General features: G+C 43.2%; 5 protein-coding genes across 10 annotated transcripts; all 5 read right to left on the reverse strand.

The window, feature by feature from the left end:
* Positions 1–2,919: 2,919 nt before the first annotated feature.
* LOC117844754 (glutamine-dependent NAD(+) synthetase) lies at positions 2,920–13,973 on the reverse strand. Its single transcript, XM_034725536.2, has 14 exons — positions 13,568–13,973; positions 12,605–12,910; positions 12,045–12,268; positions 11,246–11,349; positions 10,416–10,550; positions 9,570–9,738; positions 8,042–8,177; positions 7,148–7,286; positions 6,321–6,497; positions 5,996–6,163; positions 4,814–4,909; positions 3,687–3,815; positions 3,360–3,616; positions 2,920–3,243 (listed from the first exon to the last, which is right to left on the reverse strand). The coding sequence occupies exons 1-13, from the start codon at positions 13,759–13,761 to the stop codon at positions 3,398–3,400; spliced, it is 2,196 nt and encodes a 731-aa protein (XP_034581427.1). The 5' UTR covers positions 13,762–13,973; the 3' UTR covers positions 2,920–3,243; positions 3,360–3,397.
* Positions 13,974–35,754: 21,781 nt separating this feature from the next.
* LOC117842791 (CASP-like protein 1D1) lies at positions 35,755–37,281 on the reverse strand. The gene is made up of 3 exons (XM_034723305.2): positions 36,874–37,281; positions 36,635–36,761; positions 35,755–36,254 (listed from the first exon to the last, which is right to left on the reverse strand). Exons 1-3 carry the CDS (start codon positions 37,113–37,115, stop codon positions 36,033–36,035), a joined length of 591 nt encoding a protein of 196 aa, XP_034579196.1. The 5' UTR covers positions 37,116–37,281; the 3' UTR covers positions 35,755–36,032.
* Positions 37,282–40,639: 3,358 nt separating this feature from the next.
* On the reverse strand, positions 40,640–44,704 carry LOC117846462 (uncharacterized). Of its 6 annotated transcripts, XR_011897581.1 has the most exons (5): positions 43,052–44,704; positions 42,351–42,409; positions 42,228–42,272; positions 41,389–41,493; positions 40,754–40,989 (listed from the first exon to the last, which is right to left on the reverse strand). XR_011897581.1 is itself a non-coding variant. In XM_072292103.1 (4 exons), the coding sequence occupies exons 1-3, from the start codon at positions 43,373–43,375 to the stop codon at positions 42,233–42,235; spliced, it is 423 nt and encodes a 140-aa protein (XP_072148204.1). In that variant the 5' UTR covers positions 43,376–44,704; the 3' UTR covers positions 40,754–40,989; positions 42,228–42,232. The 6 variants fall into 6 exon arrangements, 4 of the variants coding, with proteins under 4 accessions (XP_034583520.1, XP_034583522.1, XP_072148204.1 ...); XR_004638317.2 differs by having other exon boundaries at positions 42,228–42,409; XM_072292103.1 differs by lacking the exon at positions 41,389–41,493.
* A 150-nt stretch (positions 44,705–44,854) lies between these two features.
* On the reverse strand, positions 44,855–47,088 carry LOC117845390 (uncharacterized). Its single transcript, XM_034726418.2, has 2 exons — positions 46,274–47,088; positions 44,855–46,010 (listed from the first exon to the last, which is right to left on the reverse strand). The coding sequence occupies exons 1-2, from the start codon at positions 46,595–46,597 to the stop codon at positions 45,834–45,836; spliced, it is 501 nt and encodes a 166-aa protein (XP_034582309.1). The 5' UTR covers positions 46,598–47,088; the 3' UTR covers positions 44,855–45,833.
* Positions 47,089–47,178: 90 nt separating this feature from the next.
* Positions 47,179–54,202, reverse strand: LOC117845389 (uncharacterized). Its single transcript, XM_034726417.2, has 4 exons — positions 54,021–54,202; positions 52,979–53,055; positions 47,617–51,144; positions 47,179–47,503 (listed from the first exon to the last, which is right to left on the reverse strand). Exon 3 carries the CDS (start codon positions 51,064–51,066, stop codon positions 47,698–47,700), a length of 3,369 nt encoding a protein of 1,122 aa, XP_034582308.1. The 5' UTR covers positions 51,067–51,144; positions 52,979–53,055; positions 54,021–54,202; the 3' UTR covers positions 47,179–47,503; positions 47,617–47,697.
* Positions 54,203–60,948: the final 6,746 nt, after the last annotated feature.

The following is a 60,948-nucleotide window of genomic DNA, read 5'->3' on the forward strand; positions in this document are numbered from 1 at the left end:
GCCAGTTTTTCAGCTTTTTTACGTGCATAATCTTGCCTCCACTTTGCATTCATCTCAGCTCTCACCTCAGATGGCAAGTTTGCATAGCTCTCACGTCATTTTTGCCGTTTAAGTTTCGCCTCAGATATAGCATCACAGCCTGCATCTTAAACGAAACAAACAAGATCTTAAAGAAAACAAACAAGCTCAACCACAGAAACATAAAGAGAAACGTAAAACAAGCTTCATCTTAATACCATTATTGTTGGAATCGTCAAATCGCCTCTTACTACTACGAGGTGCACGACGAGATGTGGTGTTCGTAACGTCATGGAACGAAATTCGTTCGCTCATTGCAACAAATCTGCGATGACGACGCGGGTTAGAGAAACCATGTGAAGCATGCGCGGATTAGACACATCATGTTTCATATACTCATCTGCGTCTCACGGCTTGGTAATGTAGACCTAACGACCTGGTGTGCCGCCAAGAAGCCATGGAGCCAAGACAATATGCTGATTGTGGCTTCTTGGACGCGCGGCTATATCAGTATAGATCTATATAGCTACAACGATGATAAAAAAAGGAAATGCGCGTTGATCGGGGGAAATTGAAAACTGCGCGATTGATGAGGGGAAACAATTAATTGAAAAACCACGCGATTGCTGGCGGGTAATTATTAGTTTCCATACAACACCACCACGCGGTTGCTGGTGGGTAGAAAAACAAAAAAAAGGGCGCGGTGTCAAAAAAATGGGCACGGGCGGGATTCAGAATGGTGGGATTACGACGAAATGAATCCCCCACCCCTCTCTCTTAATCTTTTGTAGGGGAACACCTAAACAGTGGGCCCTTCGTGAGGAGTACGTGGGTATAACTCTGGGTGGGAATTGACATCAATTCTCTCACTCTTTATAGTATAGAAAAGCAATGATGATTGATGAACGGCGATTTCATTCTTTTTCCAGGCAAAACTTGATTTTTTGTTGGATCGAAAATTTTTCATTCAGTTTCATTTTTTTATCTGTTTTGCTCTATTTTTGGGTACTCAGATAGAATTTTTTAGTACTTCGCTGGAAGTTTCTCAAATAAACATTTCTAGCGTCAGCTTGTTTGATTTGAGAAAATACAACTCTACAATGTATTAGACCTCCTTATTAAACAAGCCATGAGGTTATTCCTTCTATCAAGCAGTACCATATAAAAAAAAACCATATACTACGGTTCTGATCTAAAATGCTAATGATAAAAAGGCGCATTTGGTTGGCTGCCTTGGCTCGTCACGCCTAGAATTTGGCACCGCCACGAAAGGGAGACTGCTACTTAGTTGATTAACAGGGTGTGGCTACAACAGCTTTTTGATACAAAACAGTTCATTTTTTCACCAAACTCGTGGTGCCGAATTTTACCGCCGCACCTTCGGTGGCACCATAGATGCGGTGTGGTAATTTATGGCTGCAAACCAAGCATGCCCAAGTAGTTTATTTGCAGTTGTAAGCCAATTTATATTAACCATCACGATCGAGTATTACTGTATAAATACACGTGCAAAAAATATAGTATGTCCATGTGTTGGCAATCTAGCGTGTTGCCAGCACCAAGTACTGTGCTTTCAATTGAGTGTGCTTTTGTGATGCAATTGCAATTTGCAACAAAGGGCGCAGTAGCGAAGTGTATTAGGACTTGAGGGGTTTTCTGCAAAATGTATAAAGGTGGAAGGGCCCATGCGGAATTTTTTTATATATTTTTTATTTTAGTATTTTGCAAAAATATATGATCAAATAAAATAATTGCAAATATATACCTATACCGCCGTTTGAAACGGCGGAAGGTGTATATCGCTAGTTAAACCGGTGGTAAGTTCCCTCTAGGCAATACACTTTCAAAAAATTATAACTAATTCATATGAATTTGAATGGAGAAAATTTAATGAAAATTGTAGATCTTGATGAGATCTACAACTTTGTAGTTCAACCTTTGTCCATTTGGTCATCTTGGTGCTTAAATAATCGACACAAGTTTCAGATCTGAAACTTGTATCGATTATTTGAGCACAAAGATGGTACCAATTGAAAACCTTTTAAACTACAAAATTGTAAATCTCATCGCAAGCTATAATTTTTATATAAAACTTATCTCTATCCAAGTTCATATGAATTAGTTATGATTTTTTGAAGGTGTGCTGCCCAGTTTTAAATCTAAATTTTGAATTTTAGATCTGAAAGTTGTGTTGATTATTTGAGCATCAATATCACATCAAATGAAAAAGGTTTGAACTACAAGTTGAAGATCTCATCGAGATCTACAATTTTCATATAAAGTTTATCTCTATCCAAGTTCATACAAATTAGTTATAATGTTTTGAAAATGTACTGCCCAGAGGAGGGAAGTTACCGCGGTTTGACTGGCGGTAGCTTGCTTCCGCCATTTCAAATGGCAGTACAAGGTATAAATTTGCAATTTTTTTTATTAGACCATATATTTTTGTAAAATACTAAAATAAAAAAATTTGCCACATGCAAGCTATACGTAAGCATTTTTGGCCCAGCCTGACCTAAGCTCGCTAGGATTTGGTCCGCGCACAATGACTGAGACTGGAGCGTGGTTAGCGAAAACCAAACTCGACTGGCCCGAGCCCGCTCAAACAATTTATTTAATTTATTTTTCAACTAAAAAAGATTGGGAAACTAAAAAATTCACCCCATGCAGCTATACGTAAGCATTTTTGTCCAGCATGGCCTAAGCTCGCTAGGATTTGGCCCGCCCACGATGACTATGAGACTAGAGCATGGTCAGCCCACGATGACTATGAGACTGGAGCATGGTCAGCAAAAACCAAATCCGACAAAAATTCGGATCGACCCGAGCCCGTCCAAACAATTTATTTAATTTATTTTTCAACTAAAAAAGAGCGGGAGCCTAGCACGAAAAAAGCCAGAGTTAACACCAAACACACTTTGCAATTAGAAAGGGCACTTACACAAAGGACGAAATGTTAGTTTAGTTTTAGCTGATCCTTACAGTCATATTCTTTTCTGTTCACTTCAGGTCGAACAATTTGATTAGTAAAAGGATTCTAATCTTATTTTCACATTTACTTTAGTTGCCACGCCGTGTTACAGAGCCTACATTTTGCATCATTGGCTCAATTTGTGCTACCAGAACAACTTCAGCTCTCTTATACTTGGCAGAGAGAATGCAATACAAGGGAAGCAAACAGACAAATTTACATCAGTAGCTCGTCTTGGGTGGAGGTGCATTATTCTGTGGAAGAAAAAACCAAATATGAAAAATCCATTAATACTTCAAAGTTAGTGCGGAAATGGTATGCTGGTAGAGCAAAATTTGCAACGAGAAGTAATGAATCGCTGAAGCTTTACCTTGAGGAGCCAACTTTCATGTGTTAGTAAGGTTCTCTTTAGAACCCAACACTGGGATTGGCGGCTCCTGCCGCCACAACTCCCATTCCACTTCCTTGCACACCCTGTTCTGTCGCCTGCCCTTCTGCACGAGTTTCCCATTTGCCATCTTTGTCCATCTCTTGCGCGAGCTCATTGATCTTCCGAAACTGGTAGGGCCACCTTGAGTTGTATAGAAATTGGCGAAGGTCAAACCTGTTATCCTCTGGTGAATAACTCTGCAAAAGTGGCACAGGGGTTAGAGCAGCACAAAACATCTTGCGCCAATAAAATGTAATAGATCAATACCTCAGCATGATAAGATGGTGTCAAAACAGTCATCTTATGCCGATTTATGGAATAGTATTTGAAGAAGTGCTTCACTTTGTCAGCCACTTCAGAGGGAGATAATCTCCCACACCAACTGTGGCACAGATTCTGCAGAAGTTTGTATAGCACCATAACTTAGGGGGCCAATGTTCAAACTTCAAACACATTTGCAAAAGCAATTATGTATTATTTGAAAGTTCAATTTAAGATGGTTGCAAAATATAGATTCATACACACAATCGATGTTTTTTTAGTTTTTGGCAAAGCAGAAGACAACAGTTAATCTAAAGCTACATGGGATAAGTTTCATATTCCCAAGGGAATAGAACTGTCTCTATTTGATTCCACAAAAGTTTATAGAAAATGTTTAGGTTCCAAATAATTAAGTCTAAGCATTAACTTAACATTGGTAGAAGCCTTATTTTTCATGCTTCAAAAGCAGTTTTCAATCATTTAGTACTCCTACATGTGACTGGAGAGGGGTAGAAATATAGGGCAAAAATTGCTGACAAAAAGGATTTTGCACAATTGGTCGTGATAAACATTAGGGTAACAGATAAAATGGATTTTGCACAACATAGAAGCCCCTACAAACAGGCAAGTCATTATACATGTATAAATTTATATCTTTGCTTAAAAAATAGCTATGAAAATGATATCCCACATAATACCTGTCAATATTCTGATAAAGCCAGCCAAACAGACAGCATATAAAAATTCGAAGTGCACAGTGTATGGCAATGATAGCATAAGTCATGTGTGTTGCGTGTAGTTGGTGGTGCATGTGCACCTTATCTATCTATGTAGTAGCTACTTATTCCTAAATTACCCCTGCTACCTACCCCTGCCTTATCTCTATATGTACCCCCTCCCCACCCCACCCCCCCCAAAAAAAAAAAAACTGCTATCTATGTGTGGTTAATGAGAAAGAGATCATTTGGGCCAACAGGCAAAATGCAACTTTGACATGATAATAAGGAATAAAATATTCAAGTCTTGTTTGAGACAAAAGGAATTTTCTCTGATTCTTGTGAAAATTAAAGTTTTCTTATGCAAAACCCTGTGTTCTGACTTCTGAACAAGACCTCAAATATTGAAATGCATACCTGAAACATTGAAACAGGACCACATCGGAAAATTTTCCTTAACCTGCCATACACTGACAACTCCTCATATGTCATTCCCATGTCCACTTCATCCAACTGGTTACATATAATTATGGTCAAATGAGAAGAGTCAAGATAGACAAAAAGGAAATTAGTCAAGTTGACACGATATACTAACTTGGTAGCTGGTTCAGACAAGTTTTTAGAACTGAGATATGAGGATGATACAAGAACTAAACTGAACTAGTCCTGCTACAGTCTACAGGTATTGAAATAAAGATGGACAAAGAAAAAGGGATAACTAGCTATTAATGAGTATTCTAACCCAATGGATTGAAAATACTATAGCTAATTAGGTATGTCACTCCTTAGCAGTTTTATCAGGAGGAGAGCACTCTATATATTTTAATGTTTAAATTCATTAGAATTGTCCACATAAACATGCATTAGCCACAAGGGCATGGGAAATATCAATGAGCACCTCAATAGTAAGATATTATAGGAACTGCATAAAGAGAATCTAGGGTACTGGAAGTTTGACAAAGGTAAGATTCTGTAGCTTTCTAGCAAAGGAACTGCATAAAGAGCACCTCAATACAAGAAGTAATATGACACTGGAAGTTTCTGTAGCTTTCTAGTTTCTAGCAAAGACACAGTCCATGTATTCGCAAAATGCCATTTCACTTAATATGGAATCAAGGTAGCTGATACGAACAAAAAAAACATGATCAAAATAACAGCTACTCCCGAACAAAGAAGATCGATTAGAACAACTAGAATTGTCGAATGCATACAACTGATCTTCAAGGTCAACATTACCATATCAAGCAAAAATGCTTTGCAAATTAAGTCAGCACATGCATCATTTTTTCAGCACTTTTTGAACACAGTCAGACTCAATTGCAAACAGTGCAATATCAATTTTAGTATCCATATTACAACAGGCCTCATTCTGTTCAACCTTAGCCCTCTCCGGTTCATCCTTGACAATAGATCAGGAGAACTTAAGTTTTTTAACATTATGCGTGAACAAGCATGCATTAGCCCTACCATGCAAGCCTTAAGTTTTTTTTTTAAAAAAAACACAATTTTGCACTACAGAACTAGCAGATATATCAAATATGGCTTCTGATGATTTCTATGTAAATGTTGGAGATCAAGTTTATATGTATTTATGTGTACCTGATTGTAGTTTGCACGTATTGGCTCAAGCTCTGCAGTAGGTGGTGCAGATTCAACCTCAGCCAATGAAGAGTACTTAAGATGGATTGCTGCCCACCGTAAAAAAGCCCTCAGGTCTTGCTTACTAACACTGCCGATGGGGTTTATATCAGCCGAGCTGCAGTCATACTTAGTAAAGGAAGAACAATCTTATTATCATTTCCACACATCAACAAATAAGACATCCCAGACATAGAATTCATAAAGAGAATGTCATATCTGTTGGCTCTCTGTGCAGCCTTACATCTAAAAGCACATCTAAGTTGCACAATGTATGCCAGCTTACCTTTGTCAAATAACCACGTAACCCTTCATCAACATTTGAGCTTCCCAGAACAAGATAGAACCCAGATTTGTTGTGGACCCATGGCATAAGAGAAGCCATCATAAAGGCTAGAACCATCCTGATTCGAGCTTGAATATTTTGCAATCCCAGATTCTCAGTATTTGATCCCCCATCAACCTGAAGCAAACAAAAATGGTTTCAGGTAGTAAAATGGACTTGCTCAAAATTGGAAGTCAAATGGACCTTTTGGTCTGATATTTTTACCATTGAACGCTAGAACGGATGCCAAACAGCTGGATACCGCCAATCTTTAGATCCATTATTATTGCTAATGAGAACTTTTGGCCACTACAATTCGCCGAAACCCCTTGTAGTGATACCATTATATGAATATTCTAAAGCATATTAGATCTAGGACTGGTAACTTATGGGGATAGATTAGATATGATTGCTATCGGATATTGTACAGTATAAAAGTGTAATGATCCTGAGATGTAGGGGGTGGCAACTAGCAACTTGTGCCTGTGACTCCTTGTGGCTTGAGGTTAGGGCTAATCATTTCCCCCCAGAGGCCCAAAATACCAGTGGAGACTAGAGAACCGAATCCATACAAGATAAAGTCAAATAAGCCACCTAAGCCTAACTAATTGTCGAAGCTTGCATGACATAGCCATTAAGGGGTACTAAACAAAATTTCAGTTCATCTTTGTTAGACATAAACTAAGATTCTATGAAAAGGTGAATAAACATCAAGCCAGATATCTATGTTCCCGAGCTGCACTGCAATTACTTAGTAAATTTTAGCCACACCCGCACTGAACAAATACCTTGTAGCGTGGTCGCTTCCCAGTCAATCTTTCAAACAAGGAAAGAAAGGCAGATACTATACTATCAATGGGTACGTCAAAGTGGAATGAACCAATCTCCTCAGCTAGCCTTTTGGCACGTGATCTGGTATCTTCAGAACTGTACAGAACACAGCAATGTGAATAAAGCAAACTAACAATTTACAACTTCAACAAACAAAGTTTCTACATTACCACGGATAAGCTAGAATATAAATTAAAGAACAATGAATAAATAGCAGATATTTGCTGTTTAATGCTGTCAATTCATCTACTTTAAAATCATCACATAATTACCGTCTAAAATAATTAGAAGTTCAGTTCTGTGAGCAATTAGAAATGAAAACACTTCCATCAGAAGTAAAAATTTACAAACTTCAACTACTGCCATGAATGTGCCGCATACAATTTTTTAATTAAAAATGTGCATGTGTGCTTAAACTAAATTAAAAAAGGAAACATATGCACAGAGTTTGAAACAGAATGAAAAGAACTATGAATATATTTGCCATAATCCAATACAAGGATGGAAGCTCTCATTTATTTTGTAACTTCAGCTTTGAAGTTTTTTTCCCATACCAAGAAACTAGGGATTTTGTGCAAATATACATTGATGTCTCTGCTGCCAATTCCCCATGCAGTTATGGAGAATATGCCTAACTTTTGAACTTTCATGTTGATTCATATACAAGGTTATAAAACGGACTCATGCCCTCAGATCCAATACCATGCTGTTCATAAAAATTATAATATTGTTTAAGAGCACATGCAGTAGAAATAAGCATTGTAACATAGCCACTTGCAAAAGAATAATTTGATGCACATCAAAAGGTTAGGGCATACATTAGAACGAGGTCAGTAGAAAACAAAAGTCACCTGTTTTCAGTTCCCATGTAAACAGTGTAAAATAGACGTTTAGCCAGTTCTCTGCTGTCTGTGGGAATCTCCCCATCTTTATACTGCCCAATCCGCAGAGCATCTGCCTTAACTTGCTCATCTCCTTTCTCTATATCTGCATTTTGTTGATATGATTATTATTTCTTAATTCTTTTTGCAAGATTTGATCATTAATGAGGAAATAGGTACCATAATGAATCCCATAAGAATACTGTTAAAGATATGAAAGTATTGACAGCCAAAGCGATCACAATGAAAATAAGGTGTATACCCAAAGTGGCACACCTGTAAGTTAGTTTTGTGTGGGTGTTTTGGGTGCATTCTCTTTTTACTTTTGTTTCTCTTCTTCTTAATGGAATGACACAGCTCTTCTGCGCATTCAAGAGAAAAAAGGGTGTATACCCAAATAAATCGAAAAAATGCCAAGGGTCTCACAAGAAAAACTGTAGATGTCATAGCATAACACAAACTGCAGGTGGAGAGAATGTATCACAATTAAAAATGTGAGTTAGGCCAACTGCATGCATCCATATACCCAAGGTTATTAACCACAGAGTAACGGTTTCATATGCTCCACAGTTTTGTCTAATGTTGTCATCAGCGGGATTTCTGTCTGATAAGGCATTAGCAGAAAGTTCACATCTCTAACGTAGTGACGGCGATTTATTAGTTGTCACCAATTAAAAAAGAACAAAAAGAACCAGGACAGGAACCCATAGGCACATTTACTTTAGCCACCATATAGTTACTAGATAATACCTTCTCAGGGTGGTAGGAGTAACCAAACTATATAATTTGAAGTCTAGTAAGTATGGATCGAGTAATCAAGAGGAATTTTCTTGAATATGCAGGAGAGTTGTCTATCATTTACTGGTTAGAGTCCAAGTCTTTAGCATGTTTTTCAGTTGGTTAGTTGCATGCCCAGTCAGCTGGCCTCTTTAGGAGCCATTAGGGCCATGATCTACAGCCCACTTCAGACATTAGTTTGTTACTAGTTTTGCTATAGATAAAGGAGAAGAAAACCGAAAAGCTGCGGCTTCATTGCAGCACAATGTTCAGCGCACTTCTAACAGAGGAACTAGCGCACAAGAAACTTAGCTCAATAACTCTAATCAACGAGATATTTGACAACTAGTCAAGTAGGAAGGGATCAAATGTGACCAATTCACAAACTCAGGTTATAGCAGCTCAAGTGCTGATGTATTGCTTCAGTATCTTTTCATTTGACCATCGTGCAGTTCCATGACATTTGAGATGTATTAATTTTGATGTCAGAAGATCTACTTCGCTTTAATTTCCTATGCCATGACACGAACCATAGTGTTACTTGAACGGCGTTGAAAAACACAAATATCTACAGATTCATGGTCAGTTGGCTTTCACATCCCTAAATGTTACACTATGCATCTAGGCACCCGTCAGCTCTCCTGCAAACTACATTTCAAAGACATCTCAAAGAATCTTCTGCTAAAACAGGGGAAAAAGGATGGCGACAAGTAGATCTGACCTTTTATGACAAGCTGGCACATGCACCCGACTATTGCTGCAACAGATGAACTATCCGCACCACCAGAAAGTGGAAGCAAAAATCCTGATGCTTGACTCCTCCTTAAATAATCCCATAACCAACAACTAGGTCCAAAAGCAATCTCCTCTTCAGGACAGTGATACATAATCTGCAAAGTCAACAATAGATGTGATAGAAAAGGTTACTCCTAAAACCCTTCAGCACAGCATTCACAATGATACACCAGTGTACTGCAAGGGGTCCAGAGTCCAGACTCCAGTGAGATACAAGGAAGAATTTAATCTATGAGCACTTAGTAAAACGAAAATGAGAAGATACTAATGATTTTATGTAATGTTTTTCTCAGCCTAAAGCAGAGATGTTCAAACAGACTGTTGACAGTAGCTACAATATTTGAAGGAAGGAACTTTAAAAAAATAAGCCCAAGATGCTCTGCAGTACGTTTTTGTTCTGCACTACACAGAAAATTTAACCAAGGATTGTGAAATTCCAAACCCAAGAATGGCTAAGCATTAGGACATCAATAAAATGGGCTCCAAGCATTGGCCCCTATCTTAGTCCAATTCAAGATTAAGTGATTAACAAGTGGGGTTCTACTGTGAAATTCTTTTAAAAATACATTAGTTGTTATATATGATGTACGGTTAGCTACACAATCAGGTGAATGGTCTATTATTGTTAAGAGTCACAATACTAAACACTCTAACAGTGGACTAAAAGAATGCCCGAGTCCCTTTCAGATTTGGTAAAAAAAAACAATCACCAAATAATATTCCATATCGAAGTATCATAGGAAAAATCTCAGATATTGGAATGACAACTAACCTGAACTGGACTTGTTGGAACCATTCCATTCCGAAATGATTGGCAAAGCTTATATGGTACCTTCACATAAGGTACATTTGTTCTGTGGCTTGCTTGCTCCCTGAAACTAGAAACAGATGCTCGATAACTCGATACCTGGTTGCACAAAAGAACGATTAGCTGTGCCCTAATACAACTCATATTTGCATTAAAGCTGCAGCAAGGTAACTAGAAATTTACAGCTCCAAGCGTAAAGCTTCAGAGATGTAGTAAAGTGGAATCAAAATGGACAATGGAGAACTGTAAATAGGCAAACACTCAATAAGAAGTTTCTGAATAGATGTGAAGAATAAGTAAAATCAGGGAATGGATATACCAGGTTGGCAAGATAACAACTGAACTCAATATGCGCCCATAATAATGCGATAAATTTTAACAAATATTCTTTCTATGCAGACAGGACAAAAGAAAGGAAAGGTGTTTCAGAATTCAGATGTGGATATAGAAAAATTGGGTTGACTTCTAGCTGAATGCGTCGTTTTCGCCTCAACCCACCTTACCAATTTTTGGTAGGGTCCAAAGAATTTGGCACTTACTTGGATTGTTGGGAAAAAAAATTTAACGCCCTGGCCCTATGTCACACTAAAAATTATTTGTCCATCCTGGGCTCCTGGCAACCTCATGAGCAATATGGACAACATTTTTTGAATGGCCAACAATTTTCATCAAGTGTGGTGGGGCAAAAACCAAAGAATGATTTTTTGTACAACTAAAGGTAGAGAAAGAAAGGAACAGGAAGCACTCACAGGATTATGCTAACACAAAAATCACCTAAAGGATTTAGAACTTACAGCATCAAGATCCACCAGGGCATCCATCACTTCAACATCCTTTAATGAGAATTGAGATCCCTGGGCTACCAAATCACCATTTACCGCAATGCAGCAGCAACCATCTAGTGGGGGACATTTAGAACAAACTGTCAATTTCCCTGAATGAATATGATCAACATAACATACTATTGCAGAATTAAGGAAGAAAGGGCCAAATCAGGAATGTCATTCAGAAGCCATAAAATGGATACGCATAATTAGTGAATCTTCTGTAAACAGCTCTATAAGAAGCCACTTCAGTTCCAAAAAAAAAAAGAACAATTAAATTTCAGTGCACAGTAATACATGATCAAGGATAACCATCTGTTAACCCAGCAACCAGCATCTATGAGGTACAGAAAAGCACATGAGTTATTTCTAGAAAGAATACTTTCAAAAATTCTATTCAGATTATAACAGCCCTCTGACGGTCTACCCAAAACCACCAGGTCCAAACTGCCATGTTATGTATCCTCCATATAAGTTGCTGTACTACAACCTCCAACAAATTAAAGGGAGTGAAAGGCATTCCGCTTCTCATTTTTGGGTGCGCAATGGATAATATCATGTGAATGTAGTAAGCAGCCATTTTTGTCAAGTAAAAGAATAAAAAAAGACATGAATGTTGCATGGGAAATAATAACAAATTGGTTGACACGTTTTAACACTTAAGATGAGAAAAGAGAATCGTATCATAAATCAGGTAATAAAAAACACATTTGCAAGAATCCAAACAAGAGCCTTTTTTTTAACAAAGCAAGAGCCATTTTTGAGATACCATAATAAAGGCGGCCACCATCACATCCCTGCTGATTAGCATACATGTAAACACCACCACATGTTTGGGTTGCATTCCTTATGGAATCAATCCGAAGATTGAGCTTCCTCAGCTGATGGTGGCTTCCACTTGCATTCATGAAAACCTCAACACCATTCAATGCTAAGTCAATCCGAGGAGCATTTGCTGTAAAGAGCTCTTCGCAGGTTTCAGCAGCCAAAGATCTGGATGTAACAATTAAGAAAAACGTGAAATAGATCAAATAGTAACTGATACTTAAGCAATGCTTTATCATCATTTAACATACAAATTATCACAGAGAATATGTACATTCACTAGTTTATGAAGCACATAGAAAGTGAGAATTTCCAATTTCATTCCAATATACAAATCAATTTGAAAAAAAAATGTTTCAATGAATATCTTTGACACCATGTACAGGACAAAATTGACTTTTAAATCAGTGGAAACAAACGAATGGTCTTCTCTACATGTTCACTAGAAAAGTAGTAAGTTGAAATTACATCCAAAAGGTAGAAACCAAGCAGCATTGTACTTACACATCTAAAAACTGCATGTAACCATAACCAAAAGGTACAGTATCCTGGGATATAGCCTCTGAGACTTCAATTGGGAGTTGAAACTCAACAATCTCATCTTTAAATGTCCAAGCAGAAAACCACCGAAATTCCCTATAATTTCCATCATTTGCAAGGGACATCTTTGGTCGAATCATGATTATCTTGCGATTTAGGCAGAAGACCTGGCAATTATACCGTACACTATTGAAAATAACTGGCATTCCTATGCTGCATAAGATGTTGTCTGTATAGTCCCCAGTTAAAATGTCCTTTAAGCACTCCCATCTGCAGATTGATACACGGTAGTTAAGAGGAAAAAACTGCATATCATTTCAAATGGTGCATAAATATACGGACATTAAAACTCAAAACAGGAGTAATATAGTGTCTTAAAAAATAAGCACTACATATTCATCACTTCTATCAAGCTAAAAGGAATGGTTTAATGTCTTTGAATTCAGAAAAATACACCTTAAATAGCATGGGCCATTTGGTTGCTCTGCCATACATTCAGTTTCTGAGATATCAATTTAAGTTTTCTTTGCATGTTCTTTGCTAGCGCGTAGAAACAATTTTTCCTAGACAAGACTGATCTTAAACAAATTAATGTTTCCTGAAACTTTCTGACAGCAAAGCTGATTCTATTCTACCAAAATGAAGTGGAAGTAACTGAATCGACCTAAGTGAAGTAGAAGTGATTCTACCAGAGTGCAGTAGAAGTAGCTGATCCTACCAAAGTGTAACTAGTAGATTCCCCAAATCACGGAAAGATTAAGGTTCCAGCACATGAATTGCTATTGTGGGTCCAAATGAAAATAGTAGTGCTGACTATTTCCCTCCAGCAAGCCGGTAATCAGGAGGAGCTCGGTAGCATCCATATGACCCATGGGGTCGAGCCGAGACAAGACGAGAGGAGAGGGGAGGCAGGAGCTGACGGCGTACGCGTGCGCGGTGGTGTCCTGCTCGAGGAAGTGGTCCTCGCAGCCGTAGCCGGTGAGCTCGAGCTCGGGGCCGACGCGGACGGCGGCGCCGGCGGCCTTGGCGCGGGCGATGGACTCCTTGACGTTGCGGAGGTTGGTGTCGAAGTCCATCGCCCACTGGTTGAGGTTGCACGTGGCGACACGCAGCAGCCTCATCTTGCCCGCCGCCCCGCTTCTCCTTCCTCCTCCCAAATCGAGACCGCCGGCCCGCGCCGGGAGGAGGCGAATCTCCCTCGGCGGCGGCGAGGTACGCCGGTTCGGAGCGCGCGGGAAGAGGACGCAAAGCGACGGCGGCGGCGACGGCGAAGGGCGAAGAATGTTTTGGCTTTTTGTGGCTGTGGTGGGGCCCGGTGAGACGAGCAAAGCGAAGGCACGGGAGGCGTGGGCGGCTCCGAATCAGAACCTTACGCTGCATGTTGGTTGTTTTAACTATGTTATTTCTTGATCTCAAGAATTCAATCGCAAAGAAATTGGCTCCGGCCGTCAATTAGGATTTAGGACATCGCTCAAAGAAGTGAAGAACTGCATGGGCGGTTCCCTGTTGATCTTCAGAGTTGTACACATTTCTTTTGGATTTTCGCATCGAAATGCGAACACACCGTCCTCACAAAACTCGCAATCAAATGGATGCCTACGGTAAAAGAATTCAAATTCGAATTGAAAAGCTGAATGCATCCGGAAGCAAAAATACTTGCTACATCTAGATAGATTTTTTTACTTTAAAAAAATAGAAAATATGTAGGTATGTTGCTACGAGCTAAAACTATCTCGGTCAATCGTATAACTTCGTTCATTTTTATATTCTTAATATCCATCTTTCAAATCATCGATCTTTAATCTAATCTTTAATTATTTCCGTTCAAACCCAAATATGAAGACCCTTTACGTATTCAATTCTCTTTCTATGTTCCCCAAGACTATTTTCGAATTCACAAATCGTTTAATGATCAAATCTTGTCCTCCTCTTACTTGCACCGCATCACCCCATCACGGAAGCCAGCAAGCCCAGCCCGTTATTTCTGTCAAAATCGGCCTAATCCATCTCTCTCGCTCCATTTTCCTTAGATTTTAATTTTTTTTCCTTAATACAATTGCGGTTTTGCTCTTTATTTTTTAAACTTTGTAATTTCATCCTTTACTTTACACCAAGATACGTTTGGTTCCGACCACAGGACAGGACGACCGCATTTTTTTTGAGGGTGTTCAGTTGGGGGACATCTGATACGGGATTATTCCTCAGGTTACGCGGGATGACCCCATCCCACTTCGTCCCGTCGCAACCCGTTTCGTTCCATCCCCACGCGCAGTGCGAGGCGATTCGAGGTGCGACGCAGGATGAGGCAAGGCCGAGCGGGGAGAAGCTCCAACGGCGGTGGACCTTCGCGGGCGGTGCGGCGGGGCCTGAGGACGGGACGATGCCAGCGCCTGGAACGTCAGCACGATGCCCGTCGGCAGGAGGTCCGATGCGCTCGACAGGGCTGGCCGCATCGACGCATTTGGCGCAGCTGCCTCGGGCGGCGGTGGCTTCGCCGGAGCATCCTGAATAGAAGAGGATGTTTGTTGGCTTGACGTAGCGTTGTCCATGGCACCCACGCGGGCGGCGTGGCGTGGATCGAGGGCGGCGGGGTGGAGCACCGCGGGCACCATATCCAGCGCGTCTGGTGCCCGAGCTTGGTGGGGGCGAGCTCCCCGGGCATCACGGCCAGGGCCCAAGGCCGCGAGGTGGAAAACCGCGAGCGACGGGGCGAGACCCGAGGCCGGTGGGTTGAGCTCCCCGAGCGGCGAGGCTGGAGGTCCCCGAGCTGGGTAGCTACGCCACCGGACCGAGGAAGAAGAGAAGTTTTTTTATTTTTAACCCTTTTTTATTTATTTTTAAAAATAACCTCACCGGACTTTAATTTGCGCGGCGTAACCCTTTTGGCCGCGCCAAACCGCCTGACGCGGCAGGAACACGCTACCGCGCTGCATGCACTGACGCGGCGGCCCCTGCCACGCTGGCGCGGCGAGTCGCGGCTCCAGGTGGGCGCTGACGTGGGCGGGCGTTCGCCGCGCCAGCCCGCCTGGCGCGGCAGGACCTCCACTAATTCCGCGCGCCGGCTCCCTTCCTCCTCCCTCCCTCCTTTCTTCCTCCTCCAGACACACCAGCGCCCTTAGCTTGTTGCGCCGGCCCCCACCCCCCACCCCCAAAACCACCCAAAATCCAGCGATTTGGGTGGGGACAAGTAGTGGAAATCGATCCCTGGTTCGTGTGGAAGGTATTCCCCTACTTTTTCTCGTGTTTTATCGTTGCATTTGGTAGATCAGAGGATGTTTAGGTGACTTAGGGTTAGGTTAGTGATTTGAATTTTGAATGAAATGCAATGGTATTTTGTGTTAGATGATACGTAGTTCATACGCAATTGAGTCTCTGCCCGCGATATTGACGTGTAGAACTTGTTGAATGCTTCGATTTAGGTATATATTCATCCAATTGTGTGGTTTACAGGACATGTATTTTTTTATATCTAGTCTCATATTTTTATTCCTTAATATAGTTGCTATAGTTGATATGTTTCAGTGTTTGTATTTTGTAGATCGAGTGTTTACATTTTATCAAAATGATGTATATAGCTCGTATGGATTACGTGTGTAAAGTTTATTTGTGTATTAAATTTGTTGCACTTGATGTCCAGGTGAGATGACATCGTTTGGTTGTGAATACAAGCGGCGTAGGTGGTATGTGCGTTATGTGGGCGAGTCCAATGGTGCTAGTCCCGTACCTCCTACCCTTCCGGTACCTCTTTGTAGATGTGGCGCGCAAGCAGAGGTGAAACAATCAAGGCATCCAAAAACAGCCGGAAGAGCCTTCTATGTATGCAAGTGGACTTTTGATCCAATGCCTGCCGCACCTTGTGATTTCTTTCAGTGGATCGATGGACCTGACAAATATGATCCTAGGATCCGCCTATTCCCATATCATAGCACAGAGCTTAAACCATACCATCAGTTTAGGCGTTGGGTTCCTCCTCCACCAAACCCACCTAGGATGACCGAAGAGGAGAAGCAGGAGGCTGCTTGTAGGCGTGTGAGGGATCCTCCCATGTGCAAGTGTGGTGTTCCTGCTAAGCTTATGCGTCCTAACTTAGGGGATCCACCTAAGTTTACTCCATTCTTTCGATGCTCCCTAAAGACTAATATAAGTATATTACGAGAATATTAGTATGTCGTTTAGCTAGCAGTTATAATTTTGCAGTATATTGTTCATACTTTTACTTGATGTTATTGCTTGGAAGTTGGAGCAGCGTTTTGTAGATACTTTACGTATGAGTAGTTCACGTCACGGTTTTTTTGCAGGATGGGTGGCCGTTGTGTGATTTCAATGAGTACATATACGGCCCAATGGCAATGTGGCCAACGGAGGAGCAAGTGCAGGAGTTCGAAAGTGGAAAGGCACCGTGGCCATGTGTGTCCTCTCCTAGTGATAGATGCAAGTGTGGTATATTGGCAACAGAAGGTGTGGTGCCTTCTGAACTTGGATATGGTTCGTTCTGTGGAAATGCACATGGCGATTACTGGGTTAGTAACTACTCGTCTCTTATGTGTTATGAAGGTTGGAACTTGTTTCAAATTTGTAAGAATATTGAATTGTTGTTGCAGGAGGGAAGGACATGTGATTGGGAAGATTTTTGTGGTCGATATGATTTGTTATTAAAGTTGGGAAATACATCGGAACCATGGAAGTCAAGGAAACAACAAGAAATTAAAGAAAAGATTAGGAAGGAGTATGATGTGCCTAATCCTGACGACGACTTGCTTTGGGGGAAAATATATCAAGATATGGTGCATGAGACTGGAGTGGAACCTGAAGGACTTTATGCAAGGGAAAATATTATTAAGTATTGGAGGTAAAATAGATCCAAGTATCCACGACCTCTAACTGAAAATGAGAAGAGAGAAAATAGGAGAAAGTTGCAGGAGGAGAGGGAGTTGGAGAAACAAAGGTTGAGGGAGGAAAGAGATCGCTTAGATTATGTGGTTGATCCGAATGTGAAATACCCTGAGGGTTCATGGGAACAATATTTGCAGCAAGTTAGGGCAAGAAAGAGAAGGATTGAAATGGAAGAGTTACAACAAAAAGCGGAAGAGGCACAGATGGAGACGATGAAGGCTCTTGTTGCCGATTTACCTGTTGGTAAGGTTAATGTCGATAAGAAAGGCAAGGGAGTTGTTGTTGCCGGAGATGATGATGATGATGATGATGATGATGACGACGAGTTACTATATGAAGGTGACTCGGACTAGATGAACGTGTTGATGTAGCTGGATCATGTTTCTCTGTAGCTGTGAAAACTATGTTCTTTTATGAGAAAATTATGTTTATGTTTATTTTGGGAACTACAACTAGTTGTCAAAAACTATTTTCATTTCCGAGAGAACTATGTTCAAACGCATCAAAGTTTGCTCTCCGAGCTAGTAGTCAGCGCTAGAGTGTGAAAAAAATAGTAGTAGCTTCGATGAGATCGATGATTTGGATGGAGGACGAGGAGGAGTGGGCGGTGGAAGAGGAGGAAGGCATAGCGCTGGTAGAGCGGGTGTACTTGAAGGTATTTGTGATGCAATAATAGTAGAAGACGAAGTTCGAATGGGGAAATACGTACCCCTAACATGTAATGCACGTGTGTGTTATTCTTATCCATGATTGCGCACCGGTCTGATCTAATCCTATTGCAGAACACTTTGTGGGCGTCTTGTCAGTACCATGTGCCTTGTGTTAAATGTAGCCAGAATTACCGGGCCTACTAATACATATTATTCTCTATCCTAACCACGGGCTTGCTGCGCCTCTCCGCCTGGCGAAGCAGAAATGCGCTGGTGGCAGGGGAGGGGGCTTGCCGCTGAAAGTTCGGTTGGTGGGGGCCGTCCCGCGGCAAACGAAACGAACCGCCACAAGGGATGGTGTGGGGCCTTGCCGCGCCAGGCGGCCTAGCGCATCAGGACTGAGGTGCCGCGCCACCTGCACCAAACTTTCAGTAGGTTTCGGGCGGGGGGGGGTCTTGCCGCGCCAGGCGGCCTGGCGCGTCAGGATTGAGGTGCCGCGCCACCTGCACCAAACTTTCAGTAGGTTTCAGTCGGGGGGGGGGGGGGGGTTTGCCGCGCCAGGCGGCCTGGCGCGGCAGGAGTAAGGTGCCGCGCCAGCCGGCCTGGCGTGGAAGGAGGCAGTTGCCGCGCCAACTGCACCAAACTTTCAGTAGGTTTCGGTCGGGGGGGCTCGTGCCGTGCCAGGCCGCCTGGCGCGGCAGGAGTCGGGTGCCGCGCCAAACGCAACGACCTTTCAGTAGGTTTCGGGCGGGAGGTCAGTAGGTTTTCGGGGGGGATGGGGCGTCAATTTTAGTAACCTTTCCATAGGTTTCGGCCTAGGAGGGTGGGGCGGGGCATCAGGACCGCGCTGCACAATCTGAAATGTATTTTTGTTCTAAACGTTTACGAAAAAATACACGAACTACAAGTACATCATGGAGCAAACATATAACATTGTACGGACATAAAAAAACGTAACAACCAACTTAGTCTTTTACAAACGTGATATGAATAAACCTAACAAACAACTTATGGAATAATTGCGCACATGCTAGGTTCAGTGTCGTGACCGCCGCTCATCCAGAGGGCTAAAAGGATCTCTTGGGCGACGCTCCCTCCTTGGATGCGTGGGCAGCACATTGGCGCTGCCAACGTCGGTGTGGTCCCAGGAACGACGACGCCGGCGTGGCAACCGGGTACGAGTTGCAGGTTCCTATGGAATAATTGGGCACAAATCATAAAATTTGTATGACACTTCGGGAGCGAACATTAAAATGTATAATTGAATTTGGAGAAACTTGTGAATATACCTGGCTGGACTCTCCCTGCGTCTGAGTCACAGGTGGAGCATCGTGAGAAATCTCGAGTTCCTCACCATACGTAGGGTCATCATCCTCAGACTGCTCACCTTCCGAGTCCTCGCTTTCCTGAGAGGATGCGGGTTCCTTACCTCGCGATCTCCTGCTAGGACCTGCTGCAGTGGACGGTGTTGCAGCCCTGGGGGTAGTCGCCAATGCAGTCCGACGTGATCCTGAAGAAGTACCCTGGACATTGCCCCCGTCGTGCGCATCTGAGGATGTCATGCAGTTCATCCTCATAGACATTCGCCTGCAACTTTTACGAACCCTCTGCCATATATTCACGACTATGTTATTGATGGTTACAAAGATAGTACGAGTATAAGTGAAAATTAGTTTGAGCTTCTACCTCTGCAAAAGCACGAAGCAGACTATCACCTTCCCCAACAGCGTGCTCCATAATCACACCCGCCTCGTTTGAGAGCCTTGCAAGCTGCTGTCCCTGCATGCAGGAGTTTTCATTCCATAAGTGATCAATGTGACGATACTATAATTACAAACCGAAATCTTACCATGTAGTCGTGGAGAGGTGCACGCTCAGGCTGTGTCCCATGGCGTGTCACCGTGTCGTACGCGTCAGCTATGTCAGCGTCATCATCAGACGGTGCATCCTCAATGGGCACATTAGTCCAAGATGGTTTCACTTTGGTTCTCGTCGAAGTACAGTACCATCTTATGTACTCATTGTTTGGTCGCCAGTACGGTCCACCTTCAGGATCGCATCCTTGCTTGTTCTGCCACAGGAGGAGGTACTGGTCATGCTTCACCCTCCAATCATTCTCCTTGTACCGCTTTCTGCGGTCGATACTGCATCAGAAATTAGTGAAGTATTAGTATAACATGTTAATTGCGTTAATTGAATAGCCTCCAATAGTTATTTATTCCTGCGTACCTGTGCAGCTGCTGCGAAGTCAATAATTTCAAAGGAGTGCACGGTTGCATCCTCCCAAACTGCCGCATCACCCTATGCGGCATATGAAACTCTACCACGTAGTACAGTATCATTGGGGTCGTGCACCTCCACAGCTCTCTGTCTCTGTAGCACGTCGGTGAAAAGACGATATGGCTAAGCTGCTCACGGTCATACGGTTTCCATTCCACCTTCAAACATTTTCACGCAATACTTATTTCATCTACCATTATACGCAAGTTAGCTTAAAAAACTATGGTTAGCAAATTACCTGGTGCTGCGTGAGAACATCAAACTCGTTCGTGTAGGCCCTATAGCGCCTATCCGGATTGCCACGAACGGGCCGCACATGCTTCCACACGTGATAGAACGTGGGAAGAGCATCGTCTCGATGCCATGGCTGAAATTGCAAGTAAGTCCAATTGGTCACATGATACAATAGTTTTTCGAACATTAACGTAGAAAAAGGAATTAGCCGTTGTGACTTACATCGACACGGAGGCGGGAAGGTCGACCCACGGGCATTCGCTCCCAAATCCAAATCTGGAGCATATAAGTGCACCCTCCAACATTGGAATCTCTCGCTGTGCGCCGGCAAGCCTCACATAACTGTCTGTACAGCCAGGCAAGAGCCGCTGAGCCCCAACTGTAAGTGGCTATGTTTTCCCAAACCTGACCTAGAATGGGGAGAACCGTCCACGATACTGTGTTCCCAGCTGCATCTGGAAGGAGGAATGTACTGACAAAGTGCCATAGCCACACTCGAGCATAGCGCTGCACGACCTCGTCATTTGCTCCCGGAGGACACACCTCGAAGTGCTCCCTCAACCATGCCGAGCTGACACCGGACGTCTTCTTCGAGCTATCTCCGCCCTTTGGCTCTGGCGGCCTAATCCCAATATGCATCTCGACCATATCACGCCAATTCTCATTTTGTATAATACCTGTCACTGGCTGCCCATCCAGTGGAAGGCCGAGTATCATAGCCGCATCCTGCATTGTGATGGTCATTTCTCCGAAGGGCATGTGGAACGTGTGAGTCTCCGGACGCCACCTGTCGACCATAGCGGTCAACAGTGGTCTGTCCATTGGAGGGAGACCCCCCACGACCTGAACAGCGATATCCAAGAAACCTGCTCTCTGCAGGTACTGGGCGTACCGCTCATCCCACCTAAGTGGTGAGTGCACCCTAGCCCTGAGTGGTGTCAAATTCTGCAAAACATTATAAGATTATTACAAAATGAGAAGTCAAACCAATTGTGAATAACGGGCTTCTAAAGTGGTAAGTAACACAAATATGATACAAATGACATTTGCAGTATGAAATTGTTTACACTGTACACAAGCGAATAGTAACGATAGGCACATCCTTAATTTATAAGAACATTTCATACGAAAATCTTGCAATTCTCATCCTAAGGTATACATTCATCAGCAAAAATTAGCAACCATTGTTATACCTCATTTAGGTCCGCGACGTGGTGGGCACGGTGGTGCAAGTCGTAAGCAGCCTCAAGAAGAGGGTACCCCGGGGCCGCCATCCTAAAGAAACAACAAAAATGATCGTTAGTAAAAAACTTCATTATATGATAAGTACGGTAACTATGATAATTTAGTACTATATAAAAGATAGAATGATAGCTATGCAAAATACAAGCAACGCGCATACCCTATTGTTCGAAGTACGCGGCCTATTACTGCTCGCTCTAGATTTAGTGCCTTTAGATTTTCTATTACGGCACGTGCAATTCCTAATGATCTTATGGCACTTGGAGCAACGATTTTCCGACTTGTCAATATCAAAATCACCAGTATCATAATCTGCAGAAAGCCTCCCTTCCGACACGTCCATGTCGCCTGTGAAACACTTCTTCTGCCTCCTTCCTACTTTATTCCTCATTAAACTGGGGTTAGGCACGTACCCTACCCCTTCATATGCCGGCCATTGTGACGGATCTAGGTAAGGTTGAAAGCTTGATTCCCATATTTTGATGGTGTGCTCCCTAGAGTACAACGGTGACATGTACATGGGGCTTTCATAGTTAAGACCTCTTGCCTTGCAAGCTGTAATGAAGTGTGAACATGGAAGGTGCAACAATTGAGGAACATTGCAGGTGCACGAAACTTCGTGCAGATCCACTCTCTAGTGTCAGCCTCCATGACTCTCACCCCCAATGTTAGTCGTACCGTAACTTCTTATAGAATACACCATCCTTTCTGGCCCGTACGGTTCTGCTAAGTGGTGCACGGATCTAAGCTCATCCTCTGATAAATAATTATCTGCAACTTGCCCAATTCTATAGCCTTGATCTAACATTTCACGTGCCTTTCGCCATCGGTTCACAAAGTAGGCGTTGCATTTTTCGAATGTGTATTCAATAATTCCAGCGACGGGCCTACTTCGGATGCCTTTGAAAACTCCGTTGAGTGATTCCGAGAAGTTCGTGGTCATAATACCCCAGCGCATCCCTCCCTCATCGAAAGCCTGCGCCCATTTATCCTTGTCCTCCATTTCACCCTTCAACCATTCTTTTGCGTCGTCGTTCAAGTCCTTCACTAAATCTTCTAACTTCTCACAAAATTCTCTCTCTGTATGAACCTTGCATAATAATTTCAATTTTCCAATTACACGATTGCTCTTCTGCCGACGCGACATGTTGGCAGCAAAGTGCCTCTGCACCACCTATGCACAAGCGGTGGAAAACCATCAATGTGGTCCTTCGCACAATTTAGAAGCCCATGATGCCTATCTGATATCATTCACACTATCCGTGAAGGTCCAAGAACATGTACCCGAACAAGTTTCATAAACCATGACCAACTCTCATTATTCTCACTCTCGACCAAGGCAAAAGCAAGAGGCACAAGCTGTTGTTCTGGATCTACAGCAACTGCCATCATTAATGTACCCTTGTACTTGCCAGTCAAGAATGTACCGTCCACAAGTATCACAGGACGGCAATGTTGAAATGCCTCACTACATTGAGGGAAGCACCAAAATACCCTTTGCAGTATATGCTTCAACACTCCATTGTCAGGAAGCATCATGCCACATGAGTCGATGCACCATTTAACTCCGGGATTGTAGTAGGTTATAGCTGAGAGTACCCTAGGAACCATGCCATACGACTCCTTCTAGTCGCCCCAAAGCAGGGCAACAGCGTGTTGCTTTGCCCGCCAAGCCTTCGAATACTTCACACGGTACCCACTAAAGATGAAGATGGACTCCACGAGTGATGGCACCGATGTCTCGCTGTCTTTACGGATAATGCCTAGGATACGCCGTCCAAGGTACTTTGCTGTGCACTGTACATGCTCTCGCTTCGGCTGTGACGACCGACAAGTATGCGGTTGCACAACATTTGAAATTCTCCATTGTCCGGTGCTTGATATTAGCCGAGACCATACACGCCAATGGCATCCTTGCTTGCACATCACATTGTATCTTAAGTTCTTGTCAGAGTGAACTACGTTAAAAGGTCTATGTGACCTCACCGCGTAGTCAGCCAAGAAAAACTTCAGCTCCTCAAGACTATTGAACTTCATGCCCTTCTTAATCACTGGACTCTCACCAATGGACGTCCCTTCGGCATTCACCATACTAGATTCACATATTGCTTTGTGAACCATACTTATGTCCTTATCATTGGGAACGGATGGCAGTTCGACATCACGTTCTTTTAACAACCGCAACTCATACTGGGTGTAAGAAAAACAATCGTCCATACGACGAATGCCTTCTACATCATGTACGGTTGCGGTGTCAAATTGCGGTCCATCCTCTTCATTTTCTACCCCGACGTTCTCATATTCATGCCCACCACTCTCAAATAGTGATTGCTCCTCTACCTCCACACCTACTACCCCATCTTCCTCCAATTCACAATCTTCGGAACCCATAGAGAAATTATCAACATCTATATTTGCTTCATCCCTCTCAAAAATGTTATTGGGAAAATCATCATTGGCAATAGCCAAGTCAAAATCACGTTCTGTTTCACCTAACACGTGATGCAACATTTCTGACTCCTGGGTACCATTATGGTTCACTACCGCCACTTCCTCCCTCATGACAACATTTGGGCCAGGCATACGAACAATTTTGACTATAACCTCCAAACATGCAACATTAGCTTCGTGCACAACATCCTTATAGTGCTTCCAATTCGCATCGGATGCTAACTTCATGAGAATATAATGAGCTCTAGCTTTCCCACAATCAAAACGACCTCTCAAACTGATCTCATCCACTCTACATCCATACTTCGTCATTACACGGTCAACTAAATCACTAAAACTTGGAGGACCATCGAAGAATTCAATTGACTCATTCATATTCTCTAACTCACCATTTTGTTTCACAACACCACCATCAAAAAATCGAACTAAACGATCCATCGACAAAATACAAACATTTCACCATGTCATATACACTACACATTGCACATATTCGACATATCAACTACACACATTACATATATTGGACAAATTGCAAACAAAAAATACACATATACATTGCACTATACGATTCAATGAATATATCCTTAAATCGACAAGTTCTACACGTCAATATCGCGGGCAGAGACTCATTGCGTATGAACTACGTATCATCTAACACAAACACCATTGCATTTCATTGAAATTTCAAATCACTAACCTAACCCTAAGTCACCTAAACATCCTCCGATCTACCAAATGCAACGGTAAAACACGAGAATAAGTAGGGGAATACCTTCCACACGAAGCAGGGATCGATTTCCACTACTTTCCCCCACCGAAAACGCCGGATTTTGGGTGGATTTGGGGGTGGGGCGGCGGGGGGCGGCGCTGCAAGCTCGGGCTCGGGCGTTTCTGGAGGAGGAAGAAAGGAGGGAGGGAGGAGGAAGGGAGCCGGCGCGTCGATCTAGTGAGCCCTGCCGCGCCAGGCGGGCTGGCGCGGCGAACGCCCCGCCCACGTCAGCGCCCACCTGGTGCCGCGACTCGCCGCGCCAGCGTGGCAGGGGCCGCCGCGCCAGCGTGGCAGGGGCCGCCGCGCCAGTGCATGCGGCGCGGCAGCATGTTCCTGCCGCGCCAGGTGGTCTGGCGCGGCCAAAAGGGTCACGCCGCGCAAATTAAACCCGGGTGAGGTTATTTTTAAAAATAAAGAAAAAAAAGGGTTAAAAATAAAAAAAGAAAATTAAGTAGAGAACTATCACAAAGAGCAATCACTGTGATAAAACAGCTTGGGTTTGGTCCTTGTCTTAGCATCTCCTTGACCAGCCTGTGTTCTAAAAGTCTGGTCGTATGGATACCTTCTCATTGCAGGGTTGCGAAGTACAATGATGAAGATGTTATTGTGTTGGTTTTGACCCAAACAGTCCTCGTGTGATAACAGCAGAAGTGTTGAAAATTATACATAGCATTCCATGGGGTACAGCTAAAGTACCTGATGATATTCTTCATGGTCAAAATGCTACAGTGAAGGACCTTAGTGATGCTCTTGCTGCTACTGTCACCGATATAGGAAGACAGATGGGAAGGTCAAGGATTATAATGGAGATCATGTTTTGAAAGCGTGTTCAATTGCTAGGAAAAATAATGATGCTATGCTAGAAGTCAGGCTTTTTATAGCAGAATTGTTCAGCTTTTTATCCTTTACAACCTCTCACTACTGGATTTTAGGGCTATTGCCACGGCCATCATCCCATCAACGTAAATTTAGTTGCAACACGTAGGGGTTATTGGAACGATTTTGAGTTTTCGTTGCAACCGGTAGGCGTTATTGCCACCATTTGAAAATCCGTTGCAATAGGTAGGCGATATTGCCACGTGTATTTTTCGTTGCAATAATTAATTGTTTTTGTTGCAATATAGACGGATTATTGCCACGAAATACGCAATGTTGCAAGGCTTTGACATTTTTGCAACGAATTTATCACGTTGCCACATAGCCCAAGGCAACAACGGAAAATCTGTTGCAATAGGTCGGTGTTGTCGTAACGAGTTGAAAATGGTTGCGAGTTGCTGAACAAATTGCCACGTTTTTTTTTGCGTTGTTATAAAGTTTTTTTTGCACTGCAATATGTAAGGGTTATTGCCACGAAATACGTAATGTTGCAAGTAGGAAGCAATATTGCAATGAATTTGTTACGTTGTCACATAGCCCATGGCAATAACAAGAAATTTGTTGCAATAGATTGGTGTTGTCGCCACGAGTTGAAAAATGGTTGCGAGTTTTACTTAATGGAAAAATTAAAAGATGCGCAATGAGGGAATCGAACTAGGGTCTCCAGAGTTTGGACTCGAGCACCTCACCACAATGCTACCTCAACTACTAGATTTTTGGCCTATTGCCACAGAGGCCATTGCAACAATTGAAATTTAGATGCGATAGATAGGTGGTATTGCCACCATTGTGATGAAAAAAGTTATAAACTAAATCAATACTATTTTGTGATGAAAAATAAATTGTTACAAGAGAATAGTTGGCAAACATCACAAAAATTTTCATTCTAATTTTTTTCTCAGATTTTTTGTAAATGGTATTGTGGCCTCTAGCAACATGGGTCCATCTATTATGGTGGATCACTCACAAGTGGGTCCCACATGTCATATACTGTACTCTCTTTGTTATGATCTTAGACCAGCATGCTAGTGGTCGAGTTTGGACCTTGCACATGTCTGGCCGACATGTTAGGCTGCCACAAATTGGTGGGCCGAGAACTGGGATACTTTAGATATTTCATGTACTAACCAAAAGTAGAAAAAAAATAGCTAGCCAATATGAGGCTAACAGGAATCAAACCACGGCTGCAACGGTATAAAGGAAGCCATCTAACCGCTAGGCTACATTAGAATTTGTGTTACATGTCATGCAAAACATCAATACTAACGCTATTACTCAAAGACATTAAGCCGCAAGCCCTAACGCTGTTACTCAAAGACATTAAGCCGCAAGCCCTACTGCTCTTATGAATTTATAGAAGAAGAAAAATGAAGAATATACTGGGAAAACAAAAGTTCCTCTATCCAAAAGCTTTTTACATTTTATCTACGTGCATGTGTATTGCTACGGGCAAAACAATCAGAAGAGTTAACGAAAACAAGCTTGCTAGCCTCATTATTATATCAAAGTGCTATTTCTTTATGAACTAAAAAAGGAAATATAGTATTGTAGCAATTGTAGGCTCAAATTTCATTCAGCTATGACTAAACTGGATTCTGGGTCAACCTGAACATTGTACATTTGTACATCTGCAGCATGTTTTAACTGACGCTCACAACATGGAGCCAACGGTGGTAAAGTGCAAACTTTTGATGAGGCATATCATCCTTGAGCAATCCCTTTCTAACCTGAAACACTGCAAAAATTGGTCGTATCCTTTAACCAATTAACCAATCCGGGAACCATTAGAAGACAAAAATGTTTAGAAATAGATTTTACAAAAAATTCAATTTCTACAATTTCTACTTTGGCATCTTAGACATGGAAATCTCATGATTCTCGATGCTTCAAATAACTGACCAGAGGCTGGAAGTATGTTGCTATCTGGGTCTGGATAGCAACAGCAAAGCATTGGTGCGACCATGGCAATCGGCAATCAGCCATAGACCAATATTTGACAAGCTGCACAAACACACCATATTGAATTTTTAGAGAAGCATAACTGAAGCAACACAGTTCATCTAGCTATCCATCTTCCTTCCTACATTGCAAACACATCATGAATTAATCCAATTGGAAGAGCCTTCCTGCACAGCTATCATAAGTCAATTGGCACAGCTATTAGAACCAAGCATATGGGAAAAATCAGGCTAATTTAAAATAGTACAGGCCATTTTTTCGTTGGAAAAAAGAAGCATATGGAGCAAAGATATTGACTTCAATCTGAATATTAACAAGGTGGCATCTAGAAGGTAATGAAAAGCTTCTGGTTCTCACAAGATGAATAATACACGCTTGCCGGTAATTCCATTCAATACACAGTGCGATTACAGCACCATATGTTGTCATTTTTCTTGCCATGCTTCATGTAGCAACCTAATCGACCTGCCATGAAGCTGTCATTTTATTGGCAACATGTTGTGATCAAACTATTTTGTGACACTGCAAAAAGATATATTGCTCCAAGGACAACAATGGTAAAATAGACACAATCCCCAAGATGCTATTTAGTTTTAGAAATAAAAGATACAAGCATTAGGTCTAAGATCTACGCACAAATATGAGTATTCCCATAACCTAGTTTAGAAGTTAGAAACTTAGAATAGAACAACTGCTGGCTGTTGCTACTGTTACTCCTCAAAACTGTCAATCGGTTATAGAAAATTCTCCAAGATGCTATCAGTTTCAGACATAAGAGGTGCTCACAGAAAATCTCTTAAATTGATAACCACTTGCGCATTGAAATTATCTTTTAGAATGTGAGGCTGGCAGATATGAGTTTTGCCTAGCAGAAATGAGTTTTGCCGGACCCAACATGAACCTACTATTGCTACTACTGCTGCTCACAACAAAGTAGCATCTACAACTTAGTAATGACTTGCAAGTAGTAGCCACTGGCGCAGCCACATCATGCACAACAAAGCTGCTATCGGTGCCAATAGTACCAATTATTTGGTCCCATGTAATCATAACAGAGAAAATCATGCTGCGAGTAAGAGCGAGATTAAAGAATTTCGTCAGGCATCTAGTGTGCGACCTAGACAGATAACATACCCCACAGCTTGTGCTTGCAGAACTGCTCCATGTATTTCATTCGACATTCTCTGTTTCTGCTCTTTGAGCAGCTCCATCCGCCTCCTCTGCATGAAAACACAAAATTCAAGAAACATTATGTACACGTCTCAGATTTACAATTTTGCATGTGTATAAATTCTAATGTCAAATTTATGGCTCCTATTTTATTTAATAGTTCAAAGGTAATATGTACATTTTGAATACAATGCTCTGGCACTAATAACTGCTAGTCTATTTACATGCCAAAATAGTCTTGATATAACATGAAAACTTAAAAGATGTGATGCCATAGAAACAGTCCCCACGTAATAGTTTCTATTGCAAAACTAATTATTGCCACCGAAAATGGTTCTGTTGCAATATAGTTTATTTCCACGAAAGAAATTTAGTTGCCATATGATATGTCACAACGTCAAATTTCCGTGGCAATATATTCTATTACCACCATGTAAATCATTGCGAAATATCATATTCTATTATTTGAAGAAAGGTTTTGAAAAATCCATGAACATATGAGTCTATATTCCAGATAAATATCTTTTTGATTTAGAAGCCTATTTTAAATGTATTAAACATCAAAATTATACTAGAAACCACCTCGCTCTTAGTTTAGTGTAGATGTATAGGTACGAATGCATCCATAAGAATTTAAATCATATTACCTAAAGTTTAGCAAGTTTGAGGATTTTTAGCATGTGTCACACTAATGGGTGTATCGATTTGGTATGTGTCTTTTTTGTGCATCATCCTTGTAGAAGTAAATGGAATTTCAATATTGTATATCTTGCAATATTAGAATATTAGAGTATGGTAAAATAACTATTTATTTACATGATGTTTCATAACTATAGTGGTCATGCCACTTGCTCAATGAAAAAATGTATAACTTATGAAAGATATTAATGTTTTAACTATTGTGTGATTATGGATATTCCTTACTCTATTATTTGCACTAGTCTCAAAGAGAAGCCTTAAGAGTAGTGAAGCATGAAGTGAAAATAGGAGTTACATATATAGGACGAGGAGGAGGCGAGAGGAGTGATCACCCTCCTCTTAGGATATTTTGTGTGTTGCCTTTTAGGCCATTTTTTTGTGTTAATGATATTTCAAAGAAGAGTAAATTGTATCCACCGTACTGCAACTTATATGGCTGTATAACTTTGGTCCAACAAGTTGCAAAACGTGCATATTTATACATGAACTTGTCAAGTGTGTACATGTATGGTCACGTGTACACCATGGAGCGTATATTGCCATGGTGACAAGCCACGTGGAATGTAATTTTGGTCACAAATATTAAATTTGAGGTGGTAGAGGGCCAAAAATACAAAATTAGTGTCCTAAGTCCTACCCATCATCTCTGACCCTTAGCCCTGCCATTCCTAGGCATGCAATGGGTCGACAGATTGGGCATGGCGGCAGCCTGGCAGGTGGCCCAACGAACCTCCACTCCTCCCAGTCATCTTGGTGCTGAAGGGAATCGTGATGCAGATGGAGACAGTGCAGGGTCGGTGTGAATGTATAACACAAGTATCTTAGATAGCAAACATAAAAATAGTGGAGCTGATTAAACTTAAGCCCATTTCGCTCCTTAGAAAATTAAATCCCTCGTCAAGGTTCAAGATGAACATAGATGTAGGGCATGACCAAACATTTTATCTGTATATGCAAATGCATCTACGTCACCATTGAATTTTGGTTGTATAGATTGTGGTCCTACAACAACAAACAACCCAAATTAAGGAAAATGGATCAATAGTTACCCATGGTTCAAATTTCAGAATCTGCACAAACTTGAAAACGCCCCCATAGTGCACCCTCCCATATTAAATTCTGCCACCATTCCAACTTAAAGTGAAACAGAGTGTTCAATTAGCAACGTCCATTCCAAGATGTGCACGCAATTGCTGACATGATCTAGCCAACAAAAATTCAGGCAGGTATCCGTTGATAAGATTTCCATCATTTTCATTTTTCAACACAGACAACTATGACCAACATTGATAAGACAACAACGAGTAATGGGGTAAGCAATTATGGCAGATGAATCCCTATAAACAGTTTTCTCAAGGGAAACAAAGCATACGAGATAATTAAACGATGCCACAAAGGCTTAGGAATATCAATTTTGTATTTGATCCACTACCTCAAAACCACTAGTAGAGAACTGACCTTCCATTCATCCCCCTTTTATCTCCGTTAACATTGGGCTCATGACTAAAAGTGGCGTGCCACCGAAGGCCAGCGCGGGAGGGGGGGAGGGGGCGGGGGGAGCTTTAGTCCCGATTGTAGATACCAACCGGGACTAAAGCTCCCCCTCCCCCCCCCCCAATCCCAGTTGTAACGGTCGAAAAATTCGCACCGACGCTGCCCTCCCTTTTGTCCCGGTTGGAAACTCCAACCGGGACAAAAGAGTCACTCTTTTATCCTGGTTAGAGTTACCAACTAGGACAAAAGGTTTAGTCCCGGTTGGTAATTCCAGCCAGGATAAAAGGGTGAGTCTTTTGTCTTGGTTGGAGTTTTCAACCAGGACTAAACCACCAACCAGGACAAAAGGGGTTGTATTTTGTCCTGGTTGAAATTTTCAACTGGAATAAAATCTCCTCCCCTATAAAATTGCCAGACAGAGAGCTCTTCTTCCTCCTCCAGCTCAAGCCACTCCACTCCACCGACCTCCTCTCCATGGTGACAAAGCAACCCTAGGGAAGGTGCTGCCCAAATTTTTTTCCTCATTTTCGTGAGGATTTCACTCATCTAAAATGTTGTGAACGTTAGCTATTTCATCCTCCCTTCATTTATTTTTATTATGCTTTAGAGAGGGAGAAAAATGAGTTTTTTTAGAATGAGGGAGAATGGAGAGGATTTTTATTTATACATGTTTTTGAGTTAGAATTTGATGGATAGCTTGCTTGTTATATACGATTCGTATTAGTTAAAAGAACGACCAATATTAAGTATGAGAAAAAAATAGAGTAAATGTGTTTTTAATATTTAGTCATTGCAATAAAATTAACGTAAATAAATTGTAGGTGTAAGAAAATAGAATTTGGTCATTGCTATAATTTTTCATGTCACTATAAATTCATAATAATTGTATTTTTTGACAAATAATTTATTTATCTCATGTTTAATGCAAGAACTAAATATTATAAACAATAATCCTACACTGGCTCCAAAAGATTTTTTCGGCGAAAGCGAGAAAATCCTGTGGATGTAAATCAAGGATATATCTGAAGTGTACCATCAGGATGCCCTTGACGTCTCTCTCATCAGTGCCTAGATTTTGTAAGTGTCTGTTTAACTATATGTAAATTTTGGCTCGTATCATTATTGCGTACGTCGCCCTACTAACTTCATCTTCCAATTTACGTAGGATGCGAATTCAAACGTGCCGCAGAGAAGCGTACTTCTATGTTGGCTTCATGGATCCATCCCTCGTTAACCAAAAGCAGATATGGGAGCAGCCAAAGAAAACGTTGGAGGTGGTATACAATTTTTCTTGGACAAACAACATTACAAGAGTTACGTACTACTGCCATACAACTTTGAGTAAGTGTGGGTACCATCTATTTTTGTTTTGTTTTCCTTTCCTGATTAATGTTAGTTAGCTCTAAATGAATATTTACATACGCAGTTTTCACTGGATCCTCATAATAATTGAGACTGATAGAAGCCACGTCACCGTGTTTGATTCATTGAGAAACCACCGAAGGACTACCAAGACATTCAAGACATGCTAAACTTGTAATAATTCTGGACATTTATCTCTATGCAACAGTTTGTTTCCTAATTTTCACCTAACACTGTATAATTCATTATTTTAATCCACAGCGCATGGAAACAATTCCTCAAGAAACACAAAGGTCCATTCAAAGAAAAATTTACATTCAAAATAGACTTTTCGATACGTACGAAGTTTGCACATTTTGTACATTCTATAACACAAATATTTCATAACTTGTTTTTTCTCCTACTAAAGTGCTTAAGGCAGGAACCCGGAAATAATCTATGTGGATACTACGTCTGTGAGCACCTATACATTTTTATGGGACCCAAGGCCGTGACGACGCCGCATGAGATGAAAGTACGTAAAATAAAACTATTAATAGTTAATTATTTTCTAGCTCCATATATTTAATTGTTCGTGTAACATTCACATGTTTCCAAATTACAGATGTGGAGTATTCAACATAGCATCTTGGAGAAGGACAGAATAGGGGCAATATGTGAAGGTCTCATAGGATTCCTGGTGGACAAGGTGATAAATCCACAGGAAAAATTTTATTATGACGGACGTTCATAGATGCACCGAGCAACACCATAACGAGAGGATCCTAGGAATGACTGGGACAAATTTTTGTATATATAGTAATTGTATAAATACTAGTTTGATTTGTATAATATGCTAAGAATTGTATAGTATACTAAGAATTGTATATATAGTAATTAATTACTAGTTTGATTTGTATAAATACTAGTTTGATTTCATTATAAAATTTCATTATAAAAAAGTCTTAAGTACTAAAGGGGTATGGGCATGCGCCATAGTCCCGGTTGGTTTTAAAGGGGCACCCTTTAGTCCCGGTTGGTAGAACTAATCGGGACTAAAGGGCCCATCCTACGCATGACCGCCTCTTTAGTCCCGGTTGGTTTTACCAACCGGGATTAAATGGGGTCTTTAGTCCTGGTTGAACAACCCGGGACTAAAGACCCCCCTTTCGTCTCGAAAATTTTATCCCGGATGGATTTTCGAGAGATTTAAGGCCTACCAACTGGGACTAATGCTGAGTTTTCTACCAGTGAACTAATACTTGTGACCCAAACTACACCACCCACAATGGCAAAATACGCTCCATGGTGTATACGTGACCGTATATGTGCACACTCGTTGACAAATCCGTGCATCTATTTGCACATTTTACAACTTGTTGGATCGAAACCATACAAATTGTTGTATGGTGGGTACAATTTACTCTTCAAAGAAGAAATATTTAGTAAGACATTTAATGGGTATACATGCATTGGACTATAGACGCTCAACCTATAAAAGGCTACGTCGTTCTTGTTTCGAGGGGAAACATCTCACACACGGACTTGAGTTGCATAAATGTCTAACAACAATGTAACCTACAAATACTAAATTAAGCATTTAAATGAGCAAATAACATTACGTATGTTTTTGTTATGCCTATGAAATTATAATTTTTTCACCAAAATTTTTATAAGGTCTTATCTAAAATTTTTGGGTTTACATATGAACACTCATGTCCATACACTAGGAGCCTAGGATCACCCCTGGTTATGACAGTTGCAGCGGTTAAGGGGGGTGTTTGGATACCCCTGCTAAAGTTTAGCACCTGTCACATCGGATGTTTGGATGCTAATTAGGAGTAGTAAACATAGGCTAATTACAAAATTAATTGTACATATGGAGTCTAATTCCGAGACGAATCTATTAAGCCTAATTAGTCCATGATTTGACAATGTGGTGCTATAGTAACCATTTGCTAATGATGGATTAATTAGGCTTAATAGATTCATCTCGCGAATTAGCACAGGGGTTCTGCAATTAGTTTTATAATTAGCTCATGTTTAGTCCTCCTAATTAGCATCCGAACATTTGATGTGACACTGCTAAAGTTTAGCACCTAAGTATGAAACGTCTTTAAGGTGGTTTCATCTGATAGATAGTCACATTCATTAACATGCAATTTTAAGACAACTGTCGAGGGGTAAGCCTCGGTAGCAGGGCCCATTGAGATTCGGCTTGGGGAGTAGTTTGCAGGAGAAAGAAGGGATATGACGAGGAGTTTAGATATGGCGAGGGTTTTCCTTATTTGTTTGGTTGTTTGGCCTAGAGGACGAGAAGATGTACAATGTTCTGGTTCTCTAGGGTGGTTTGTGAGTATTCAACTGGGCATCCTATATGCTGACCTTGGGCCTGCCCTTTGCCGGCCTTGGCCCCAATGCAAAGGGGGCGATTGCATTGCTATAGTGCAATTTAAAAAAAAATAGCATTGAATGAAAGAGAATTGAATGGACAGGAAAAGGCAAAACAACATTAGTATCGGTAGCGTTTAAAAAGAAAAATCACATGAGTATCCGTTGGTAACATCAATCGGTACTGAACAGGAGACTTTTAGTCTCGGTTTCGTTGTACTGGTTCCAAAATGAGGTTTCGTTGTACTAGTTCCAAAACGAGACTGAAGAGGTTTTGGTACCGTTACTAATAGTGGTAGTACCTATGCATTATAGCAAGCGGCATTTGGCTTGAGCCAAGGAGTGGTGGTTCGGGGAGAGAACAGCAGAGAGCACAAAGATGCAAGGGAAAGATACAATGGTTGGACTGGGAAAAACCATAGGAGCCTTAGGAGGGGTAGCAAGAGTGTTGTCTAGTTGAGTTTGAGTAGTGCGATGTATTGTGCGGTGCGTGTTAAGGTCATAATCCAACCGGTCAGTGTTTGTTTGTTATTCCGCCCAATCTAGACCTATTCTTTATCAGTTCTTCATCTTGGTTCGTTTAAAAAAATCACCTCCCACGGCTGACTACGTTGACCATGCTCTAACTAATAATGTAATGCTGTTGCACTAACAGCAAATGAACCTTACAAAAAAAAAACATCAAATAAATGAACTATAGGAGTGACATGTACAGAGTACACAACAATGCTATATATGATGGCCTAAGAAACACACTCGAGACAAACAACAGTAGTGTATACACACGATGCAATATATCATTTCTCTACATTTTCCCGTACAAGGCTACACTAGATGTCACTCACGTCGTACACCACATGGATGGCAACGGGAAACACACACAGGACGACACAATTCCAAGCAGTCCCCGGCCGTCAGAACAGCCACCGTGGCCCTGCAGATATCAGCGGCTGCGGCGGTAGAGGGAGTAGGCGTTGAGGACGGCGAGGAGGACGAGGACGATGGAGGCGACGAGGCCGAGGAAGACGGAGGCGCCGATGTGGCGGCAGAACTTGCCGTAGGTGTCGCAGATCTTGGCCCACCGGGTGTGCGAGTTGCCCTTGAGCCCGATCCACGCCACGCCGCCCGCCGAGCCCGTCGCGGAAGCCATCACCGCCGCGTAGAACTGCCGTGCAAGACGCACAAACAGGGCATTAAATACGTTTCGTGTTCAGATTGGTCTCGAGTACTAGTTGTTCTTGGAGGAATTTTCAAAGATGGACCAAGTGACACCGGTTTTAATTTGCTACATGCATCATATAAGTCACTACCCATCTGTTAGCTAGATTTGACTTGTGCTCCCAATCTTTTTTAGCCAATATCTTGCTACACATGTAACATGTATTGTTCATTAGTTTATTAAATTAAAGTGCAAACCAAATCTCTTGTTTGAAACATATTTTGAAAAAACACTAACTAAATCAGCCTGTAAAAGGTCTTGATTAGAAACAAAGAAGAAATATGTATTGTAGAACTCGTCGTGAATAATTAAATTAAGGTGCTCACCACATCGAGCAGGAGGAGGAGGAAGACGGTCTTGGCTGCGGAAGCGGAGCCCGAGATGAGTCTCATCGAGCCGAGCGCCGTCAGCAGGCTGTACAGGCACGTCACGCACAGCGCCACCAGCAGGTATCTATATACGTGGCCATCGAGCACACAAAGGAAGAGATCAGTAGTGCAGGTCAGCGACGAACACCTTGAGACGACGAAGCAATTAATAACAAAGTTGAGATGAGAGCACTCACATGAGCGCCGGCGAGTCCTTGAACTTGGCGTCCATGGCGAGGACGGTCCGCAGCAGCGGGACGGGGATGAGCACGGTCTGCTTGGCGGTGGCCAGCACGACGAGCCCCGCCAGCGTCACCACGAACAGGAGCGCACGCAGGGCCAGGTCGGCGCCGGGGAAGCCGCCGCGCGCGGGAGCGGGCGCCGCCGCCGCGGCACCCTTGCCGCCGGACTCCGTCGTCGTGGCGTCCACGGTGGCCATGGCTACTAGCTCTAGCTTCGCGCGCGCGCTGGCTACAGAGAAGCTGGAGTGGTAGTCGTCGCGAGGCTGTTGCGCTGCGGCACGGCTGCCTGCTATATAGATAGCCGCCGGCCGGCACGGGAGCCCGGGACTGGGTGGCAGCGGCACACGGCGACACGAGGGCACGTGAGAACGCGACGTCAAGTTGTCTGGTGCCCGGGAGTCTTGCAGTCTGGACGGATTTTATTTGTTCCGATCCCATTAGCTGGAGCGCATGATGCTTGGATTAGTCGTCTGATCAGCCTCTGACTAGTGACTGCTATGTGCTATGCTAGCCGATAAGTACGTAGCAGATGAGCCCGTTCCTGGACGCAAGGCGAGTATAATTTACGTGGTCGTTATCGCGTGCTTTGTTCACATTTGGAGAAAGTCAGGCACCCTTGTATGGATGCGTATGCGTTTGGAAGTTGGAACAGTGTTCAGGCCCGCCGCCATGACCGGGAGCGACGAAAGGTACGGGACTAGTTGGTGGAAGGTTCGGCTCGGGCTCGCCTTTTTTTATGGAGTTTCACTGGTGTAACCCTCGATATCGGTTGGTTTTTATCAATATTAATGTGAGCATTAGTATCGGATCTAAGCGCCAGTTCCTCGGAGCCTCCCGTGATCCCCTTTAGTGCCGGTTGGGAGCTCCAACTGGTACTAAAGGTCACCCTCCACTCGGTACTAATGTGCTTGAGAATCTTTAGTACTAGGTGGAGCCTTCACCCGGTATTGACCCATTGGGTGACTACCTGTCAGACCAGACCTAAAATCTTTCTCAAATTCAGTTAAGCGTGCTTGACGTCCACGCTCCCTCTCTCCCTCCACCACTTCTCCCTTTCTCTCCCCTAGTCCCACTTCTCTGCTCCCTCTCTCCTTATCCCACTAGCCCCCTCACTCCCTCCGCTACCGACCCCCTTTCTCCCTCCACCGCCACCGACCCTCTCCCTCCCTTCCTCCCCGGCCTCCCCTCTCCTCCTTCTCCCCCCTCGCCCCTCACCTCATGCCTAAGGCAAGGAGCAGCGGCGGGGCGAGGCGCGGCGGCAGCGACCATCGGGGCACGGAGCGGCGGCGGCTAGCGGGCTCGGCATGACAGGATGTAGCAGCGCGGATGGCGCAGCGGTGGCGGCAGCAACGAGATCCGGGGGCGACGGCGGCAACGAGATCCAAGGCACTTCCCTCTCTCTCCCCTTGCCGGATCTGCCCCTCTCCTAGCTGCATCCTACTAGCTGTGCCTAGCTGCCCCTCCCCCACGACCCGCCGGCCACCCGTTCTTCCCAGCCGGCCGTCGCTCCTACTCGTTGGATCTCTGAGGCGCGCCTAGAGATCCGGTGAGTAGGAGTGGCGGCCGGCCAGGAAGAAGGGGTGGCCGGCGGGTCGCGGGGGAGGGGCCACCGGCGCCGACAAGGCGCGGTGGCGGGGCAACCAGGCGCGGCTGGCGGGATTTCCTTTTTTATCTTTTAATACCCGTTTAGTACCGGTTATTTGACCCGGTAGTAAAGGCTCCCCATCAGTACAGAAGTAGCAATACCGGTTCACAACCGATATTAAAGGAGGTTAGGAACCGGTAATGAAGACATTTTACCAGCAGTGTTTAGCCTGCTGCTAGCGATGGATATGATGGGACGGAGGACGACGACAAAGGCGCAGCGCTTTCTCTCAGAGGATGTGCGTGAGTTCACAGCTGGGTTTTTGGATGGCGATTACACACGCATGTAGTATGTTTATTTACGTGATGGTCATCGGATCAGAGGATGTTTAGTTAAGTGAAGCAGACCGATCCCGCCAGATTTGCTGACGTGTCGCGTTTGCTGGGGCCCATGCCTAGAGCAGTGTAAGATCTTTTTCCCGAATACACACGCGAGCGCGAGAGCAACGAAATCAACGTAAACGATAGTTGGTTTTAACTTTTTTTTTTAATTTATAGATTTGGTGTGAACTTAGATATACCTTATGTTTAGATGCATAATAATATTTATATATCTAAACATGTTAAAATGACGTATAATAATTTGAAATGGGGGAGCAGTAGATTAAGAAACCAGTCAGTCTCGTGCCAAAAACCGTGCCTCTCTCGACAATGTAAAGATAGGCTACAAGGCATAAGATTAGAGAAGAGTGCTTATTTTTGCCATCGTTGAAGAATTAAGCAAACGCGCTATAGCTGGCGGCCGTAACGACCAGGGGTACCAGGATCACCTCCTGGATTTAATTCAGCATGACCGCCTTCCCTACCGGGCAATTTGCTGGCGATCTTAACCAGCAAATGGCTCAACATTATAGTTGGCTTTCCAATCGCTAATTACTCCCTTCGTTCCAAATTATAAGTCATTCCAACTTTCTTAGAAAGCCAAAACATCTCAAGTTTGACCAAATTTATACTACTAACATTCATGATGCCAAATAAATACATTAGTTTCTTCATTAAATATATTTTTATAGTATATTTATTCAGTGTTATAGACCTCTGTGATCCTTTCTATAATTTTGGTCAAACATAAAATGGTTTGACTTTCCAAGAAAGTTAGAAGAGCTTATAATTTCGAACAGAGGGAGTATAATCCAAGCTAAGAGCAGGGAAGTTAATCCATCGATGACTCAAACTCAAGGCAAGAAGTTTTGAGATCAACTCAAGATGGTCTTCCTAACTACAGCAAGTCACCTTAGAAAATTTGTGTGGCTGTGCATGCACATTGCATTGACTACTTGGCGTGGATCCTTGCAAGCCCTCCATGTTGTAATTTTTTTTAAAAAAAAAGATATTTCAGTCACAGGGTGGAGCCACACTTGAAGAATTAAGGTTTACGAAGTTTCTGCTACTAGTAGCACGAAAATTATTCTCTACCAACACGGATGTGACTTGAGGACCAGTAGTTTAAATCAAGGACGATTTATTCATAGGATGGATACGATCAGTAGGAACGCACATGCTGGCGTGGTCATGTCACTACGGAATAAACATGGATTCGATGAAGTTTAGCTCCTATGATGAGCACTCATCAGGTACAAGTACGAAATGTCATCATATCCCAGTCACTGTCCCTTACATTATCACGCAAAAATATAAAATAGTCAGCCACTAGTTCTTGGTTAGTCAAACAAGCAATATACGTACTCGTTTATTTGACCATGATGAATGAACAATTAACGCATATGAATGCATCCATCTCTTTCGGCCACCAAATGACCTCCAATTCCACAGGATACAAGCAGGGGCCAATGCCTATCTGGTTTCCAGCTGGTCGTCAAGAATCACTAATGAACTCAGAAGTCAGGGTCCACTCGTGATACGAAGTTACGGAAGCATGAGCATGGGGATGGATTGCTATTTTCACCTGCCCAATTGTATGAAAAATGAAACAGGAAAAGATGAAGCGAGGCTTTGGGGGGTGTCAGCTTGGGCAAGAACCGTTTACGGTGGACTTTTTGAACAAAATTCAAAACAAACACATGGTTATGTGTCCCAGACTCCCAGAGATAACACCTGGATCGGAACGTTATGCAACTACGGTCACAATGAACAAGGTTTACTAAACTTAATGTCAGAATAGTGCCATAGGTTGAACCAGGTCGTCAAGTAAATAAAACAAGGTCTTAATTACAAGGACATGGTCCACGGGGGAAATACAAATAAAGGCAAGGTAAATATGACTTTCCAGGGACAAGGAACAACAAATTCTGGAGCTGTACTATCTGACATTTCAACATATGCTGGCATAAATTCCAAAAGATCGTTGAAATACTGGGAATAGGAACCTGATCCAGATCCTCTTCTTCTGAGAAGGTCCAGGTGATGAACCAGCGTTAGTTTGGCACCACTCTGCCTGAACCCAAAAATTTCTCCAAGTGCCACAGACTGCAATGATTAGAGCAGAATTTTAAAAAGTAAATCAAGAAAAAATAATACAAGAACATGATAGCATCAAAAGTAGTCATTCCTCCGTGGAGTTGATACTGAATATTGCAGTGATTTTGTTATAGCATAGACAGAAGGTTTATGTGTCCCTTTGGCTACAACACTGCAGCTGAGGTTTAAACTGAATATAGAAGCTACATGCTTCGAGCATATCTAGGGAGTTGACACTGATATTGCAGTGATTTTGTTACAGTGTAGAGAGAAGCTTTATGTGTCCCTTTGGCTACAAAACTGCAGCTGAGGTTTAAACTGAATATAGATGCTGCATACTTCGGGCATGTCTAGTATCAGCAGTTTTAGAGTACTTGTGGTATAACCCAACATTTCATGCTGACTAACCCTTGTGGATCTGGTTTATATGCTATCAACTCAACAAGACGTAGTAAGTATTACAATCCTCTGTTTTTCCTCGCTTTCAGATTCAGGCAAAGTGTTTGTGTTGAGCTGTAAATTTACAGAAGAGGCACATATGTAAGTGTGCTGTAAAGCAAACCTTTGCCAATTAGAGTGCTTCGACGTAGTACGAGTAATAAGATTACGTTTCAGAGAATCCTACAGTTTATAGTTGCTGCTGAAGAAAATACCAGATTTTGTAGCTTGTGGCATATAATCTGGGGTTTTCAAGATTTACAGACTATAATCATATGTCATACGGCTTTCCATAAAACCCCAAGCAAACCAATACACTTTGGGATCACATGTCAATTGGCATGCTGCTGATGAGCAGTGTTCTTATCGTTAGCATGCAAAAGGTGGATAGGCCAACAGTACGGAGTGACGTTATAGGAGGGGCTAGAATTGGTTGTGATAGGTGATCAGAAACAAACCAAAAATTGAACAAAGTGTTATATGCCAGAAGCCATCAATCCCACAGTTTTCAGCTAATACGAGTATATGACTAAAAAAGGTGTGATTCTACAATAATTACTCCACTAATAAATACTGAAATTTGAATTAGCATGCCAAACAGTTAAAAATGACATCTTATTTTACAGGACACAGTCAAAGGGGAAATAAAAAGGCAAAATAAGAGCTGGAGAGACATGATCCTGATGGGAATAAACAAACAACATTTCCTGGGATCAATTTCAAACTAATATCATCTAACTTTTCCAAACATATACAGGAACAGAATATGAACTGTGCTAATAAATTGTTGAAATGCAGGTAGTAGAAACCTGATCTAGACCCTCTTCTTGCGAGCAGAAGGCCGAAGTGATGAACTAGCAGTAGTGCGTTCAGAGCATGAGCAAAGTCCACGGAGGATTGCAATGATAGCAAAAACAAGAAAAGGAGCATACATCTGAAGCAACTTTGGTGTTGCTTTGCCCGAACCTAACATGTCACCGAGTATTGCAGACTGCAACAATAAAGTGAACTTTTTAAAAAGAATCAAGGATATACGGGAGCAGGATCACATTGTTATTTCAAAGGAAAAAAAAATATGCTCACATCAATCATAAAAGGTAGACATTCCTCCAGGGAGTCAATATTGAATTGTGCCATGGTTTGATATCTGATAGTGTAACAAAAATTTAAGTGTTGTACTACTATATTTTGAATTTTAATCCAAGACATTGCAGTTGAGATTGAACCCCTAATATAAATGTAAAATGTTACACATTTATAGCACATTTGGATCAAGGGAACCACAGTTCAGAGAGCATTAGAATGCTGGCGGTAGCTTAACTTGTCTGAAATCAGCAACTAGAGGAAATGCAATAGATATGCCAAAGCAATCTAAATTCTGAAAGTAACTCTCAATCACATGGGACTACAAAACAGTTTCCAGCAATATCTCATTTGACGCCAGCCAATCATATACAATCAGCACACAAGAAACTATGTTGGGATTGCACATCAGTTGACTTCATCAAGTGTATAATTGTGCATCAACCATTTAGAGTACTGGATCTGGGGCAGAGCCGCAGGTTGACATACAAAATTCACGAAATTGCTGCGGTGACTCCACTAGAATGGGGGAGGGTAAAGACAAGTTTACCATGGAGGTGAGGGTGGCGACGCCGGACATGAGGGAGGTTGTGGCGACCCAGCGGCGGCCGGTGAGGAGGCCGTAGAGCGTGGCGACGGCGAGCGGCCACTGGAAGGCGAGCTCGTGGCAGATGATGCCGCGGAAGAAGCCGGGGGGGCGGGCCATGAGGTAGTCGTCGAACTCGGCGGCGTACCACCGCTTGAGCTCCACGAGCGGCGCCGGGTAGAGGTCGCCCGGGAGGACGGACTGCCCGTCGAGCAGCGGGGCCGCGACGGCGATGGAGAGGGAGAAGACCGCGATGGCCAGGTCCGCCGCAGCCGAGACGACGCCCATCGTCCCCGCGCTCGCCGGTGGATCTGCTGGCGCTTCGGGTGGCGACTGGCTTCTGAAGTTCTGATGGGGATCTCGAGCAGGAGTAGGGAGGAAGGGTTGTGTTTGAACTTTAAACGGAGTCGTCAGCTACAACTCTATACAAGTACTTTTGGATGTTTCGTGTTACAGGAAACAATAAGGTTTAGAAAAGAAAAACATTTTGTAAGATGAATAGTAGAGCAATCCACATGTCCTAAGACGGATTAAACGATCAAGATCCAGATCTGGATAAGGACTAGTTGCAAGAAATTAAATGGGCTCAACTCAACTCAACTCAAGTGAAACTAGTGTACTGGTCGTAACGATGTGAATTCGTTATGAATATTTCTGAGAAGTTAAAAAGGAGACTTCTCTTGGATATGAGGTTAATGTTCTACAACCATGAGAAATTAATAATTGAAAATTGGACCCATAGATAACAAGATTTTAAAAAAAAAAGGTTTCAGGTGCAATGGTACATTATCTGAATACTTTGAAATCACGGATTAATCCTGCAGTCATTCGCGTAGTGGATGTGGTTGACATGGTGTTATCGATGGTGACACAAATGAATGCACAAGCCTTTAATATTCCCACTGCATTTCCTCTTGCCTAGCACAGCATGACTTCACATTTGCTTTGGATGGTTTTTAAAACAGAGCCTTGTTTAGTTGCCTGATTTTGGTTGTCCGAAATCACTGTGCTAGTACTGTAGCATACTGTAGCGTTTCGTTTGTATTTGTGAATTATTGTCCAAATATTGACTAATTAGGCTCAAAAGATTCGTCTCGCAAAGTACAACAAAACTGTACAATTAGTTTTTGATTTCATCTACATTTAGTACCCCATGCATGTACCGCAAGTTTGATGTGATGGTGAATCTTCTTTTTGCATAGTGTCAAAGTTGGGATTTTGGGAAACTAAACAAGCCCTGAGCGCGGGAAGAAGATGAGACTGTTTGAGGCACAGATCCAGAAACACGTGCACTGTCCATTACCAGATCGCTTGCTGTTCTCGTTGCAATTTCTTATTTCAGGGGAAATAATGAAAATCGTTTCTGTATTTTTGAAGATAACAACATGGCGTGTGCCTTTTCACCTAAACAAATATACCTTATCAACTTCACTGCTCACCGTTTCCTTCTCTTGTTAGTGCACAACTAGGGAAAAAAATTCAGGACTGCTAGGTCAAAATGGTCAGCTTTTGAGTTTGAATTTTGAAAACAGGGACCACTAAGTAGACCAATGCTGAACATAACCGAGCAGAGATCCACGACAATTTGAACTGAGCGCTTTGCAATCATTTGTGTTTCGCTTCAGCTTATTCAGCTAGCTTATCACTAAACAGTATTTTCCTCTCACAACAAATCAGCCGTTTCAGCTTTTCAGCCGGCTTATAAGCTGAAGCGAACAGGCCCTTTGCTTGTTCGTTCACCATGATTGTTGAAACACTGAGAAAATATATAATAACTGATTTGTCCAGAACTATCATGAAAGTGTACAATAAATCCTACGTATAATTTTTCGAGTTTCAAGTGAAGAGCTCTTCCCTTCTAAGGTCTCCTCCAACGGGTGGCTTAAGGGGGTGTTTGGGAGGAGGGGGCTAAACTTTAACCCTGTCACATCGGATGTTCGGATACTAATTAGGAGGATTAAACATAAGCTAATTACAAAATTAATTGCAGAACCCCTAGGCTAAATCGCGAGACGAATCTATTAAGCCTAATTAATCCATCATTAGTGAATGGTTACTGTAGCACCACATTGTCAAATCATGAACTAATTAGGCTTAATAGATTCGTCTCGCGATTTAGCCTAGGAGTTGTGTAATTAGTTTTGTAATTAGTCTGGATTTAATACTCCTAATTAGTGTCAAACATTCAATGTGACGGGAGCTACCGAAAATAATGTTCTACTCGATAAACAGTGCAAAAATCGTAGCGCATGCGAAGCGCCGGTCTCGCACGCTCTCCGACGCCTCCCCCTCTCACACGCACGCTTCTCGAGTCACTGTGTGCTACTGTGCCTGGATTAAAGCTATTAGGTCCTATTTGTAACCATGTCACATTTGATGTTTGATAGTAATTAGAAGTATTAAATATAGGTTAATTATAAAACTAATTGCACCGATGGAAGCTAATTCGCAAGACGAATCTATTAAGCCTAATTAATACATGATTTGATAATGTGGTGCTACAGTAACCATTTGCTAATGATAGATTAATTAGGCTTAATAGATTCATCTCGCGAACTAGCCCAAGACTTCTGCATAATTTTATAATTAGCTCATGCTTAGTCATTTTAATTAGCATCCAAACATTCGACGTGAGAAAAACTTAAATTTTAGTCTAAGAATTCAAACACACACGCCCTTACTAGCTCAGACCGTTGGACACGGCCTGACGTGTGATATATCAGGGCCGTCCCAGAGGCCTAGACGGCTAGACCCTCTTCTTAGGCGGATGTGCAGCTGACGAACCTGCCGGTGTAGCTTGTGTTGAGCGCCAGCAGAGGCCACGCACAACTGAAGCTACAGCAAAAACAACGAACAGAGCGTACAACCCAAGCAGCTTCCGTGTTGCTCTCCCTGAGCCCAACATCTCCCCGAACATTGCGGACTGAAACAAGTATATATAAAAAAATATTAGACAGAAATCAAGATACTCAACGCATGATCAGGTTGTAGCTTAAATTCTTATTCATGCTCAGATCACGATTTGAAAATCTCGTACCCGATCACGAATTTCAAGTTGACGGGACGATAAAGAGGAGAAAGAAGAAATGGTTATTTCCAAATTATAAGTTATTTCAAATTTTTTTAGAGATAAAGCATAAGTTTGACGGGATGACAAAGAGGAGAGAGAAGAAATGGTTACGTTACCAAGTAGGTGAGCATGTGGACGCCGGCGATGAGGGAGGTGGCGGCGGACCAGCGGCGACGCGCGAGGACGCCGTAGAGGTTGGCGACGCTGACCGGCCAGAGGAAGGCGAGGTCGAGCCAGACGAGGGCGCGGAAGAATGGCGGCGGGTCGGCCACGACGTAGTGGTCGAACTCGGCGACGAACCACCGGAAGATGCTCACCAGCGGCGCCGGGTAGAGGCCGGGCGGGAGGACGACCTGGGAGTCGAACAGCGGCGCCGCCACGGCCATGGTCAGCGAGAAGAGCGCCACCACCACGTCCACGGCCGACGAAACCACGGCCATCGCCGGCTGCTGCGATCTGGGTTGACTGATCGGTATGGGTAGGAGAGGGTGGTGATCTGCTTCTTGATCTCAGCTATATTAAAGTGGTTGCCTGGCATGTGGCAACACTGCTCCAGTTTAATAAAATGTCACTGCTAACATTGATGAACTGTTAATTGTACGAGAACTTTGTCTGCATTTGGATTCAGATTTCGGATACATAAATACCGAGGCATGATGATGATACGATGATCATTTTGGAACAAAAGTAGAGAGAAGACCTGTAGGCCTTAACAAATATACAAAGTAACTAAAAATTAGCCTGCCTTGCGAAATGACACATGCACAATCAGATTACTGGTACCATCGTGCACGCATACGAAATACACAGAAAAACTACTTTCACCTTCAAGCAAAACTTAAACATACGATTACCTAGAAAGACAAGCAAATGAAGGTACCAACACTTGGGTACCCCCAGAAAGTTGGTATGTCAGCGATTCTTGAAGCAGCATACGCAACAATAAAATGAGAACACGAACGAAGTCAGTTGCCCATCATTCATGATAAAGACATTGCCCATCTAGCACCTTCTGTTTGAGTTGGACAAGCAGCAACTAGTTTTCAAATATGGAGGATTAATAAATATATGCTGATGCTGCCAAAGTCTCCAAATTGTATGCAAGCATTCCCACTAGAAAGGTGCATACAACTGGAGCTGCGATCAACTATGTAGCCAACAAAACATTTACAATGCACACAACAAAGATGGAATGGTGAGATGAAACCTAAGCGAGATCCTGCAAGACTTAACATTTGGCATCAGCCATCAGGTAGCAAACTAATGAATTAACCTGTCTACTCGGCACAAGCTACAACTAACAACCAAAATACAAAACCCAGCACTGCATCTTTGTCAACAGCAAGCTGCAAAACATGAGGGAAAAAATAAATAGTTAGCAAGAGTGGAAGAAGTGTCATATGTTTAATCATGCAAAACTACTCTAGTTAAAATTTATGATGCATGTTCAAGATCATACCTGTACTTTTCACAGGCTAAACTTTCCCTATTAACTTATCTTAGGATATTAACTTATCTTAGGAGCAATCTTGTCATTATTTCACATGTTTTTTCCGACCAGTAAAACTTCAGGTACTGATGCAGGATCAAGTTCCCAGCAACCACAAAGGTTCTCATTTGTCAAGCGGAAGGCAGGAATCTGATGAGAGAACATCATCATGTCACTCTTTGCTACTCTCATGGCACTCCTGGATTCAGCTGTTTGCTCTGGCTTGAATACTGCGATAAAGCCCTCCACTTTAGTAAGCCATGACACTGTTACATTACCATTAGAAATCTCCAGGACCTCAGCCAGAAAGTATTCACATCTGCAGTAATCTTCAAATTTCCATGCATGGCTCCAGTTCTTGTATATAGCCCATACCTGGCCAACACGTGGAAGAATTTCATACTTTTTTCCTTTACGCATCAGCGTCACTTCCATATTGTGGGAGAAGACACTTGTACAATCATAGATGTCACTTTGCCTGCTGACCCGGAATGCTCCACAGCCAATAGGCAAACCGTCTTCCACTAAACACTTTTCCATTTGAGCACATGGACAGTGCTCAAGCCATTTTATGTGGATTGTGTGATCATCTGGATCGACGCCCTTTATGAAACCATAGTACTTCGGGAACTTGTCAGTATCAGAATACAGTGCCCAAACCTGACCTTTCTTGAATTTGTCAAATGATCTCAAACTAGTGAAGTTGCAAAACTCTGGATCAGGGTAATCAAAACTAGTTGGAGATTCTGGTTGAGAGCTATCATTCCATCCATCACCACCATGATCATCAATGACTGAAGCTTCTGAGCCATTATCTTGTGCACTCTTTGTATTCTGATTTAGTTTCTCAACTTCATTCTGTACATTTGTACCTGTACCATCCTGACTCTGTTCAGTATTCCCAACTGGCATCTCCCAGCTGTCAAGGTTTACAGGAGTAAACGCTTTCTCCAGATCAGTAGGTAGTGATGCAGTATCCAGTTCAAGAGCACCATTTGGGATATGTTGCCTGTCAGTTTGTGCCAACCTGTGAAAAGGGATGCTGTGGGAGAACCTGAGCATGTCACCACCAGGTATCAGAAATGGTGCTTCATTGCTTGATCGAACAAATAAGCTGACAAAACCTTTAATCTTTACCAAGGGAATCACATAAGTGCCTGAACCCGTAGCAAAGTCTGAGGTGATTTCTACAACATCATAATCATAAGGCCTATGATCGTTGGAATCTGAACTCCAGTTGATGTCCCATCCCCTGAAAACTGCCCAAACTTCACCTTTCTTTGGATAAATCTGATAGCTGTTCCTCTTCCTTCCTTTTGTCCAAGAAATAACATGAGAAAACATCTTAGTATCTTCAGTTAAGAGTGTTTTTCCAACTCTGAAACTTCCACAAGCAACAGGCAGCTCCTTAGAAGACCATGCCTTCTCAGCATCATACAAAGGATCATGCTCTAGCCATGTGAACCGCAACATGAAGTTTGGAGAGTAAACCTGCTTAATTCGAGCATAGTATCTTGGCATGCCATCATGATCATCATAAATTGCCCATATCTGATCAACTGCGAATCGATCTGCATCCCTGTTTTTCTCAAAGTCATAGAAGTCTGAATCTGGACATGAAACTGTAATATTGTCAGGAATACTATTGTTCACAGATCTGGCAGCAGCAGCACTTCCACTTCCAGAACTAGGAGTTTCCTGTTTTATTCCTGTTCCTTGCAATGCATCTTGATTCCCATTGATCACTTCTCCATTTTCATTTGTGATGTTCTCTTTGCTTGGAGTACTAAGTTTGTGTTCGCTGCTCACTTTAGCACCTTCATTTTCTGCTATATGATCACTTTTGCCAGCTGTACAGGAAGAGTTTTCTATTCTTATCCTTTTCTTTGCAGGAGAATCGCTGCCTTTTCTACTTCCATCAGATTGATCTTCACTGATGACAGTGTCTCCTTGCTGCCTTGATATAGAAGGATTCTGCCCAGATGTTTTATCTGCACTTGCAGTTGCAGCAGTAAGAACACATTCATTAGCAACTCGTCTACCATTTACAGCAACATGATAACTGGATCCTGTAGCTACCTCCTTTGCCCTCATTTGCTCGTTTGCTAGAGGAACTTTATCAGAATTCACAACAGGTGGTTTAGTTCTATCTTCAACATTTTGATCATTCAATGATGGCCTTGTAACCTTTATGCTATTACAAGCTACAGCTTCAGCTGTAAGATTACTGCTTCCAGTTGCATAACTGTTGGGACAGGCTGCACCCTGAGAATTCACTACATTCTTTGATCCTGAATTGAAAGGAGATTTCTGAGATTGTTGTTGCTGGTTAACGATAGGACTTTGCTTGCCCGCAACTTTCAGAGATTGCTGGTTATTGTCAGTGACAGGAGCCTGAGAGCCATTGTCAGGATTTTGCTGACCAGGGGTCCTCTGATTGTAGAGTTTTTGGTTAGTAACATTTGCTTGCTGACTTGGAGGGAACGTTTCCTGTTTCATCCCAAATCCACCCCATGGATGAGAATCTACATTCTTTGGCCCTGAACTAAAAGGGAATTTCTGTGGTCGCTGTTGCTGGTTAATGTCAGGAGTTTGCTTATCAGATACATTCTGAGGTTGCTGTTGCTGGTTAGAGACAGGAGTTTGATGACCATTGACAGGATTTTGCTGACCAGGGACACTCTGATAGTTGTGTTGTTGGTTGCTGACGTGGGTTTTTTGACTTGGAGGGAACATTTGTTGTTGCATCCAAATTCCACTCCATGGATTTGATGCTTCCACTCCGACAGAAGGTTTCTTATACAAATCATAAGCAAGGAAACTCTTTGAACAGATCTGGCAGCGGAGAAGTCTCATCAACAAATTACATGGATAGTGATATTTTGTACCACAAGCCAAGCAAACGGTCCAGAAAGTTGAATATCCAGCATCAGTGTTCTCCTTATTGGCCCTCTTAGCAACATGATCAGTTTTCTTTGATGACCGTCCACGCTTCTTCGGTACAGGGGCAGATGTTGCAATAACTTGCTTCCTTTTGAAATCATGAGATGAACGTTTTACTTGATCTGTCAGTATCATGTGAGCTTCTCCAATTAGCTTAAAAGCAGCTTCCGCACCCACAAACTTGTTCTTATCTGGATGGAGTAAGAGAGCAAGTTTGCGGTACTGTTTCTTGAGTAACACGTCATCTGCAGTTGTTTCTACTTGAAGAATACCATACCAGTCCGTCTCCCCGTTGATCTTAACAGCAGCACAGCAGTGGACTTCACAAACAGTTAGCAGCTGAGAAATATTTTCAAGGCCAGGAAAAAGCTTTTGAGCCTTGAGGGCAATCCTTTTGGCCCCAGCATAGTCTGCTTCTTGCAGCTTTATCACAGCTAGATCCTTAGCTCTTGAAGCTTCTTCCCTGTTGCATTCCATTGTGATCAGCTGAGGAAAAGATAGCAATCTTGTGGAGTATTTTAACAGCAAATTATATGGTTTGTCTTCATCATGATCCTGCATAAGAAATAACACATCAGTTAGGTCGTAGAATTGCAAATTCATATCAGTGTGCGAGATGTTATTACTTTAGAACATACCAACCGGAGTATGAAAGAAAACAAAATAATTTCAAAAGCAATGCTGCAATTAAATACTTTTCCTTTTCTCTACCAAACTAAATCTTCTACTTGGATAAGTAATATGGAGAACATATAAAAACACATAAGAACAAAAATGTTGATTGTTTCTACTAATACTGCAGTTCGTTTATTGAACAAAAGAGAATGAAGTATGTGAGTTACAGCTCCTGTATTACTGTATTAGCAATATGCAGTCCTATCTAATGATAAACATTTTTGCACAATTTCCTTTAATTTTCTTCTTTTCTCCATATAGTGAAACAAAATAACCGATGGGACTTGATCCTTCATATACCTATGTTTTGTTTCTGTACTATTCTATCATATTTTAACAGCTCTCAACATATTGAGATAATTGTGGCGTACAGATTTTCTCAACACACTCCCCCCCCCCCCCCCCCCCTCCCCTCTTCTTACTTGTTTCCTGAAAATAGCAACTAGCCATAAGAACAAGTCTCTTTTTCCTTTGCAAAGTTTTTTTTATGGAAACAGAACACAAGTGTATTCATATCCATATTTGGCTGCCATGTCACATTTCATCTGAAATCATGTACTTCCAGTATTCTAACTTTCCATTTTCATACATAGTCCTATAACGGGACACCTAATACATGTTAAGAACCGAATTGGAGCGCTTTTGGAGAATTACTGGAGCAATCAATCTACAATTGCTTCAACTAATGAACACTTTCTCTAACATCCTAGTGATTGCAGATGGAAATTTGAAACCCCAGCTAGAGCAATCAATTTGAAGATTTCATCACAAGGGATGCAGATTTTTTTTAGAAAAAAGGAATGCAGGCATCTTAATAAAAGAATGAACTGAACATATGATGGGACCGATGTGGTATTTATTTATTGTATTGATTCACTGAGAAATAACAATGACAAGTGAGACATATTCTCGACTATGAAATTTACATGGAAAAAGCAAAAATGTCAGGAAATCTCATCTGTTCTTGTTTACCCAATAACATATCTTTAATAGACATTTCGTTATTCAGTTTAGAAGTACATTGGCAAAACAGAAGAAACAGAACATGCTTCTTGTGCTGGAAATAGAACATGTGTAAAGTACTGCTTTAATATAAAGAAATATCAAATCAGCAAGTTTTTGCTCCTGGGTGTACAGAAGCAAACTTTTACAGTTATCCTGCATTATGTCAGCTAAGCCTTTACCAATGGGGCAAATCACAATACAGAAGTGATTTTTTCCCCTTGCCAGAACTACAACTGGACAAAGCACCATTCATCACTAGAATGCCATATCCAACTCCATACAATCCAGCAGAATTTAATTGCCTTAATTTTTCCCACTGTACAACAACCTTTTATTAATAGTACAACAACTGATTTTTTAAGTTAGTAGAACAACCTTAAAGCACTGTAAAATTTGTTTTGTATTCAGAATAGATCTACATGAGCCTAGATCCTCTCAGGCCTGCATAGTTTCCTCGAAAAAATCAAACCATATAGGTCACTTCTCTGATTAAACCCAGCATCATCATCAAGAGAAAAGTTTCCTGTCATACTCTCCAAAAGTCCCACCCAAACGGAACAAGTGCCAGTACAGATTGAAAAAAGACATGTGGATTCCAGATTTTCTGGCCAGGCATTTCACTGAGCAGGTGTGCATAAAAAATCCAGAACCACAAAAATTTGCAAAGAGAAGGTAAAATGATCACGTGGACAGGGAACCAAGAAGATACCGTGCATTAGATAGTGATAGTGACAGCAACAGAGGGCACCAGGTGCAGTGGAGGCCAGTGTCTTCTTGCTGTGCAGACTGGTCATACAATGAAAATTCAATCATAAGAAATGCAATTATCTATGCAAAACAAAGTTAGAAAGGGCGATGAACGAGAAATTAATTTGTCGCATGATCTGCTGGTAGATACGACAAAGAGAAATTGCATGTATTGTCTTAAAGATGGTAAACATGTCTTAAACCCGGGTGCTCACAGGTCATGTGAGAACTTCCTTAAGGGGTTCATTACTCCCCCTCTTCTTAAAAGGGAACCAAGCCGGATGTCTCTCCCAATGGTCAAGTTTTAAATAACTAGAGAAATAAAATATCACATTTATTCTTGTTTAACAAATGACACCCATAGATTAGTTCAGTTTATAATGCACTGTTGTACAAGTGGAAGTGTACAACACTAGAAAGAGCAAGGAATTGAAACGCCTATAATGCTGGAAACAATCTGTGCGATAAGCACTGTCTACGGATGAAATATCAAATCCACGAGTTTTGCCTTTTGTTTTATAGAAGCAGGATTTTGCAGTTACTCTGCATCAGAATGTAACAACTGGGGCAACGGTGTTTTTCTTCATTGCAAGAGTTATCACTAGAATGTAATTTTCCAACTCCTTAAATCCTGCAGGATTTAATCACCTAAACTTCGCGCCACCTCAAATGAACTTCCCGTCAAATTCAATCCTAGTATTTGAAACGGATCTACGAGAGAGGCTCGATGGCCCCTCTAACGCCCAGCCCTTTCGCTTCTCCTCATCAGATCAATCCCCGCGTAAGAAGCTCCCATCCCTACTCTCCCATCTCAACCAAACGGAATGAGCGCTCCGATAGACTAGACTCGGAACACACTCACGCTCCTCCGCGCGCACAACCACATCGGTTCCAGACTCCGGCCACGGCATTCCGTCGGGCGAGCAGGCGCGCACCGGAAACCCCGAAACCACGCCGGATTCACGGAGAGAAGAGGTGGGGTACGGAGGGGCCGAGAAGCGCACCGTGGGGGAGTCGGCGGCGACGGCGGAGGCGGAGACCGGTCGCCCCCTCGCTGCACACGCGCCGGGATGCGAGTGGGGTGGGGAGGGGCGGGGCGGGGCGGGGAGGGGAGCCGAGGCGCGCGGTGGTTGGATTGGGGCTGAGCCGTCGGCCGTGTTCGTGCGCCGCGTTCGCCAATCTCTCTCGCCGCGTTTGAAGCAGATATGGAGGGCGCGGGGTTTTGGTGGGGTGGGGAATGGAAATCAGGCGGGCGCGCGATTTCCCCTCCAAAACCAAAAATCGGGCTGTTTTGGCCTTTTGGGCTCCCAAGTTTTTTCCTCCATGGCAAGTGGCAATGGCGGCAACTGGCAACAACCAACCACGTTGCCAAGCGGGCAAATCTGGTATGATTTGCTCCAAAACTTTGGTAAGTTTTTAAGCCAGGATGGTTAAGATTTTTAGGTTTGACATATTTTCTTATCTGAGCCAGGCTGGTCAAGAATTTTAGTGATGGTGTTGCTGGGCCCATGTGGCTCAGGTTATATAGATGTGGTGGTTTAGAAGTTTGTTAGGTGGGGGGCTGGAAGAGAAATGATTTTAATCATATAAAAATTCTATTTTACTCCCCTCACCTATCCACTTTGTCCGCTTAACACCTGAACAAAATTTGAGCTCACTTTACTCCCCTGAACTATTTTATTTATCCCATCTAACCCCTAATTAGATTTCTCTCTTTTTTCTCTCTGTATGAATAGAATTTTGAGTTCAAATTTTGTAAGCAGATACAAAACATTATGGTTTATATTAAAAAATTATACTAAGAATTTGTCATGGTTATTTACGTAGGTTAGGAATATTTAATACGAAATTGATCTTAGATATATAAAACTTTATGAAAGGTGTTGACGCCAGATTTTGACACGTGTAAAATCGGCGTTAGGGAAGGAATAAATCAGAAGATGCGGCGAGACACAGGGGTGATGGTTGGAAATCGACCGAATTGGTGCTACAGTCGAGGATTGGCCGATTGACCTTTGGAGTTCCGCCTCGCCCGACCCCTGAGTCCTGGGATCGGATGCGCCCGACCCTCCGAGGAAGGATCTCCGCCTCGCCCGAACCCGAGTCCTGGGATCGGATGCGCCCGACCCTCCGAGGGAGGATCTCCACCTCGCCCGACCTTAGGTCCCAGGGTCGGAGTAGTCAGAGCCCCCGACATGTGGCCCCTAATCGGCTCTCCCTTGCCGATGGAGTGGGTAGAAATCGGCCGATTAGGAGGCTGGAGCGATTTGGCTGGTATGGGCTTAAAGAGGATTATGAAGATGAAGAGGGAATCAGCCCATAAAGAGCGCGATAATCGACCTAGTACGAGTCGTACTTGTAAATATTCTTTTTCGTTTAAAATTAGAGATAGAGTTCTAGTCGGATAGGAAGTCGTTTGTAACAGGCTATAAATAGCCACCCTTGTAGATCTGTAATCATCATCAACTCAATACAACAAACTACTATTTCCTCGTACTTACTTTCAAGCAGGCGACTTCGCCAATACTTTTCTTCTTTCTCACGAGTTCGTACGGGTTGGCGGGGCTGCATCAACTTGACCTCCGGTCGATCTTGTAAGTTTCGTTTATCGAATAGTGTCTAAGCTTTAACTTTGGGCGCATCGCTGTCGTTTCGTTTAGATTTATTCATCAGTTATCGATATTCACTGGAATTCTAGGTTTTACCTGTTGTTCTAGTTTTATCACCAGTAATCCAGCTAGGAATCGGAACTTTCGGCTTTCTTGTGATTTATTGTTCAATCTATTTGTTTTATGCATAGCCGATTTAGATCTATTCCTAGTGTTGTTACTGTAGCGTTGTTCAGATTATTCCAGCAGTCTTCTTTATTAACGCTGCCCGGTAATCGGCTGCATTATAGCCGATTTCTTTATTACAGCAAATCGGCCGATTCGCTGATAAGCTATCTCGAGATCGGAACTTTAGCCGATCGCAAACTCTGGGATCTGACACGTTTCTTTCCTTGCCAATCAACAGGTCATATTGGCTGGCACGCCGCGCGAACCGCACCAAGGCGATCACCCGAACAGGAGTTAAGCAGATTCTCCCGGGTCGTGTGTCCGATGCTGGGATTTCGATCAGCCGATTTCTAGCGCCAACACACTTTTGGCACGCCCGATGGGACCAGTACAACCGCCACTATGTCAAAAGCTGCCGAAGTCTCGGAAGACAACGTCATCGAAGTGACGGAAGCAGACCTCAGGGACGACCAGAAGGAAAAATTGGAGAAACAGATGGCAAACTACCGGAAGACGTGTCTGCAATCCTTCAGTCGTACCAGGAGCGGGGAAACCGTCAAAAAGACTCTGTTTCCGTCCCCCCGCGAGATCACAATCGCCGAGGACTCGGGCAAGATGTCCGAGATGGTTCAACAATCTGTTTATCAAGCTTTCATTGATCAATTCCCGGTGATTTCTAATACGGTATACAATGCCGTCATCAGCTCCTTGGCCAATGGCGTGTCCCAAGGGTACCAGGGACCGGCGTATGCCCCACCTATTACAGCCCCGATCAGGAGTTATTCAAATGTACCTTATTCGGCTCCTCAGCCGATCCAAATTCCAATTGGAGGTCCCAACACTTCCTCATCATCGATCCCTCTGGGGCCTAACGGCGAGCCATATCTCCGGCCGCATTCCGTTCAGTTATCCTCCGCGCAGTTTCCTCCTTTGAATTCAGTGCCTTGGGGGGCACCATCAGTAACGGCCGTCCAGGATCAATCGGCCAGCCATGAAAGTCCTCAACTCCAGGCATCTTTCCGATCGGCCGTTAGGCCAACGATGCCACAGTATCAGCCAGTCGCGCCGGAGATGAGCAGGGGGGCAGAAGCAACGGAAATACTTCGGGGCGTTGCGCCGCTCATACTGTATGACGAAGCGGCCGATCCATTCAAACAGCCGACCCCGACCACGCAGCCGGCTACGACACATCAGGCGCCGCACGCTTTCGCCCATCACCCGGTCATCCCGCCGCCAGTGTTCCAACACGTGCCGGTTCCCCAGCCGATAGTCCATCAACAACAACCAGACTGGACGGCACGCATCACGGAAGTAATCCAAGAGCAATTCGGTTTAAAGCCGAAGATGCAAACCTACACATACAGGACACCGTACCTGCCTACCTATGACTTATTGTTGTTTCCTCATCGGTACAAAGTTCCCGATTTCACCAAGTTTTCGGGACTGGATGATACCTCAACTGTAGAACACGTGAACAGATTCATCATCCAATGCGGAGAGGCAGCGGCGCAAGATGCTCTACGGGTGCGCCTTTTCTCGTCATCCCTATCTGGGTCAGCCTTCCAATGGTTCACTACATTACCACCCAACTCGATAATTACGTGGGCTGATCTGGAAAGGCAGTTTCACAAATACTTCTACGCGGGGATACATGAGATGAAGCTGTCTGATTTAACCAGCCTCAGACAGAGAAGTGACGAGTTGATATCCTCATATGTGCAGAGGTTCAGGGAGATTAGGAACAAGTGCTACTCCCTAGCCTTGACCGACGCACAATTGGCCGACATAGCCTTCCAGGGTCTCCTGCCTCATATCAAAGAAAAATATGCTTCGCAGGAGTTTGAGAGCTTAAGCCAAATCGTCCACCGACTGTCTGGTCAGGAAGTACGCCCTTTTGATCCACGAAGGAACTTCCAGAAGAAGGTGGCATACTTAGAGGAGGTTGAATCCGAAGAAGAAACAGAGATCGGCCTTGCGGAATGGATTAAAGGGAAAAAAGCCGATATCGTGTCCATTCGGAAAAAAGCAGCCGGAAACATTCGGATTTGACAAATCAAAGGCCGATAAAATCTTCGATCTTCTTCTCCAAGAAGGACAGATCAAACTGTCGCCATACCATACGATCCCGTCGGCCGAACAGCTGAAAAAGATGAAATATTGCAAGTGGCATAACGCCACCTCCCACGATACAAATGAATGGAAAATCTTCCGACAGCAGATACAATCAGCCATCGAGCAAGGCAGACTCAAATTTGAAGTCCCAACAAAGCCGGCCAAGCCGATGAAGATCGACCAGCACCCCTTCCCCACCAACATGGTTGACACAGGGAAGAACTCGCTCCAGACCAAGGTGCTGACATCTGAATCGGCTAAGAAAAGCGGCGCCGTAGACCCCAGGAATCAAGCAATACCCGAAGACGTCAAGGGGAAACGGCGGATGGTGGACGATGACGACGGATCGGGACAACCACGCAGGCCCATCACTTCCCAATTTCTGCTCAACAAATATCAACGGCAACATGAACGCTCAAGATCCCGGGAAGAGGCGATGCGGTGACATGAAGATCACTGGCGATGCCCGTTCTTCATCCACTGTTGGGAAAGCAACCTTAGGTTGCCATCGGCCGATAATTGCCCTGAGTGCAACGGACCGTATCGTAACAATCAGCCGTTTAGGAGGTCTCGCTCCAGAGATGGAAGACCAGAGCCGATCAGCAGGAACTGGCGCGAACAAGAAGACCGGCGCCCTCCAGTGCGTGATCGGCTGGGGGGCAGAAGTAACCGATATGACCGGTCGGAAGACAGGCGCGAGCGAAACGATAGGCCGGGGGGCAGATTCGATCGACACAACCAGCCAGAAAACAAGGTCAGCGTTCACGATCGACTTGAAGAGATGGCCGATGCTCGGGTATCAGACGAGAACCCCTTAGGACGCGAACCAGAATGGGAACGTGCCAGGCCACGGACCAAACTAGTGAACCCCAGGTGGTGCCCTGATGGATTGACCAAGTCTCAAAAACGAAGAATCCAACGTCTCCGCCAGTGGGAACAGCAGGAAGAAGAGCAACGGCATACGACGGACGAGAAAAATGGCAGGTCTCAAGTCTGGCGCCCCAAAAGAAACGACAGGGGAGACGACGAATCGGCAGCCGACATCGGCATGGTTTTCATACTGCCGATGGAATTCATGACTCCTGCCGACCAACAAAACATGTCGGCAATAGAAGAGCAGATGGCACAATTGGCTTTGGAGCCAATGACAGCCACGTTCGAGAAGACCGAAGATGACAAACGACAACACCTAAAGGCATTGTTCCTCAAGGGGCATGTCAACGGCCGACCCATCACCAGATTGCTAGTAGATGGAGGAGCCGCGGTTAACATTATGCCATACGCCATGTTCCGGAAACTAGGGAAGAGTGATGACGACCTGACCAGGACAGATATGATGCTCAAGGATTTCGAAGGCAACGTATCCCCCGCCCGCGGCGCACTCTACGTCGACCTCACCATCGGCAGTAAGACCCTTCCTACTACTTTCTTTATTATTAATGGCAAAGGGTCCTACAACATGCTACTCGGTCGAGACTGGATACATGCAAATTGTTGTATCCCGTCTACGATGCACCAATGCCTCGTACAATGGGTCGGCGACAACATCGAGGTGGTCACCGCCGATTCCGCATACAGCGTCGCGGCGGCCGATACGCAGCAATGGAGCTGCGAGAACGTCAAGTGCATATCCGGGAGAATATGGGACACTGATTTCCTGAAGGTGTCCGATTTTGGCCTACAGCCGATCCGAGCAGTCGGCTGCGAAGATTCAGACTAAATGGATCAGTTCGCCCGGGAAGATGGAAAGCTGGGACACGGGTTCACGTCGGTCGATTCATTAGAAATGATAGATTTAGGCGATGGTACCAAGCCAAGGCCGACGTATATTAGTGCAAATTTGGATCCGGAATACAAATGTAAGTTGATAAATTTATTAAGAGAGTTTAAGGATTGCTTTGCTTGGGAATACCACGAGATGCCCGGATTAGACCGATCTATCGTCGAACATCGGCTACCCATAAAACCGGGATATCGGCCATATCAGCAACCTGCACGGTGGTGTAATCCAAAAATTCTACCTGATATAAAGGCCGAAATAACGAGGCTAATTGAAGCAAAATTTATTCGGCAATGCCGTTACGCCGAATGGATCTCCAACATTGTACCCGTATACAAGAAGAACGGAAAGCTCCGCGTATGCGTCGATTTCCGGAATCTCAATCAAACCACGCCAATGGACGGATACCCAATGCCGACAGCCGATGTGCTGATAGATGCCGCCGCAGGGCACAAAGTTATTAGTTTCATGGATGGAAACGCTGGATATAATCAGATACTAATGGCCAAAGAAGACATATCCAAAACGGCCTTCAGATGCCCGGGTCACCTTAGTTTATTCGAGTGGGTGGTAATGACTTTCGGTTTGAAGAACGCCGACGCTACATACCAGCGAGCCATGAATTACATATTTCACAAACTTATCGGCATACTGGTGGAAATTTACATCGACGATGTTGTAGTCAAATCAAAAGGACACCAGGAACATCTAACTGATTTGCGGCAGGTACTGGAATGCACGAAGAAACATGGGCTGAAGATGAACCCGAATAAGTGTGTTTTTGGTGTATTCGCCGGACAATTCTTAGGATTCATGGTTCATGAGCGAGGGATAGAAATCAACCGGAAGACCATAGCGGCCATCAATAAAGTCGTGGCCCCGCAAAATAAGACTGAGTTGCAGTCCCTAATCGGCAAGGTGAATTTCATCAGAAGATTCATATCTAATTTGTCCGGGCGTATCCAAGCCTTCACACCATTGTTAAAGTTGAAGCCCGACCAAGAGTTCGTATGGGGAGAAGAGCAACGCAAGGCACTAGAAGATATCAAGCAATACTTGGTCTCACCACCAGTATTGGTCCCACCTCAAACTGGTAAGGCGTTTAAACTATATTTATCAGCTGATGAGCGAGCTATCGGGTCGACTCTGGTCCAGGAGTTCGAGGGAAAGGAACGGGTAATATATTATGTCAGTAGAAGACTTCTGGACGCCGAAACAAGGTATCCCCCAGTAGAGCGGCTATGCCTATGCCTTTACTTCTCA

This window comes from Setaria viridis, chromosome 2, assembly GCF_005286985.2.
Source record: "Setaria viridis chromosome 2, Setaria_viridis_v4.0, whole genome shotgun sequence".
Lineage (NCBI taxonomy): Eukaryota > Viridiplantae > Streptophyta > Magnoliopsida > Poales > Poaceae > Setaria > Setaria viridis.

Coding starts and splice junctions, on each gene's coding strand:
- LOC117844754 (XM_034725536.2), bottom strand. CDS start 13,761: ATGAGGCTGCTGCGTGTCGCCACGTGCAACCTCAACCAGTGGGCGATG. Junction 6,164..6,320: donor TACGTGGTTATTTGACAAAG/GTAAGCTGGCAT, acceptor TCCTTTACTAAG/TATGACTGCAGCTCGGCTGA. Junction 3,816..4,813: donor GTCCTGTTTCAATGTTTCAG/GTATGCATTTCA, acceptor AAACTTCTGCAG/AATCTGTGCCACAGTTGGTG.
- LOC117845389 (XM_034726417.2), bottom strand. CDS start 51,066: ATGGAATGCAACAGGGAAGAAGCTTCAAGAGCTAAGGATCTAGCTGTG.
- LOC117846462 (XM_034727629.2), bottom strand. CDS start 43,375: ATGGGCGTCGTCTCGGCTGCGGCGGACCTGGCCATCGCGGTCTTCTCC. Junction 40,990..43,051: donor TCGCCACCCTCACCTCCATG/GTAAACTTGTCT, acceptor TAATCATTGCAG/TCTGTGGCACTTGGAGAAAT.
- LOC117845390 (XM_034726418.2), bottom strand. CDS start 46,597: ATGGCCGTGGTTTCGTCGGCCGTGGACGTGGTGGTGGCGCTCTTCTCG. Junction 46,011..46,273: donor TCCACATGCTCACCTACTTG/GTAACGTAACCA, acceptor TACTTGTTTCAG/TCCGCAATGTTCGGGGAGAT.
- LOC117842791 (XM_034723305.2), bottom strand. CDS start 37,115: ATGGCCACCGTGGACGCCACGACGACGGAGTCCGGCGGCAAGGGTGCC. Junction 36,762..36,873: donor AAGGACTCGCCGGCGCTCAT/GTGAGTGCTCTC, acceptor CCACGTATATAG/ATACCTGCTGGTGGCGCTGT. Junction 36,255..36,634: donor TCCTCCTCCTGCTCGATGTG/GTGAGCACCTTA, acceptor CTTGCACGGCAG/TTCTACGCGGCGGTGATGGC.